General features: G+C 38.9%; 1 protein-coding gene across 2 annotated transcripts; it reads left to right on the forward strand.

Moving 5' to 3' along the window:
* The first annotated feature begins 28,583 nt into the window (after nt 1-28,583).
* tafa3a (TAFA chemokine like family member 3a) lies at nt 28,584-59,757 on the forward strand. 2 transcript variants are annotated; one of them, XM_053636332.1, is made up of 4 exons: nt 28,584-28,938; nt 48,977-49,126; nt 52,263-52,387; nt 58,219-59,757. In XM_053636332.1, exons 1-4 carry the CDS (start codon nt 28,794-28,796, stop codon nt 58,228-58,230), a joined length of 432 nt encoding a protein of 143 aa, XP_053492307.1. In that variant the 5' UTR covers nt 28,584-28,793; the 3' UTR covers nt 58,231-59,757. The 2 variants fall into 2 exon arrangements, with proteins under 2 accessions (XP_053492307.1, XP_053492306.1); XM_053636331.1 differs by lacking the exon at nt 58,219-59,757 and having other exon boundaries at nt 52,263-52,701.
* The last annotated feature ends 12,332 nt before the right edge of the window (nt 59,758-72,089 follow it).

The raw sequence follows: 72,089 nt of genomic DNA on the forward strand, positions 1-72,089 counted from the left end.
TTGTGCTATCAATAATATACAAATATATTTATTTTTTTCATTTATACTTATGTGCTATAATAATTAAGCAATTTGGCCATGTGAGTAGAGGATGCTGCATAGTGAATGTAGCGTGTAATAGACCACACAATGGAGGAACATGAACATTCAATTTGATCTGAGTTTATAGTTTTACTATTTCCAGTTAACCAAGGCTTTCAATAAACAAGCAGCCCTGGGAAATAACGTCATACCTACATGCCACATAAACACACTCCTCAAGAGATACTCTGTAGGCACTAAGATTCAAGAATGTCACACTAGTGCAGCAGTCAGGGTAAAGTACTTCCTGTGATGTAAAATGAAGCTGAGACCTGGCATCCTGTTAAACATTCACCTTAGATGATGATACAAAACGGCTCGCTCTTTCCCCTAACCCTTTGATATAAGTAGATCAAGCTTCTCTCTGCACTCCTCCCCATCTCTCCGTACCTATGCCAGGTCCTCTGACAGCTCCAACCCTAGACTATACTTGACACAAAAGGAGTTCACATCTGCGTGGTAGTGCCTCATCAGAGTATAAATGCACCACTCAGTTGTGTGAATACAGATCACAGTGTGATCCACACTCCATTTTCTGCCTTTCTGCGCAGGCATCTGGAGTGTCTCCTGATATAATGAATAGCCTTTAGGCAATTACAAACATAGTGTTTGATGATGAATAAATAAAAGAGAAGGAAAACAAAAGGGAGAATGGGGTCTACTGGATTAGGGAACAGATGCTGGGGGTTCTCATGTTGAATGACACTTCTCCCATGCTTGGCAGAGGACTGAGGGAGATCAATGCCAAACATTTTGTGTTGTCATTTGGCAGATCTGTTGTTTTTTGTTTTTTTGTTTTCACTTTCGGTTGATGTGTGAAAGAAGAAGCATGACATCACAGCCTGCAGCATGCCTATCAGGAACAGGTGCATTTTTCCAACCTGACAATTTCATTTCAGCTTTCTGAAACTAGGATCTACTGTATGGTGGTGCAATATATCCATATCATGATAAATGATTACACGATACACTGTTCTGAGATATTGTTGGTATGGTGGTGTATTTTTTTATGTTTTTAATAATTAAAAATTAAATGGTACTGGATGGATGCCCTTGATTTGACGTAATTTGATAACTTATTTAGGATTCCTCTGTCAGGAGGAAACCTATTATTATTATTATTATTATTATTATTATCTCCCTACAGTGCCAAATAACTCAAGATATGATTGGTAAAAAGTTGGCACATTGATACTACAGGCCAGGCCACGCCCAAAATCTACATAATTTTCCCTCTGATGTCTGGAAATTGGTATACATGCCTTATTTCTCATGGGGAACAAAAGCACCATTGGGACCCAAAAAGTTTGCTATTATAGATTTTCCAGTACACTGAAAATTTGTCCAAAACTACAAAAAACTTCTCCTCATGTACTGTAGGTCTGATTGACTTGAACTGTGTTAAATATGTGTGGCCGAACTATTTACATATTGGTGAATTGACAACTGTTGCACATATTTCTTGTGTCTATAAATCAATGCAATATTAACATTACAGTATGTTATTATGTGCGATGGCAACCTTACATCTCCAAAAACAATGACATTAAAAGGAATAATATGATCTGTTATGTTTAACAATATCTTTATCGGCCTCTATATGGCGCTGTTTGTCTTCGATCGAGCCAAAGTACACTTTGAAAGACAAAACGTTATTTGTAGTGTTTATGCACGCAGTAGCCATTTTATGTCAATATTCATGTCAGTTATGAAATGGTCCGCAATCTTCAGGAGGAATCTGCAATTGCTGCTTGCAGCTATATTCTTTTTTTGTCTTTGTAGGCATTAAAGAAAAATATTGTTAAACTCAGTTTGACGTTGTTTTTGTTTATTTTACTACTGTTTTGCAGACAGTTTGTTATCTAAATTATATATCTTAATACACATTGTGTATCATAGTAATATCCTGAAGTATCGTGATATGATATTTTTGTCATATCGCCCAGCCCTACTGCATGTGATTTCAATGATTTCAGGACAAGCATCATTATAAGTACAGAGAATTTAACATGTGCAGTCTTTAGTCAACTAATACAATCTAGTCCAAGAACCTTCAGCCGAATTTCTATTTCACACACATTCCACACTTTCTTAGAAGGGTAAGCTCATACTTATTTTATTACTGTGGTATCTCTTATAACATGGAACAAAATTGATGAGACAGGTACTCAGAACTACTGGCCTGGTCCATTCACCCTCCTACTACTATCTATACCAACTTTTGAACATCCTCAGAAATTCTAGTTGACATGCATCACAGTGTCAGTTCAAGTCTGTATCCTGACAGGCTACTGCCTAACACAGAATTATTGATTGTGTTTCCTTTTCAAAATCTGAGCAATGCACCTGAATGTCCTTTTGTCAAGGCAAGGAGACTTGCTGTGGGGGGGGTTCTTACTCTGCAGCAACTTGCCTCAAGAGGGCTTTAGTGATGATGCTCACACTCCATTGCCAGTGGTGCGAGCGCTGATGAGCTGATGTTGTTGGCATGCTTACCACAGGGTCTAAAAATGAACTGAGCCTAGGGAAAACACTTCTCTGTACCGGTACTTGCTGAGGAGTTAACTCTGTGCTTGGATGAAACTAACTTTGGCTTTAAACTCGCTTTATTCCCCCTGCACAGTTTTTTTTTCCACAGATACCGTAGCGTTTATTTGGCTTTCAAGCCTCGATATGCTTGAAGTATTGAGAGAGAGAGAGAGAGAGAGAGAGTAAAACTTTCCATATAGTCAGCATTCTTCAGTGACCCTGAGGCTAAGTGCCTAAGCAGAGTCAAGTATATTTTTCTTATATTATAGTTTTCATTTTTCTTATGGTCAAATATATGTCTCTGGGTTTTGAAGGGATAAACTAACAGTTCAACTGTTCAACTAGCAGTTATCCTGGACACAAATCATTCTGTTGTAACAAAGTCAAGCCAATATGAAGCCAATGATGACATCTGGGAGTAAACCTGACTTTGTCCTTAAACTCCTCATAGGCTTTGTCTCCAAACTAGAATCATCAGTCCCTCCAGGATTTCAGTCCCTTTTTGTAACACAAGATAACAAATTCTCCTGAAAACAAACCATCACACTGAAACTGTTCACAACAGGAGCCTGCTAAATTTGTTTCTGTCTTCTTCTCTTTATTTATTCCTGCAGATTCCCCTGTTGTTTCCAGATGCACTTGAAAAAAAAAACAGCCTTCAGAACAGAACATAATTTTGAAGCATAGAATAGATACATAACATTCTGTTTCAGCTCTGCTTCCCTCGAGTCTGATGGTACGTCTGATCCATGCTAATGCTACTATGCTAATATATTTTTAGCATAATATTTTTTTTAAAGGTGTCAGGAAATGAAAAAGGTCAGACACAGCAAAATGGTTTCTCCAACATTATCTCTGTTCCTGGCCACAATGCAGTAATGAAAACTGCTGCTTTACAGAGCCGTGTTTGTAGGCATGATAAGGTAGATGTGGTTACAGCGTGAGAGGCTAATGGATAAAGATGTCCAACAGGTTTATTCCGTCAGAGCCTGTATTCAATCAGGTTGCCATAAATCCACAGGTTGAACCTATTAAAGTGTCATATGCCATTAAGAGAAAAATAGCTGCTATCTAAAAATGACAAAGAATTCAATCATAGCCTTTTGACATTTATTATATATTTAACATTGATTTAATCCGATACTAAATCTGGACTAATGTGTTTATTGAAATAAATTGCTGAAGGTTTGTTGATTTTATTTACTGAAAATAATGGAGGTCTTTATTCCCTGCAAAGGTGCAAATGCATAAAAATTATTATTTCCCACAGAACATCTGTGCAGTTTGGTGCATTATAAATGTGGAACTGCTGCATAGTGTACCCTCACCTGTAAACCACAGGCTGATGATGTGGAGCTCATTATAATGGAGGCACACTGAAAAAGATAACAGATACACATGCAAATGAAACCTTTGTGGATTTTTACATGGCAAATATGAGAAATAGTGAGAAATAAACTGGCAGAGATATATGAAAGAAGGATTGTAGAAGGTTTTTTTTTATGACCTCATTCCATATGGCAGTTTGAAAAATAGTTTGCCTGTTTTTTTTGTGTGTGTGTTTTTTTTAAATAATCATCTGTGTTATTGCTTACTTGTATAATATAAAAAGATATTAAATTTAATTCGAGCCAATTATATGAGCTAATTAATTAGTTATTTTATTAATTGTCTGCAATTTGACAGTTTAACTCTATAAGAATATTAAAAGAAACGGAATGATTGAGATTTGTTAAAGCAATTTCAGAGCTAATGGAGCTACCCATACTTTCCTCATTACTTCAAAATTCTCTGTAAGCGTTATTTCCACACTGGTGAATTTTCGTTCTTGGGTCATTTAGAGAACATGACTCTTGCCTCATCAGTCTGGTATCAATCTTACTGTGACTTATAAGGTCACATCTAACAGATATGAAGTATTGCACTGTTTAGCACTGACTGCATTTTTCCAAGTTTTCCCCACAAAAGCTTTCTTTTCAACTAGTATCTCTCTTAGACAGGTATTCAACCTCTCAGAACTGCAAATGGGAAAACTATATAGCACCGTTCTTATATACAGTCGGGTCTATAAGTATTTGGACAGTGACACAATTTTGGTAATTTTGCCTCTGTATAGCACCACAATGGATTTGGACTTTGTAGACTTTCATCTTTCAGGTGTTTAACAAAAATATTGCGCTAACCACTTAGGAATTACAGCTGTTTTTTACATAGTCCCTTCATTTCCACAGGCTCAAAAATAATCAGACAATTGACTGATAACTAGTTTCGTGGCCAGGTGAGGCCTGTTTCCTCGTTATTTCATGACCTATTAAGGAGATAAAAGGTCTGGAGTTCATTCCAAGTGTTGAATTTGCATTTGATAGCTGTTCATGAGAACTCTCAATATGCATTCTAAAGAGGTGTCGATGCAAGTAAAGGAGGCCTGGTAACACTCAAGACCAGAAAGGCCAGATTAACCTTTGCTAGAAAACATCTAACAAAGTCTGCCCAGTTCTGGAACAAGATTCCTTGGACAGATGATACCAAGATTAACTTGTATGAGAATAATGGGAAGAGAAGAGTATGGAGAAGGAAAGGAAGGGCTCATGTTCCAAAACATACCACATCTTCTGTCAAAACATGTGGAGGAAGTGTTATGAAATGGGCATGTATGGCTGCCAGTGGAACTGGGTCACTGGTGTTTATTGATGATGTGATTGCTGTAAGTAGCAGGATGAATTCTGAAGCGTATAGACCTATACTTTCTACTCAGATTCACTCAAATGCTGCTAAACTGATAGGATGGCACTTCACCGTACAGATGGATAGTGATTCAAAACATACAGTGAAAGCAACCCAAGAGCTTCTTAAGACAAAGAAATGCAATGGTCTTAAATGACCGATGTACCTGACTTCAACCAAATTGAGCATGCTTTTCACTTATTGAATACAAAACTGAAGGCAGAAAGACCCACAAAGAAGCAACTGAAATACTGTATGCAATTCTGAAAGCAGGGTTAAACATAGCTGGGGAACATGAAAAAACAACAAAAATAAAGCATTTCAAATTCAATTCTGGACCATAGAGAAGACTTGTCAGAGAGTTTTACAGCCATCATGGACATACACAGCAATTCTAGTTCTGTGTAGTGATGGATAATTTCATAAAAAATAGTTCTCTTAAACCCCATAGATTTATGTTGTACATGAATCACTCTGTAAAAAAAAACTGGTTGATCTGTTGCACATTTCCTCTGGTCATAGGACACAAGCTGAACCCTGTAATAAGCCTCGGTTGGCTGGGCAATGCAGCCAGACTAATGGAGCATAGGATAGATATGACTGTCTGGTCTCAACTGTGGTCCCAGCAGACACTAACACTGGACATTACATCAAATAGTTGTGACCTGAGAACACATTTGGGGATCACTATGGGCTTACATGGGTCAAAGGAAATAGCTTTAGACACCAGGTTCTTTTTATAAAGCATTTTAGATCCAAAAATCAACATTTACAGCACCTTAAAAAAATCTCCCACCCAGCTCCCTGAAAATACCCATCGTAAGGATTTATAAAATGATTTACTCTTACTAACTCTTACTGCAAATGACATTTAAGTATCATTTATGTATAATAACTGAACTAGTGAGAGGTTACAACTTTTATAACAACTTTTTATACTTTTAAAAGCATGTTGCTTTTTTTGGTTACCTTTTAGACATCAGAATGCATGATAAGGAACCCAATGGACAACAGTGGTGCATACATCCTGAAAATGTATACAAGTTCAGAAGCTGTCAGGTGGCAGGCTGTTTCTTTTTTCAATTATGTTCAAATAGAGCTTGATCAATTTGTGGTGATTTTCTTATAGACAAAGAGAATCCCAGTGAGCTCTATGTCAATAGAGTAGAGGAAAACCAATTGATCTTAGCAGGTGATCATTCATCCGTACTCCCAGTTGTGTTCAGTTTGTAATTTATTTGGTCATGTAAAACAACGTTTATTTCTGAAACAAAGATTTAATTAATTCAATAATTCATTTAGCTTTATCCTGGTCAGGGTTGCACTGGATACATTGCCTTTCTTAGGAACACTAGGCTGGATGCCATTCCATTGCCAGGTACCACACACACAAATCACACACACCTAAGGGCAATGTAGTGTAGCCAAATCCACCTGCTGACATGATTTAGGTAGGTCTCAAGGGGGCCAAGCATGATATCTAAAATGAATACATTTCTGGGTGCAGTCTATCGAAATAAAAAAAAATGAATTGCAGTGAAAGTGAGCAGAGCAAGACTATGCCCACAGGCTTTCCCTTAAAACCTGCCCTAATTTGTTGTAGGCTTGCACTTTTAACACCCAGAGAATTACAGTAACAGTTTTGAGCGAGTTAAGTCTTCATAATGGATGTTTAACTGGTTTTTACTGCTGTGTACAGATCTGTGCTTAAATGGTGTCTCATCTGAAGACTTCATATCCATCTCCATGGCTACCATATACTGGTACACTTTCATGGTGTTGAATTTGCTAAGAAATTTAAAACCGGCCCCCAAGTAGGCAACAGAAAAGCACATACCCTATTGTTCAGAGATTTCAAAATGAGCACTCTCTCTTTAGAGGTAGAGGAAGGTAGAAGGTAGGAGGGAACCAGAAAGTACCAGAAAAGAAACCCTCAGACATAGACAAAATGAGAACATACACAACTTTATACAGTAATTAACCGGAGCTCAGGTTATAGCCCTGAATCCTGGAGATGTGAGACACCAACATTTTCTGCTGCACCATTGTACCATGCTGGAAAAAAAAAGAATACGGCCAAAAATGCTTGATTTTACTGCAGTTTTGTTCATAATTTGCCATGCAACTTATGGAGTTTTTTTTGTGTTTTTTTTTTTGTTAGAAAACTTTGTTGAATTGCCAAAATTGTAATTGCATGAAATTGTTTTGCATGATCTTTCGGCAGTGATGTTTTTTGGTTAATGAGACCTTTTAGCTGTACTCATTTTCGACGCACATGAATCGAAGAGGACTTTGACTGAATGCACATTGTGATGATGTCACATGATGCGTCTTGAGCAAAATCTGCGTTAATTTTGAAAAATGACAAGCTCCCCTAAATATTGCAGAGTTTGCTTGATTTTGCATTAATTTCTGTGATCACAAAATCACTAAATCCTGGAGGGACTGATAGGCCCCTTTCCTATCACATATCAATGATGTCATTTAGCAAAGATGAAACATGGATGTCTTTTCTGATGTGAATACAGCTCACTGTCTCTTCACCCTGTAAGAACAATACCCACTTGCTCGGCCAAGTCACTTTGGCTTAGTGCACTGCATGTGGTTACAAGTCATAAGCGACCATCCTCAGGGACTCTACAGAGACGTGTCTGCAGAACAGTACTTTACAGGGTACACCTTCAGTGACTTGCTGTGTTTGTGCTGTGAGGATATTCATTATCAGCATTTTATTTCATGTTTAATTTGGTACACTAAATTTTTATTCTCGTTACATGTTTCCTTTTGAAAAGATAATGTAAGAGTGGGGGGAGAACTCAGACAAAGGGCTTTTAAAAGAGGAAAAAGGAGGGAGTGTAGAATGAAATGAACAGAAATATCTCCACCATCTGGATAGCTCCTGGGCTATTTCTCCGAACTCGCTACTGTATATCAACTAATGCAGAGGAACCCAAACCTGCCCTTGGCAATCTGCAAGGGGTTAACTGGCAATTATTTCTCTTTAATGTAATATCAGGAGCATCACTTTCTTCCTGATAGCACCACTGGGTTATTTTCCCCACTTCTGCAACTCCCACACAACCAGGCAAAGGCGTATGCAGAAGGCATGCCAATGAGAGAATTTTTCACAGAATTTGTTCATTTTCCTCTAAAATTTTAAAAATGGGACAAAAGGGGGGAAGATTAGTGCCTCCTTCAGTGATTATGCTTCTTAGCCTAGTGCTGGATTTTAGCATGAACAAGCAAAAAAGGACTTAATGTTTTTGTTGGTCCTTAATTGCTCCTTCATTTACAGTACAGTATATAATTCAACACATTAGACTCAACTGAAATTTAGGTTCTCTGCCACTGTGTAGCTTGGAGTTTAGGGTAAAGTTACAGGCTCCGTGGGCAGATGTGATTCTTATTTCTCACAATGTTGATGTGTAATAACAATAGAATTTTTAAATATTTTCCCAGCTGCATCTAAATCTCAATAAGCTTATGATCGTGTTCAGCTACATTAAGAGGTCTTTTACACAAGTATAGGTGGAATAAATAAATGCTTTTTTGCAGACAAACCAAAAAGTGTTGTAATCATACAGACATTTTACTCTAAATGAGCTGATGGAAATATGCTGAGACAAACTGTGAGTGCACAAACAGTGTCTTTGTGAATACACAAGGGAGTCCCACACAACAGGATCTCTTGAAGGGACTTAAAAAAAAGTGAATTAAGCAGGGCTGTCAGAAATTTGAAAAGGCTTTTGAATAGAGAAATGATTCTTTCAGCTTCTATCCATTTTTTTCTCTTTTTTCTTTTGTCTCATCTCCACCACTTTCATACACTTTCTTGATCTCTTTTCCTTCTCCATCTCTGTTTTTCCTCTGACAGTGTGTCACGTAATGGAGGCTAAGATGGAAGCAAGTGCAGGTATGGCAGTTTAATAAAATAACAAGTCCAAGGGATCAGGCAGAAATCAATAAACATAGAGAGGCAGAAGTGAGGCGATCAGGCAAACAGTCCAAACAAGGCAAGACAAAAAGACGAGGTCAAAAACCAGAACATAGTCAAAACCAGAATAAGCAAACAAGGTATCTAACCCTAACCTTAACCCGCCAAAGCCCAACCTGCCAAACCCCAACTCTAAGTGCCAAAAAACACTTCCTCCCCTGGCGGTCCTGGCCCTCTGGTCAAAATGTTCACAAAGCCTCAGGTTCCAATGCAGGCATTGTCCAACAATTAGCAGGTTCCTCGAGGAGCCAAGGAGCAGACATGAGGCTGGGGCTGGTTTGCCGGGGTCATTAGGTCATTAGTGTCGTCAGCTTTAGACGGGGGCTTGACTTGGTGGGCTGTCTTGTCGGCCTTTCTTGAGTGTGGAGCAATGTCTTCCATGGAGCATGGAGGCAGAAGGACATCCTCAGCAGAGCAGGATGGCAGAGTGATGTCCTCAGCTGTGCAGGAAGGCAGAGCGACGTCCATAGAGAAGCTTGGCGTAGTGACATCTGAGGCAGAGTAGGGAAGCAAAGCGGAACTCTTGGCTGGAACGGGAGGCAGAGAAATGTCCTCAGCTAAACAGGGAGGCCGAGTGGCATCCTCAGCTGTATAGGGAGGTTGAGCGGCATCCTCAGTCGAGCAGGGAGGCCGAGCGCCGTTCTCCATCGACTCTGCAGTCTGAACTTGGTTGGCCATGTCAGCAGACTCGGGTGTAAGCAGAGCTTGGTTGGCCATGATGTCGACCTCAGACAGATACCTGGCTTGGGAGGTAGTCTTGTTGCCCTCAGACAGGAACAGGATTTGGGAGGCTGTCTAGTCAACCTTGGACAGGAATTTGGTGTGCTGTCTGAGGTTCAGGTGTGGGGCGGTTTCTTCTGCACCGCAGGGAGATGACATGATATCCCCGGCCTGGCTTGAATGCAGAGCCATGGCTATTGTGCAGCCAGCCGGAGGAACGAAACTCAATGTGGAGCCCGAGGGGGAAGCGACGTTCTCCATGAAGCTAGAGGAGCAAAGTTCTCCACGAGGCCGGGGGGAGAGATGTCCTCCTTGGAGCAGGAAGGGGGCGCGACTTACAACGCGAAGCAAAGAAAAGGAGCGACGTCTTCAGCCGAGCAGGAAGGCGGCACGACGTCTTCAGCCGAGCAGGAAGGCGACATGACGTCCTCAGCTGAGCAGAAAGGCCGCGCGACGTCCTCAGCCGAGCAGGAAGGCCGCGCGACGTCCTCAGCCGAGCAGGAAGGCTGTGCGACGTCCTCAGCCGAGCCGGAACGTGGCGTGACGTCCAGTGCGGAGCCTGACGTATTGACATCTGAGGCGGAGCAGAGAAGAAAAGCGGAGCTCTTGGCAGCACCGGGAGGTGGAGCAACATCTTTATCTGAGCAGGGAGACTGAGCGGCATCCTCAGCTGTACAGGGTTGCTGAAAGACATCCTCAGATGAGCAGGGAAGCTGAACGACGCTCTCTGTTGATTCGGCATGCTGAACAAGATCCACAGTGGGGGAGGGAGGGTGGGGGATGGTTCCAGCCTGGTTGGAAGGCTCCTTCTTGACATACCCCCTGATGGCGTACATCATATCAAGCCTCTCCTGATTGGCTCGAATTAGGAAGAATTTCCCCTCCTTCTACTATCTTGGTTTTTCCCTTTCATAAAGAGCCTCTTGGACTCTGCTGCATCCATGTTACGGTGAAGTATTTTGTCACATAATAGAGGCTGAGATGGAAGCAAGTGCGGTTATGGCAGTTTAATAAAATAACAAGTCCAAGGGATCAGGCAGAAATCAATAAACATAGACAGGCAGAGGTCAGGTGATCAGGCAAACAGTCCAAACAAGGCAAGGCAAAAAGTCAAAACCAGAATAAACAAACAAGGTATCAAGGCTTGGTAATGTTAGAGACAAAATGTAACTGAGTGTATACTTTGCAATGGCTATGTGTGAGAGTCTCTTAAGTAGGGTGGTGTGATTGAGATTGCAATTGGGAACAGGTGTGTCTGATTAGTTCTCAAGAGAAGGTGAAATGACAGTGTGTAGCTTTGGGTGTTGTAGTCATGGGCCATGTTTGTAGCTCTTGGTGCATTCTGGGAAATGGACTCGCTGGTTTGCTGTGACATGACACAGTGTATGGAGAGGCTTCCACATCTTTACTGTTGAAACTTATAATTACCTTCACCCCAATAACAGCACCACTGTCTGGATGTTAAAATCTTTCATATATGAGTCTATCTGTAACAGCTCATTCAGACAATACAATTTCTGGCAGTTATTTGCTGTTAAACTGTTTTCAAGCTTATGGTCTCGGCCATACCAGTTTCAAACCTTTTACAAAATGTAATAAACACACTATAATTGTGAATACGTCCAAGAAAATAGAGAATCAGATCTGAGGTCAGGCCTCATCTCTTTCCCTTTAAAGCAGATGGTGATTAAGAGTCTAATTGATTGGAGCAGTGCTTTAGAGAGATAGAAGTAAACAGTTTGTCCTAGTACTTACTCATTCCTGACACTTTGGGCGCCTGCCTTCCTTTAGTTGTTTATTTGAACATCTGGATCATGCAGATGCTGGAACTATGTGGCTTTTACCATCCTGCCTGTCTCAAACTGTCAGCACGCCAACTAAGTGACAGTACCATTTTCTATATTTTCTGTAATTTTATTGCTCCATTCAGCACTAAAAGTTTTGTATAAACGAAAGTCAGTAGTTACATGCTGGCTACCACTTGTCTGTCAGATTACTTAGTGGCTGTTAATTGAAACCATTTAGGCCATAAATAGACCTAGTGAAATGTGAGACTGACTGTGAACAGTCCAGTGTATAAGCATAATGAACACGTACTAAATAGTTCAAGAGGATTAAATAAAAAACAGTATAGCCCTTTTTATTCTTCGCAAAATTATATGTCTGACTAACATAGTTAGAATTTTTCTCTACTGTTGACACACCACATTCACCTGATCAGCTAATTATAAAATCCTTAATGAGGTGGGCCATGTGTGTTGTGGTTAGGAAAAACTCAAACCCTGCAAGGCATGGGATCCTCAGGATGAAAATGGTCTAAAATGATAGCCAATATAATACAGTATCACAGCACAGCTCTGCTAACAAGCCATTTGGGGCTGTTCGTGAGACATTAATCAGAGAACCTGGTTATAAACCAGGAGATATTTTGACTTTGATCCTTACTAGCTTCTAATACCCTGCTATCTAATGGACTTGCACATGATCAACATTCCTGCAAATCTGTCTCTGCATTTTACATTGGGCAAAAATGTCAGCTAAATTACATGGCAACTATACAAATTCCTGTGAACCGTTTATTAGCCTTAACAAGTAATGCAAGTTTTGCAGCTCTGTTGGCAGGAGCAATTCCACTACTTCAGTATTACCCCAAAATTCCAATTACAGAATAGGATTAAGTTCCAGCGAAGGTAGAGGGACTGTTAGACAAAGAGAACTGAATCTCTGTTTTTATTTCTTCTACCTTTTGGTTGCATGTGGAATTCTAAATTAGTTTATTAGGAACAGATAGTCCTGCTTCAGTGTTTAGCAGGACTTGATAGCTGTGTCCTACACAACACACATTGCTTGGCTTTCTATATAAAAGTCATGTCCTTGTTTCACTATGACTAATGCCACCAAAAAGCATTTCCCTGCATAGATTTTAACACAGTGCAAAATAATATCAAAATCAATAATGAGCAAAAGTAAAGTAAAGTAGTCTACTAGTTGAGTGCTAGTCACAATATGTAACCACTTAATCAAATTGTTTTCTTTGGCTTGACAAAACAAACAAACAAACAAAAAAAACAGGCAAAACTTAATTTCCATTAAAATGTGAATCAATGGGGGTGGTGTTGTCTCTTGTTTATTTCATAGCACTCTCATTAAGCATGAGACAAAGCAAAGCCAGTACTATAATATTAGTGAAAATAGTATGTATAATGCTAATACAGTGGGGGAAATAAGTACTGAATGTGTCAACATTTTTTTCAGTAAATATAATTCCAATGAGGCTATTCACAGGAAATTTTCACCAGACTTTGGTATTAACTAAAGAAATCCACACATATAAAGCAATCAAACATTAAAGTCCATAAATTAAGTTATGTGTAATAAAGTGGAATGACAGAGGAAAAAAGTATTGAACATGCCAACTGAAATTTATTTAATACTTAGTGGAGAAGTCTCTGTTTGTAATACAGCTTCAAGATGCTTCCTGTATGAAGAAATTAATCAGCTGCAGTATTCAGGTGTGATTTTTGCCCATTCTTCAAAACATATTGTCTTTAAATCTTGTTCAATTGGATTCAAGTCAGGTGATTGACTGGGCCATTCTAACACCTGCTGGTGCTTCTGGAGCTCTTTCCGAGTGGTTCTTGGCTTTTGGGCTACTCTTCTGACTATTCTTCAGACTCCCTGGTTAGAAATCTTGCGAGGAGCACCTGTGCCTGGCTGGTTGATGACTGAGTGATGTAGCTTCCACTTGCGGATAATGGCCCCAATGGCGCTTACTGGAGGATTCAGAAGTTTTGAAATACATCTGTATCAATATGTTTTGCAACAATAAGGTTGCGAAGGTCTCATGAGATGTTTCCTGGTAATGACACCTAGGTAACGAAAAGCCTTTTTATAGACTATCAATTTCCTTACCCAGCTGATATTAATTTGCACAGATAGGAGGTATAATTACTTATGGATTTCAGCTGGTTCCTTGCCTTACCTGGCCTTGGAGAACTACTTTTTCTTAGCGTGTTCAATACTTTTTTCTCGTGTCTTCCACTTTATTACACATAACTTTGTTTAAGGACTTTATTGGTGTGAATTCTTTATATTTCTGGATTTCTTGAGTTAATACTGATGTCTGGTGAAAATTTAATGTGAATAACCTCGTTGGAAATATATATACTGAAAAAAATGTTGACGCGTTCAATATTTATTTCCCCCACTGTACATGTCTGCTTGGTGAATCGCAAATGGGGTTCTAGTGCTCCATGTGGGTTCTACAATGCCAGTTTTCCTATGTAGTGAGCACATAGTGAATTGGAAGTTGTTTGATCTGTTTTACATGGATTTTAGTCTAAAAATTTCAAATTCAGTTACATATCAGCAACAAGATATTACTATAGGTAAATAAATGAAATGATTCTGAAACAAGTTTTTCTCTTATTGAATTGGTGCTGTTAAATTTCTATTTTAAATATTAAGTAATTTGATTACTAGCAGGTTGCCTCACAGTTCCAGGGTCAATCATTCGATTCTGAGCTTGGGTTAATGTCTGTGTTTCGTTTTGCATTTTCTCTACATGGATTTCTTCATCCCACTACCCAAAAACATGGCAGTATGTGGACTAGCAATACTAATCTGAATGAGTGTGTGAATGTGTGTGTGCACATGGTGCCCTACTATGTCCTATGTGCCCCATCCACCCTCATCAGGATAAAGAGATTACTGAAGATGAAATATCACAAATTTTTATATGTATTTTGCACTTGCCTACGCAATTAATTTAAATTCCCACTACTAACAATAATGCCATTTATTCAAATGTATTATTTATTATTTTTAGAAGGGCTCTGATTACCATCAGGAAATCTAGTTAGACAGGATATTATTAGGAGGAAATAATCTTCTCAGATAAGATTACAGATATTTTGCTTTACATCCTTTAATGTAGAGATATCAAAATGCAAAATATTGTTCAAAAAACACTTGTGTAAACATATAAATGAAAAATATTTGAATTCAGTGAACATATATAAGTTAAAATAACTGTGACCAGTTTCCAGATGAGGGGAAATAAAAGAGCAAAAAAGGCTAAATTTCCAAGACTAGTAGTGTTTTGATGTAGACTGCATTACAGCTGTGATAAAAAGTATTTACACTCATACTAATATTCACAGTTTTGCAGTAATATTAAGTTTAGTTGCTTAGCATTTCTGTTTCTTCTACTTTGTATTAATAAAGTAATGCATAGGTAAAAAAGTGTATCCACTTAAATGGTAGATTCATTTTCTATTTTTTGGCTGTGTGCCTCTGCTTGACTGGTAATTTGGAAAGGGTGTTTCTGCGAGCTGCAAGTGGATTAGTGTTTGTAGTCAAACTTCAGAAGCACCCATGGACTCATGTGCTAAAAGGAGGCTTTCAGCTTTGGAGTTTACAACTCTGGAATTGTAATGACTGAAATTAAGGTCCAAAATTGCTTGGAAAATTAGCTTGTCCAAACATGCAGAGAAACTCAATTACATATCCAATTAATGTCGGCCACGTCTCACCAGGGCAAGAGCTGTAACAATTTTCATTAGTCGACCTCCAAAGGAATATTATGTTTGAATAATCAGCAAGATTGGCCAGGCATGGCGTGCAAACAATGGTCCCTTGGAAGACTTGCTAAATGGGTGAAATGCATCTTCTCGCAGCTTGCTTGCTGCACTACAGATTGCTGGTTTGCATGTGAGTGATGTGGACAGTGCTGTAGACTGGGTGACATAATGACAGTAGTATTTGTAGACAGGCATCTCCATGTAGTTAGCCTGTCTGCAAGCACACAGCCTAATTCATCAAGCTGTAAAAGGAAAACAAGTGAAAAGTCATGAAAAAAGCCTCCTGCAGTGATAGATGTGCTGTGACTTGCTGATCCCAGTAGTCCAATAATTTCTAGTGGCAGTTTGCCCTAATGTTGTGGTAACCATGTTTTTTTTATTTATTATTTTTAAAATTCTTATTCCCCCTATGTGCTTATTCATCATTTGGCATTTCTCCTTTGGGTGGCCAGTTGAAACACACTGCATCTGATTAACTCTTTCATTCATTTGGCTGGCTGGAGAATTAAGAGCACTTTGTCTATGTCTCACTGTCTCACTTTCCTTCCTTCTCTTTCTTTCTCAATGCCCCCCGCCCTGTATGAGGTGCTTCTGCTGGTCAATAATGGATGAGAGCATGCTCACTGCCCCCCTGCAGGGACGCAAACGGAGCAGGGAACCCTGCCTGCCTATACTGTGAATAATGCAGGAGGCCAAGGGCCGTGCTCACTACCAAGAGATGTTCCAAGAGCAAGTTAGCTCTTTAGTGCTTGCTCGCTAAGACTACTACAAGACTACTACATGACTAAAGACCAGCATCCCTGTTCAGAGACACATGCTGAATAAAGGGATTTTCAAGGCCTTACATCATGAACAGAATGTAGGATATATAAAGAAGGATATATAATGTATTTAGGACTAAACTAGATGGTCATTGAGATGCTGGCAAGATCAGGTTTCTGACGATTGCATTGTCATCAGGACTCATGCTGATATCATGAACGCAGGTTGGAAACATTTATGCTCTTTTCTGATGTCTGTACTATCTCTCCAGTCTTGTGCTGAGTATGCAGAATTTTTTAAGGTTCAGTATTGGTAGGTTAAAATTATTGTGTGAGGAAAGGATGTGTCTTCAAGTATGGTTGACAGTGTCAGCAGTTTCAAAGATCCATGACAGGCTTCTATTAATTAAAAATACACACCAATTTTGAGGCATATGAAGGCTGCAATTATTTTTTTTTCTCGGTATCATTAGATGGCACTTTGTCTCAGACAATACTAAAGTGCTCAACTGAGCTATGAGACCATGCAAACCAGCAGTGTAGTACATGGCATATTGATGTTAAAAATAAGGATAAAGGATAACTGTACTTCCTTGGGGACTGACAGCCACTGACAGTGTATGGCACAGCTGGAGCTAAAATCCTTAAGGGAATTTATAAGGGTTTGACAGCCAGACTGTGGAAGTTAATTTAATGCCAGCATAACCATAAAAAACACAAGCCTTTGTGTTTAAATATTACGAGCTTTTTATGTGTCTACTAAGATATATTCAGAACAAACATTAAAAAAGAAAAGGGCTAAGTAAAAAGAGCAAACAGTGTTGTTTTTTTACTAAGCCCTGTGTGGAATTGTGGTTAATGTATTAACTGGGCTACTTTTGAGTTTCAACACTGGAAACAATACTATTTTGGTCTGATTGAATGAGTCTTTCAGCTCTTGGAAAGCTCAATTAATCACTAAAGACTGTTTTCTCACCAGCCTCTGTTAATGCATGGACTATGTGACTCATAGCAACAGCTCTGTGTAAAGGTGGAACAGCATGCATATTCTGGGGTGGCACTGTTTTCTCACTTCTGAAGGTTTAAGCACCTCTAACCATAGCGTAAAATATTTCAATAAAGGTTAAGGTCACAGCAAAAGTGCTCTTAGCAGGACATAAGCCTTATTTGTTTCTGGCCTTAACACATAAGCAGATTTATGTGCAAGCAGTTGTCTGGCTCACCTATAAAGCATTTAGCATAAGGATAGTGACTCTGACTGACAGCCAGCCATTTGGGTGCTCTGAACAGCACTTCCCTGTTGTTCCTATGATCGCAGAAAAGACCTGAAGTATAAGTAACTTTGGCTGCTCGAGGCTTCCATAGCATCTGTGTTTGAAGTGAGGGAAGACATTCATCTGGCTTTAAAGGAGCTTGTTTGAAGCAGTGTTGAAGGTTATTCTTTCATGATGTGATTGTGGAATATAGTGTGCGTGTGCTTCTTGGATGTGCTATAGAAATACAGTAGGTGAGACAATTTGTCATAGGCAGCTTACATAAAAGAAAAAATGAAACCATTAAAAATATTATGGCCCTTTCAAACCCTAAACCTTCTTAAACAGTAACATCAGTAACTACATAGAAAGCAAAACAAAATACATTTAAAAATTATGTTATGGGGGGCACGGTGGCTTAATGTTTAGCACATGTGCCCTAGACATACCCTCCTGGGATAGGCTCCAGGCTCCCTGTAACTCTGTGCAGGATAAGCTGTACAGAAAATGGATGGATAGATGGAAATTATGTTTTAAGAGTGATGGGAAATTATGTGATAAGGAGTGGGAAATGGTTGAGTAATTAGACTTTGTTATTGTACTTTATTCCAGGGTATTTCTACTTTATGTGAGTGTTGAATATTGGTACGCTTATTTAACTTACTTTTACACATTAAAGTATTCATTACAACATTACAATTCTCAAAGGTCTCTTCTTCTCTCATCCAACCAATGACTGTATGCCCATGCATTTTATTTACATTTCAGTTTATAGCATCCAATCAATAGCAACCCCTCAAGAATTTGTCAAAGTTTGTCATCTTCAGTGACCTTCTCATGCTACACAATGTAGTTAGTGCAATAGCTTTCCATATGCATTTGAACATGGATAAGAAATCAAACTGCAGTTTTGAACTTGAGGATGAACACCCCTGGCCCTACCTCAGTAAGATGTATCAATATACTGGAGTAAGCAAAGACCCTTATACAATGAAAAGTATCTTCTTTGCCTTTCTAGAAGGTATAAACTCTATCTCATTTGCAGAAGCATATTGAGATCAGTTTTGCTAATTTGCTAAGATTAACTGGCTATTTAACCAAGTTAGTCTGTTTTCGTTGCTAATGACAGTTTAGACTAGCATCGATTCCAGTTGCTAATGTAATTGCTTAGGCAGCAAGTCAAATTCTTACTAATTGTAAATATTGGTTATTTACAGAATATTTTACTTCTGATTAATTAAATTTGCAATCTAATTATAGTTAGTCATACATACATTATGACAAGCAAACTTACAGAGATGGCAAAATTGCATGGTTGCTTATAAAAGTTTTAGGTAAGTAATAAAAATGACTTTTTGTGTAAAAAATGACAATTTATTTAACATGAACTTTTACATTTTTCATACTTGAGTATGTGTAAAAATAGCAACTTTTTTACTTTCACTTGTTTTTCACTGGATGCTTTCACTTTTACCTGAGTAAGGTTTTGACACATTACTGTACCCATGCTTTCTCTTAAGTACAGTTTCTTGGCGTTATTTAGTTTAGGTATTTAGTTACTTTTGATTGGCATATTGCGCAATGAAGGGACAGTGATATCACATCTAACAGTGATCTCACTATATTTTACAACAGTTACTTCTGGTCTACTAATTTGATTGGTTGAGCGGCGTTCCAAGAGTGCTTATATTTCCTATAACTGCACTGGGACATTTCACTGTGTGTATCACTCCACTCATCTGTGTTCGCCACGTTAAAATTCCACTTCCAAGTTCAAAACCGTTATTACAGTAGTGTTAGCGATATCATCAGCATACATGCCAAAAAATACTTTTAAGGAATATAACTTTAGACTTAAAATATGAAAGCTCATGAGATGAAAATGAAAAGGAAGAAGAGCCACTAATTTTAGCGGAAGTACCTTTAACAGGAATGTACAAATCAGTGTGAGCTAGCCAGCCAGCTAGCCGATGTGTGTGGCTTCTTCGGATTCTATTTCTGCTTGTGGAGCAAAAATAAACAGTACATTTGGACATATTGTGTCCTAAATGTCACAACTCTATATTAATTTCTTGTTTATAGAACTGTTGTATAAAAGCAATATCACACTCACAATTGTACAGTTATTCTAAATATCGGCATTACTGCAGACTCTTACCTTCGGCCAAATAACAGCCATGGCGATATTCAGTATATTCATTATTACTCCTGCTCATGTGATATTGCTAGGATACTATATAACTATACTAGTATACTATATATAGTAACAACTGCAACCCCCACCAGAAAAAGTGGAAGGAAAATGAAAAAAAAGAAAAAAGAAATGATGTAGGAACAGATTTAAGTTGTCTGTCCCTTCAATTATTTACTTTTTTCAGGTTGCAGAAAGAAATCATCTTGTAAAAATAATACATCTCAACAAATAACAGTGTTTCACCAGGAAACAGATTGTGTCATTTGTTTTGGATTGCTGCAGATGTTATCAGCCTGTAAAACGGTTTTGGACAGCATTGCCTGATCAAAGCTTTAGATCAATCTAGACTTGATTTATCCAATCCATTTATATTGATTCCTCTACTTTCTGAATTTTAGTGTGAGCCATTCGACAATAAGAGAGAGTGTATTTTTAAAAAGGCTAAAACAGCTGCATAATTTTGGCCAAGCCAGACACCGAGAAGCAAAAGTAAGGCTTGAAGATCCACTTAGGGTGGCTTTGATTATATTAGAGCTTCGTGAGCACTCTCATCCTTTCAATTTAAGTCAGACTTTCTGCTCATTCCTCAGTGTATTCATCTAACCGAGTGAAATCTCAGGCCCAGACTGGCTTTATAGATGAGCCATTGTGCCGCTGAGAATAAAAGAACTGGCATTGTATTGAACAACAGTCATAAATTTTTTAAAACAAATTACGGCCAGCATTTTTGTAGGGCAGGTGCTGTGTACTGAATACTTTTCAACAACTGACCATTCCTTTTTGAGAGTGCACAGAAATGGGAACTAGATTGCAAGTTGAGCTTAGGTTGAGCTCTGACTTATGCCTGGATCAGTCTTCACTTTTATCCAATACTTGTCTTGCTGTACAAAAGTGTTTTCTGATGTTGTGCGTTGTAGAGTAACAACAAACCCTGATTTCCTGTTGTGACATTTCATTAGTCCAGACAAACTCTGCTCTTTTCCTTGTGGTTATGTCTGAACCCAAACCACTGCTTAAGCTTTGTCCCTCTACACAACCACTTATACAGTAGCAAGGATTGAGTCTGCATAAAATGCACACCTGGAGAGGACGAAGTGAGCCGTGAAGTGTGTGCCTGTGCGTGTATGAGTCTGTGTGCGGTGTGAGTACGTTGTGTGTGATGAGTCCGGATTAGATGTACTCTGACAGGTCCGGCTGTGTAATTTTGGTTCATGCTGATGAGTTGGCGAAATCAGCGTCTGTTCCGAGTTACTTCCAGCATTTACAGACACATGAACCAATAACTCAGGATGTGTTGCTGAAGGCTTCCTAAGGATCATCTAACAGCTTAATCTGCATTTACTGGAGATGAACCCAATTCCACCTGTCTTTAGAAAAGATAATGAATTAAACCAGCAATATTCCTATTGACATTAGATGGCATTTTTATTGCAGACCTCTTCTATATTCTCTGCAGTTTCATCGTTACTACTGCATGTAAACTTCCTAAAAGTAATCCTAAGGTGCAATGATTTACAGTTTTCTGCTTTGCATATTGTGCCACTGGCAACCAAATGCAATCTTGCAGAATTCAAATGAGCACTCAGTGAAGCTGTCACTTAAGTTATTTTTGTAGCATGTCTCTCATTGCAAATGCTTACTGTAACATATGTTTGTCACTGAAGAAAGTGATAGAAAATATGGTCTACCTATGAGTCTACGTATTGAGCTCAAATGAAACTTTTACTGCTTGCCAAAACCTCCACCAGACAAGGGATTGGTGAAAAGTCATCAAGTGGTGAAAATGCATTCAAATTGCCTCATTTAGTGTGATATTAGATGGCGCTGGACAAAATAGAAAAAAGTTTTCTTTGAAGTGTTTGTCACCACCAGTGTCACATAGACAGGACTTTTGTTAGTCTGACAGGCTGACCATATGCTGCATTATTGGTTTCTTGAAAACCCTGGTGTTCTTATGTTCCACTTAGGATGACGTTATTGAGTGACAGATTTGTGCAGCTCCATGGAAGTTGCATATAAACGTCTGATTGCTTCATCTTTGAAAGCATCAGCCCAAAGACAAAATTCTTTGTATTCAAAAATGCCAAGCCTGTCTTGCATAAATGCTGTGAAGTCTGTGTATAAAAGAGCTGGCTGAAAAACTCCTTTCTTCTACTCCAAGCTTTTGCTTGTCAGTGTCAATCAACATTCATGCTGTGGACTTTAAGGTCTACCTCAGGCATGCATGTGTTTGAATGGCCTCTGTTCTTCTTCTGTCACACCATTTATCCATCCTCCTTCATTCCCTCCCTCTCTCCCACTGTCTATACTTCCATCTCTCTTTTTTGCCCTTCTTCTTTAGGTTTTTTTTTCTGTTTAATCTCCTCATCCACCCTCAAGCTTTATTTCCCACTTTATGGAACAGATGTCTGGATCTTTTGCACTGGCACACATTGCATGTCCGGTTCCTTCGGTAGCCTGAGGGAGGCAAATCTTTACACATCTCTCTACCTCTGCTTCACCCACTCAAACACATACACGCACACACACACACACACACACACACACAGGAAACCAAACAGTGCTGGACAGCCTCTGTGATGCCACATCATTGAGACAGAAAACACCGGAGAGTTGCCTCCATTCTCATGGGCAGAGAAAGAAAGAGAGAAAGAGAGAGAAAGAGAAAGAGGGAGGGTGAAACTGAAAAGGGAAGAGAGAGTTTTGATGAGAGGAACAGAAATAAATATGTCAGACATCTTGCCATCTGTACTGGGGCACTCCAATGGGACTAATTAGGCGGCTGAGGCAAGTTGAGGAGCTCGTTTGAAAATGGTGCACTCTTCCGGGGAAACCGGGAGGTGCAAAAGGAGTCTCCACTTATCACTGACTCACTCCTACATGTTTAGGCGTTTTGAATCCCCTTTTGCTCCGAACGCCTGTTCGTCGGCTGTGAAGCCCCTCGATTTGATATTTTTGTCCAAGGCTTATAGATAGTCTTTGTATTCCTGATATTTTAGTTAATACCAGATGCTGAAACATGAACAGTTGCAGGAGGTTATTTTATATCTATGTTTGTTGATCGTTTTGAGACATGTTCCAAAATAACTTCTGTCCTCTGTCTTGTACAGTGTACAAAAGTAACATAATGAGAGCTTAATTGATTTTTTAAATATTTAATGCATTTCATTCTTGTCTCACCATAATTTTTTGAAGAAATTCAGCTAAGGATCAGTGTGATTTATACCACTCACTTGTCTTGAAATGCATTTCAGCTAGAGTTGTGAGATGTCTACTGATCAAAAACCAAAATCTTCTTATTATTTTCTTATTATTCAGTGGCAGTTTGCTTGAGGCTATTTTATATGAGTAAAAAGAAAGTGCTGGGATGCAGTTTCAGGGTCATTTTAATAAAAATCTACATTATTAGCCACAACACTGTACTCTCTGTTGATCCCTCTTTGTATATGGCATTGCCTTTCATAACCCTGTCCACTCTTTGCAGCAATTCAGACGAGTGAATGCACAGTAGAGATGCATGGCCTGGCCTCAAGGATATGTCAAATGCTACATAACTAGCTACTTAACATGGAAACACTGAAACATCATGACTGGTTTGTTTTGCCCTTAAACCAAAATATGACAATAATGCCGCTGTGTGTTATTCCTCACACTGCTGGAAAATGGTTAAGGCATTCTGGCATTAAGTTTACTGACATCGTCTTTAATCAGAAAATGAGGGTCATTTGGATGCTGGCTGGACCACATGTTATGTCTTCAGGTATACTCACTGTTGAATTGGGTAAGAAGGAAACTAACAAAGAATAAATACTGAATTGACTGTATCAGACTTGCCATCCTTTATGAATTATGTATAGGAACTCTGCATTTTAAGAACAGAACGCAAAAATACACCAAAAGAGCACTCTTCTTTTTTCAACAAAAAACCCCAAAAATTGTCAGATGAGCCAGTCGGCATACGATTGATTGACATGATCGACAGTCGAGTATGTGCTTTGAATGCTCCACTTGATGCGGCCTCGTTTTGTGTCCATGTACAGTGTTTGACCTATCACTAAATAAGAATACTGCTTAGTTAATGTATGTTATGCATGTTTATTAGGGATGTGACCTATCACTAAATAAGAATACTGCTTAGTTAATGTATGTTATGTATGTTTATTAGGGATGCCACCAAAGATTTTCTACTGAAAATGGTACAAGACAGCTCTTTCAGTTTTCGGCCAAAAGAGAAAAAAGGCTGACGTTTTTGACTGAAAACAGCAGATTAAAAAGGATGATAATGAAGTGTCAAATCTAACACTTTACAAATTATTAAATACAAATATTAATAATAATTGTAATTGGAGAGTGATTTAAAACACATTTTGTTTGCTATGCTGTTCTGTGCTGGTCAGTTTGAGCAGATCTTCATGTGAAGAAGTGAGTACTCTGCATGGTTTCTCTGAGGGACATTAGACAAGATTTGTAAAAGGATTATAACAAAATGTATTGTGTTATATTCTGCCCTTCTTCTCTAAAATGTACTTTGTTATATTCTGCTCTATTATATGACTCATTTTTATGTGATTTCATTTAATTTAAGTATTTATTTATTCAAAATATTTGTATTTATAATTGTTTATATATCTATTTGCCAGTTAATAATAGGTACTTGGTTTTTCCCCCAGTTTGGCCATCTGTCAGTTCCTACCCACCAGCCAGCTATCATAGGACATCTACCAACCAGGAAGGGTGAAGGCTAATGTGCTTCCTCTGAGACACATGAAGCCAACTACTGTATCTTTCCTAGCTGTTGCTTATGCTGCATCACAGGGCAGCATGTCACACTCAGAGGAAAATCATATCTGCCCTCTTCCGCATACATGAACTCACAGATGCCCATGATTGGCATGAGTGTTATTGCAATTGACAGGGAAGAGAGAGTATGCCATCCCACCCACCCAGAGAGTATGGCCAGTTTTGCTCCCACAGAGGGCTGTGTTGTCAAACTTGTGAGCTCGTTACTATAGGGTGAATGCTTTTCTGATGTCCCACATGGGAGCCTAGGCCATGATTGTGTTTGAGCCAGTAAGGTTTTGGAATGTTTCTTTGCAATATGATGAACCAAACACTGACACAATGACATTTTTTAAATTAGTTTGAAAGCCGAATAAAACAAGTATTGTCAAGTGTGTAGTATTTTATTGAATTATTGTTTTATTAGGATATATTAAATTGGCTCTCTTCCTGTGTCATGTCAAGGCTTCAATGAATAAAGCCTATATTTGTGAGTTTGTGCTAAACAGAGTTAGTTTTCAAACATTGCAGTCATACTTAGAAAGGAACTCTTTTTTTTCCAAACAGTTTTCAGTAATTATTTAATATTTTAAGGTTTTTTCAGAGCTGGAAGTAATACAGATGTAATAAGATGAGAAACAAATTATATTGTAAATTGAGTAATAAAAAGCAAAGTGATTAAATTTAATCCAGAGACCCTTTGATTAGAGCAAGCTGAACTAAATTGAACACTTTATCATGCAACGCTCTGTTTATTGATTTTTTAGACTTGCCATTCATCTCATGAATTGGCAATTATATTTCAGAAGCTAAACTTAATATAATTTGATGCACATTAATCCACAGATGTGAAAATCAATCACACCATGTCACATATTAGACTCAAAAAATGAGGTCATAGCATCAAGTGTATTTGCCATATGGTTCAAAATGTTATATAGAAATGTTATATGAGATAAAAATAAAAAATGTTTTAAAGTTAACTATACAGTATAATATTCTACAGGTTTGTAAATAGCATTACCTGTGTTACATGATATAATTATACAATATGATTGGAAGATTGCTATAGTTAATCTGTTACCTTCCTTTAAATGATACTCTGAGACACTTGTCTCAATCTTACTGTCACTCTTTTCTGACTGATTTAAGTAGAAAGTGTTACTATTTTGTGCTGTAATAGTTTGTAGACATATACAGGAAAGGAAAAGTAGCTTGGTAGATGGAAAAGATAGAATTGAAGTACAGAATGGTGGACCAGATATGGAAAACACTATGGTTATTATAGTCATCATCATCATCATCATCATGATTACACCTCTATCTTCACTGACCTTAAAAACTCTTTATATTTGAGAGTTTGAAAGATTAGAGATAGAAGATAGAAGACAGCCTCTTGACACTACAGGATCAAAGCTCACACTATGTTCCACACCTGGGGTGGTTGGATGATTTTAGTTTAGAATTAAAAAGATTTCCACTTGTGATGAATGAGAACATTTTTTATCTTGTGTGACTCGAAAACGGCAGCCAAAACTATAAAGTAGAATTTATTGTCATTACAATGATATATTACAATAATATTACAGTAATATTACAGAATGGTTGCTTTATCAAATGCTGTTCTTTTATGAACTTTAATACTGAAAATAGGAACAGGGTGCAAAGAACAAATTCCATAACTAAATAACTGCAGTGTTCACTGAAATTGAGAAGGGGAATCTGTTCTTCCAGGCAAGAAAAAAAGATCTTACTATGAGAAGTGGTTGAGGAAAAAGTCTATACTTACTGCTTAGGAAAATTTTTATGGCTAAAAAAACTTGGTTGAGAAAGATACTTGTTTGGGATTAAGTTATTCATTAAAATGTGAATTAACCTGAGAATAGACTAGACAAATGTTACATATTCCATTTGAATGAAATTGCGGACGTACATGTGAATGTCTACCTAATAATTAGAAAAATAATCGAATATTATAACAATATATAGTCTGTAACGGTTTAATATTTTTAATTCTGAAAATATTACAAAATATTGATTATATTTTTAATATATTAAAACACTAAAATATCTAAAACACTTGACACACACACACAAAAAATAAAACAAAAACTATAGAGCCAACGCTATTAATAAAAACAAAACTATTAAAAACTACTGTCAGGTTATGCTCTATGACCCCACCATTTTTCTTTAAAAATTATTTTTTGTTTTTTTTTTATTTTTAATAAATTTGCAAAGATTTCAAACAAACTTCTTTCACGTTGTCATTATGGGGTATTGTTTGTAGAATTTTCAGGAAAATAATGAATTTAATCCATTTTGGAATAAGGCTGTAACATAACAAAATGTGGAAAAAGTGAAGCACTGTGAATACTTTCCGGGTGCACTGTACATTGAATTGAGAAGAAAAAGCATGTCAAAGATCCCCTTAAACTACTTACCCTAAACTGCAGGATGTAAGGTTTTGGAATTTTACACTCTATGGTAGTAATGGTATGACACGCAAAATCGTGAAACGTTACCATATATGCAGTGAATGAACATTTTACATATGAACATATGAAGATTTTCTTACAGGTGTTGTGTTTCTTCACTGTGTGGATTAATCTGACAGCTGCAAGGAACACACAATCAATGAGAATTCAGGGCTGCATTCCAGACCACATTCTATGCCATCGATTGACTGGTTCTTGCTAATTTAACTGAGTTTTAAATGCAAAAAATACACAACCCATTAAACACACACTGTTAACCACTAGCCCATGAGCTAAAACCAGTCCATACAGGATTTCACTGAGTTTTTTTTGTGATTGTTATGGCCAAAAATGCTTGATATTACTGCAGCTTTTTTCAAAAAAATATTATGGTGTTTTATTGATTTTGCATTAATTTCTACGCTTGCAAAATCTTGCTAACGATGCAAATCCCCCAACGAGAATAAATCACCTGACTATTATTCATTGGCTTTCCAATAAATTACAGAACAAATAAATGCTTTACATGTTTATCAAGAAAAAAGCCAAAACTCCATCATGCCTGAATGTTTTCCTCTTACAGTGTAATATTACACTCTTTTATGCTCTCAATCTTGTTTTCTTTCTCTATCTCCTGATTGTCTTCAGCTCCTGCTGGTTACTATGTAGCCAGATTTCTTTCAGCTGGGGTGTGATGATGTTGGATGTATCTGATCTGGCATATGACGTATGCATACAAATTTCCTGCCAAGCCCTGAAACAGCACTGACTGTTAAATAGTTACTGTTAATAACTGTTACAGGATTGTCAGGATGATGGAACATCCGATTATGTAGCATTTCTTCCCTGACTCAATACTCATGAACATTTTATTTGTTCATTTTTAACCAAAAAATGCTTTACAGTGTAGCTAAAATATTCCATTTAAAAATGGCACTGTTCCTTTAGAAATACCTTGTTCCAAAAATCCCTTTATATACTCAACACTCTTTATTGTCCTGTCTTGCAAATAAATGGTTATTATGAGGGCATGCTCTTATTAAAAGAACAACATGCCTCGTTCAGTGGATCAGGGAGTTCTTAATCACAAGCTTTTATTGCTTTAATTATTTAGACACCAAAACCTCCACAGACAAGAGCCAGTGAAAACTTCAGAGCCTTCCTTACCGCTAAGCATATGCAGAAAATCCTCACAGGTCTCTGCCAAGAGAGGAGGCAGAGATCTCTGCGCAAGAAACTTATCTGTGCCCTAATTTGATGAGATACGCTAACAAATTGCCTGAAAAAATGACTGTGATTTTCAGATTATATTTTCCCCTTATGGTTAGAACACAGGTTTGGCCAGGCAGTGAGATGAGCCTCTGATTGTTTCTGTGCGTGTTGAGTCTCTCTGGTCCTTTCACGAAGGAATTGCTGTCCAACAGTGTCTGATATTGTATCAAGACCACCGTGTTTGCCAGCTGAGAGAAGCCCATCAAAACAGGGAGGGATTGTTTTCACTGACTAAAACGCTGAAGAATGGCTCACTGAGAGGTTGATATTTGAGAACATACAGTAAATGATTGATGCAATCCTGACAACACTGAACCAAATGATCCTGTGTTTCTCAACTTTCCAGTGTTTCAGTGCATGCGTATGTATGTATTTGACCAATAATCTGCAATGAACCATCTGTGTGTTTCTATCTATATCTATCTATATGTTTGTGTGTATGTGTGTGTGTGTGTGTAGGATGCGGGAGAGGGAGCTGCGGTGCGTGGGTAGGAGATTGCTATTGCTTGGCGTCTGCCTGCTGTCTCTGTGGGGGCAGCTGAGCCTGGCCTCCTCACACCGCAGCCACATCGGTGAGTCACACACATACTGATAATTCTCCACAACAGAAACACTACCTATTAACTCCAAGCTTAATAATGAACTACTGAGCCACAACTGAAGGGATGCTGGTTCTGGACCTGGTCATCATGTACTTGGAATGTCTTTTTACTTCTACAAGTTCACTCATTTAAACTCCACTTAACCTCTGTTTGCTATCAGACCTACAAAAAACGAACAAAAGTGCTCACATCCCAGCTTGGTGAGTCATATATAGAGATACAGTGCTGGCTAATGCTAGCTAAAGTCACATCAGTGAACAGTAATACTAGACAAACACTATGTGCAAATACATCATCTCAGCACAATATTTCATTTGAATCTTTCAGAAAGGTCATTTAAACATAGGTACCAAATGTTGAATGGTAGTGACGCTTGCCATAAAGAAAAGCCCACAATCAATATAATTCAGGAGTGTGGATCTACCCAGGTTTATTATAACATTCTGAAAAGACTTTATTATTTCCCCCATTCTTATTAATTATCAGTCTTGATTTTGGCATTTTCAGTTTTGTTTATGTTTAGTTTATATATTTATAAAGCACATTTAAAAACAACAGAAGTTGAAACCAAAGTGCTGTACAAGTAATATAAAACCGATTTAAAACAAAATTGAATATTATCAAATACCGATGGACAAATGAAAATTCTACACCCTCAGACAGAATTAAAAGATAATGAATAAAAGTGGGTTTTCAGAGATGATTTGAACATGGCAATAGAGTGGGAAGATCTAATATGAAAAGGGAGACTATTCAGGAGCCTGCGAGCAGCTACGGAGAGAGCCCTGTCACCTTTTGTGAACGAGGGACTGAAAGGAGTAGTTGACTAGATGGTCGAAGAGATCTTGCGGCAGTATATGGGGTAAGGAGATCTCATATGTACTGGAGAGCAAGTCCATGCAAAACTTTAAAAATTAATAGCAGAATTTTTAAATCAATGCGGAAATTGAGGTTTCTGTGTGAGAAATCATCTCCTGAATAAACTGATGATTTCCAAAAACAGTTTGAGGGCAAATTTATGACATGTTGTGCTGCTCTCTGTGGTTCTGTGAAGACTGAAGAAATGGGCTTATTGACCCCAACTGTAGACATTTTGTTTGCTAGAGGTTAGGTGCCAAAGACAGTGATATCCCACAGAATGAGTGAAGGAGAAAGAAAGAGAGAGTGAGCAAGGCGGTAAGGGGAGCTAAAGGTGGAAGCTGTGACTTCACATCACAATAATAAGCTCCATACACAGGGGCAAACAGTGGCAGTGTGGAAGCATGAAGTGGGAAAATTATGAGGAATTCAACCAAGGGCAACAAAAACTTAGTGACAGCTTAACAATATACACAAATCTTCCATTGATTGGCTACATGAATTTTAGTGAGGACATGTTTTGTGATCACATGCCAGGAGCCTTTGCAAAGAGCCATTGGGGACAATGTGAAGAGGCAGCAGCAATTAATCTTGCCTTCCTGAGCCAAAGGGCAGCTCTAAATAAAATCACACAGCATTTCAGGAGCTGTGACAAAGATAGCAACAAGTTAAGGGGACCCCATCTTTCTCCCAGCACTGCTATATGTGTGGTGTTGGCAATAACGTCAATGATTGATTATGGTGAGGGCACCCAATCACTCAGCCCTCAGTGAGCAGAAAGACCTGCTTTCCAAGCTGCCAGAGCTCCAGCGCTCCTGGGTAACACTGAGCTAATCACACATTTAGTCCCAGTAGTGTTTTGAGGTCAGACCAAGGTGTACCAGTAAACAAACCACTTTAGCCCCACTGCCTAAGAGATCTTGGGACCTGCTGCCACTCGAGCACTTCGTATTCTCCCTATAACCTTAAGAGATCACAGATCAACCTACTAACGCAGCAACAGTGCCAGAACTTGTTATCCAGTCATGACAGAAACAAGGAGATGTGGAGGGATGTGGAATGTAGAAGTAGTAGAAGAGAACTGTTGGGCATGGAGGTACAAAGAAAGTGACACACACACACGCACACACACACACACACACACACGTATTTATACATTCACTGGCCACTTTAACAGGAACATCTACACTGCACCTCATTTATGCAGAAACTGCTGATCTCCTGGGTTTTCACACACAACAGCCTCTAGAGTTTAAACAGGTTGGTGCAAAAATAAAAAAAATAAAACACCCAGTGAGCAGCAATTCTGAGGGCAGAAAAGCCTTGTTGATGGGTGAGATCTGAGGAGAATAACCAGTCTAGTTCAAGCTGACAGGAAGGCTACAGTAATTAAATAACCACTCTTTACAACCAGGGTGATCAGAAAAGCATCTTAGAATGCTTAGAACACGTCAAGCCTTTAGGCAGATGATCTACAATAGCAGAACACCACATTGGGTTTTATTGCTGTCACCCAAGAACATAAATTTGAGACTGCACTGGGCACAGGCTCACTGAAACTGGCCAGTTGAAGATCAAAAAAATGTTTTTCCAATCTTGAACTCTCCAGTTTCTCAAGCCTTGGATATGCTGTTGTATCAGTAAGCAGCAGAAGATGATTGAACCATTAACACTCCCTTGTAGTTGAGGTGGTTGAGGAGCCTTTTCCAAGCCTGTAGAAACCTGTCACTGACTATAACTGAACTGGTACTCAAAACTGAACACTTGATGCTTTTTTTATTGATAGTGCAGACCATATTAATTCTTGATAGTCAGGCCTTGATAACACCTGCTGGTCTCTGACATCTTGGTCTTCTTACTTTGGTGCACCAAACAGCACAGAATCCAAAAGAACCAGCAAGTGAATAAAAAGGAGTATTTCATTTTGTTAAATAACAACCCTGTCAAGAACCCTTTTTTTGACTCATTAATTAAGATTATATGAAATGTAAATCATAATCATTTTAGCATTTCTTGCAGATAGCAGCCGAATGATATAATATGAGTTATATACTGCCTGGTTTCTTGCTAGAAAGATTACATTTGCAAGTTATTAGTGTACAGCAATCAGGTATTTTCTGAAGGGGAGTTGTTGGATTGTAGGGTGGAATAAAACAGGCATGACAAACACTGTAGACGCTCATCTGATGAAACCTGACATCTGCTGTCTTTACTGGAGACAGAAAACTATAGCGTATGCCTTTTTGTAATTTGTGTGCATGAGGATATTTGCACCACTGGTACTAGGAACATACAATAACATAAATGGGCACTAGATTAAACTTAACTGGCAGTTTAGCAAGTATATCTTGGTAACACTGACACTATTATTGTATTACTGTTACGGTGCATACTCAACTATAAGCCCAATTATTTGGCAGTTAGTGCATGCCAGAAGTCATTCATGGTCACATTACAGCTGGTCTGGCAGTGGGCACCCATGCCTACAGAGTAATACGGCATGCCTTGGTTGATATATTCTGTGTTCGTTGGAAGTAATGGAGATAGCTAGAGATAGTGTGAGGACGGGGACAGAAAAATGAAATGGAGAAACCTCAGCATTCACACCTTGCCATTTTTGTGCACAAAGTGTGGGATATGAAGAGCCATGTGCTCTGGTTTCCACAGTAGATGAGGCCAGAGCACCTGCATGCCATTTGGAAAACAGGTGGATAAAAAGATGGAGGGCATAGATAAAACCAGAGAGAGTTGGAGAAAGGGGATGAGGAGTGACTTGCTCTTTTTTTAATGGATGGTACGGAAATCATTTTTGTGTACTCACCCTACTCACACTGTAGCTTATACATAAAGTTAAGGAAAACAACAGTGAATTTAGCACAAATGCCTTCACCATATTCTGCCCTTAAGTTTTAGATTAGTTTTGGAACAAATAATCACTGACTGATTTTGGGTGATTTAATATGTGCCATAAGAGCAGAATATATGGTGCATTAAAGTTTAAAAGCACAAATTTAAAATCAAATTTAAAAGCACAAAGGTTATTGGTATAAGGTATTTATTGGAGGAAGATGAACATATAGTCTGTTCAAGTCTTCATTTTTTACATATTAATCAAAATAACAGCAAATATGAGAGGTACGTTAAATATACACTCACCATACACTTTAAAACCTATACACCTGCTCATTTATGCAGTTATCCAATCAGCCAATCATGTGGAAGAAGCACAATGCATGAAGTCACACAGATACAGGTTACGAGCTTCAGTTACTGTTCACATCAAACATCAGAATGGGGAAAAAATGTAATCTCAGTAACTTTAACCATGGAATGATTGTTGGTACCAGATGGGTTGGTTTGTGTATTTCAGAAACTGCTGATCTTCTGGGATTTTTCACACCCAACAGTCTCTAGAGTTTGCACAGAATGGTGTGAAAAACAAAAACACTGCGTGAGCGACAGTTCTGTGAGTGGAAATGCCTCGTTGAAACAGAGGTCAGAAGAAAATGGCCAGACTGGTTCGAGCTTCCAGGAAGGCTACAGTAACTCAAATAAGCACTCTTTACAACTGTGGTGAGCAGAAAAGCCTCTCAGCATGCACAAAACATTGAACCTTCAGGTTGATGGGCTACAACAGAAGACCACATCGGGTTCCACTCCTGTCAATCCAGAACATCAATCTGAGGCTATCCTCGGCACAGACTCAATGAAACTGGACAGTTGAAGATTAGGGGGGAAAAAATCACCTGGTCTTTCTCCAGTCTTCTGCTCTCCAGTTTTGGTGAGTCTGTGCCCACGATACCCTCAGATTCCTGTTCTTGGTTGACAGGAGTGGAATCTGATGTGGTGTTCTGCAGTCGTAGCCCATACACCTGAAGGTTTGATGTGTTGTGCATGCAGAGATGCTTTTCTCCTCATCATGGTTGTAAAGAGTGCTTATTTGAGTTACGGTAGCCTTCCTGTCAACTTGAACTAGTCTGGTCATTCTCCTCTGATCTCTCTCATAAACAAGTTTTTTCAGCCGGCAAACCCTCCTCTAACAGTTTTTTTTTTTGCACCATTCTGTGTAAGGTCTAGAGAATGTTGTGTATGAAAATCCCAGGACATCAGCAGTTTCTGAAATACTCAAACCAGCCTACCTGGCACCATCAACCATGCCATGGTTAAAGTCACAGAGATCACACTTTTCCCACATTCTTCATTGATCTCATTCATTGGCATTAACATTAACTGAAGCTCTTGATCTGTATCTTCATGCTTTTTTGCATTGCACTGCTGCTACTGGCTGATTAGTTAACTGCATTAATTTGCAGGTGTACAGGTGTTCCTATTAAAGTGGACAGTGAGTGTAGTTGGCAGCAACAGCTGCAGTGCTGTAATGATCAGTTCTTTATTTTGAGTATCAACCTTCCACTTTCTCTGTTTTTAATCACAGTGCTATCTCTACACTCAGCTCTTGTCTGGCTAACTCATCTGGCCTGTGTGCAGTCTAATCACTCATCTGACCTACGGCTATTTCTCATTACTAACCTCTCATTATCACCCATTGAGACATGCGCCTGGATGGCCTGTGACTCAAAGCAGCATGGTATTTCCTGTTTTGGATGAGAATTAATAGGGAATGTAATGATTTTCTGATGGAAACTATAAGCAGAAATTTCTGACAGCGGCACAGTGTCTACTACTGAGAACTGCGAATCAGTGTGCCTTCAGCAAACCTTTATAGTGTAGTACCTTAGTACAGTATTATAAAGGGTTTAAATACATGTGGTCAGGGGCACAATGCTTAGGCTAAACTAAGTCTTGTACTTTTCTTATAATGGTCATTTTGTACTGAAAGAGTGTTCAAATTAATGACTTTAGATACCTGTATTTGAAACAGCAGTTGAAGGTGCCATGAAAAAAGTCTATTAATTTGGCTATTGAAAACCTAGTTTAATATATGAAACCAGCTATAATTGTGCCAAGGCTGGATTAACAGGGGACATTTATTTTCTCCTGGAGAGTACATTACACTGTCTGATTAATAATTCTGGCATATAGTAGATATAATATTTGTAGTGGCTATAATATAGTATAGTATATAATATACAGCCTAAAAATTCCAATCCATAAAAGCCTGCAAAAGGCTTACTGCTGTGTTCTTCTTCCTCTCCTTTATCTTCCTGTTTTAATGCGATGGTAAGATGCTCCCAGCTAGTCGTTTGAGCTTAGAAATGTTCTTGAAGTCGAGTGAAATAGAATGTTCTAAAATGAGGTCTATCAATCGTCTCTGTAGTCACTTCATTACATTTGGTGACTGTGTTCCTCAGTGTGATTCACTGCAGGAATGAACTGCTGAACATGGTATCCTGAGCAAGCAGGCAAGCAAGACTGAACCATCTTGGCTGAGTGTTCAGCTACACAAACGGGCCATAAAATTTAACAGTATTGAAACTGCTCATCTGTAGTCCACATTCCCCAAAATAGTGTTAGTGTCTAATTTGGAGGGAATGTTTTCTCACACATGTCTGGTGGCCCAAAATGCCAGCTAAATTACTGTGGAATAATTTATGAAAAAGGAAATGGTCTGTGCTTGAAAGGAATACAATTTTAACCATGAGTGTGAAGTGATTATGACTATTAGAGAGGTAGCAGTATGTTAATGACTCATGAACTGGGCTTAGTTAATGTAATTTAGACATTTAAAATTCACATTTATATTTATAATACTTTACCTTTCTCACAAGGTCCTTTCTCAGTGATCAGTGCAACTTTGGGAATTACAGTTATGGGGAAAAAGAGAGTACCCCCTCCTTCAGTTCTAGGTTTTTAGTTATAGTATCAGGGTCTAAATAACAATTGTGTAGTCCTCACCAACTTCTATAAACCAACAAATAACCTCAGGTGACAACAACAACAACAAAAAACCACAACAGATTCCCCCCCCCCCCCCAAAATAAAAAAAAACAAAAAGCAAACAATTCAGAAAACAAACATTCAGAAACTGGAGGGAAAAATAAGTACACACTATAATTCAGTAACATGTAGAACCACCTTTAGCAACAATAACGTGAAGTAAATAAATGATGTTTATCCGTCTCTCACATTGTTTTGGAGAAATTTTGGCCCACTATTCTTTACAACATTTATTCTGTTCAGCCATTCAGATGTTGATTTGGTGATGTGCTTGGTATCACTGTCCTGTTGCATGACCCAATTTCAGCCCAGCTTAAGCTGCTTGAGAGATGGCCTCACATTTGTCTCAAGAATATTCTGGTATAAAGGGGAGTTCATCCTTGTTTCAATGACTGCAAGTTTCCCAGGTTATGTGTCTGCAAAACAAGCCCAGATCAGTCACCCCTCCACCACCATGCTTGACATTTGGTATGAAATGTTTTTGGTTATACACTGTGTTTGGTTTTTGCCAAACGTGGTGCGTTTTCATGACGACCAAACATCTCCACCTTGGTGTCATCAGTTCAAAGGATATTGTTCAGATGCAATTTTGCAAACCTAAGTCATACAGCCTTATTCTTTTTGGAAAGACTGCGCTTTTTCCTAGCCACCCTTCCATGAAAGCATACTTGTTCAGTCTTTTTCTAATTGTGGTGTCATGAACACAAACATTTAAAGTGCTTATAGTCACCGGTAGGTCACATAATGTAGCTCTTGGGTCTTTCTTTATATCACTGAGCATTAAACTGTCTGACCCTGGAATGATTTTGCTGGGACACCCACTCCTGGGAAGATTAGCAACTGTCTTAAAGGCTCTTCATTTGTAAACAATCCTTCTTACTGTAGAATGGTGAAATTCAAATTGTTTGGAAATGGCCTTATAACGCTTCCCAGATAGATGAGCAGCAACAATTGCTTCTCTGAGGTCATGGCTTCTCTGAGGTCATGGCCTTTCTTCTTGGCATGATGCACCAGACTGCCAAAAGTTCTGCTTTTATTGAGGTAGTTACACTTCTTGATGATGAAATAATCTTGTACATTTCATAAATGATGCCTGACTGCTAATTTCATGCTTAATGATTGTGGAAGTAGGAAGGGTGTACTTATTTTTCTCACCTGGTTTATGAATATTGGTTTACTTTTTACAAAAAAAATGACTGCATATTGAAATCTGTTGTGCTTTTTTATATTTGGTGAGGACCACACAACAACTTGTTATTTTTGATCAATAAAAACCTAGAATTGGAGGAGGGTGTACTTTATTTTACCCATGACTATAAGAATTAGTCCTCATAGTTTTTCCTGTGGTTCGGTTAAATGGTAAGTCATGACTTTTTTTTATTACTTATCAGCTCCAGGGTCCCTGGTTCGATCCTGAGCTTGGGTTACTATTTGTGGCATGTTATCCCTCTGTTTGTGTGGGTTTCCTTTGGGTTCTCCAGTTTCCTCCCACCTACCAAAAACTTGATAGTATGTGGATTGGCTATGCTAAATTGCCCCTAGGTATGAACAAGTGTGTAAAATTCCTTGACAGCTTGGCTTAATTTCAGTGTTCCTGATGTTGAGCTTGAGCATAATTCCGTGGTGCTTTTTTCTTTAGAACTTTTTGAGTCCTCAACTCATTGGCCACTGCAGAGCATCTGACCTGATTACCACACCACCCACGTTAGAGTTGAGATGTAACTGGCATGTGAGGCATAAAACAGCATGGGAAACTGATGGTGCTGTTTTTTACAGACTTAGTATGCCTGATGACATCTCAGCGTCAGTCATGCTAGGAAGGCTTGAAGAATTGGGTGTGTATATGTATGTGTGTATGTGTGTGTGTGTGTGTGTATGAGAGATGTAAAACACTACTGACACTTCGAGGGTGGGAACAGCATGCTATTTAGAGCAAGCATGACTGGCATCTCAACTCAGGCAGTGTGCATATGTGTGAGGGGTGGCATCGTGCAGTGAATTTGTCTGTCTACCTGCCTTTCTTAATAAAAGCTCTTAACTGCACTTGCATCTGTCTCTAATCCCATTATGTGAAAGAATACTTCTCCTGAACATGGATTCAGCAGGAAAGCGGAAGGAAAGTCGGAATCTTTCTGCCGGCGTTTGATTCTGTATGATTTCTCCAGTGGCTTTTCTTGGACACTCCGGCTCCATTTCAGGGCCTTGAAAGTCCCCTGAATGGATTTTTTCTCCAATGAAATTTTATTTAGAGAGCCTGTTAAACCCCAAGCCCGAAGAGAAGCAGTGGCTTGGGTTCATGCTGTCCCGGTTCACTGACCCAGCCCACCAGTGGCAACTTCGGCCTGGGAAGCGTGGCTTAGTTGGTGTGCCTCATGATTTTTGGTAACGCAGACCTTCAGTTTGATTTGGAGAAATTTTTTGGGAGGGCCAGCCTGACAGCCGAATCTAAGAGGCCGTTCACCACATACTACGAAAGGGAGCCAGAGGCCGATGTAGCGGCCTCACCTGCAGAGCACCCTCCAGAGGCTGACATGGTGGCCTCATCTCCCAAGCTACAGCTTGAGAACAATGATGTGGTCTCCCCTACAGAGCTCCAGCCAGAGGCCAACATGGTCGCCTCTCCTACCGAGATATGGCCAGAGACCAATGAAGCAGTCTCCCCTGCGAAGATCCAGCCTAAGGTCAATGTGGTGACCTCCTCTCCAGAGCTCCAGCCTGAGACCCATGAGGTGGTCTCCCCTGCAGAGCTCCAGCTGGAGGTTAATGTGGTGACCTTATCTCCAGAGCTCCAGCCTGAGACCCATGAGGTGGTCTCCCCTGCAGAGCTTCAGCCTACTAAGCCCTGATTGCACCTGAGGCTGACGAGGTGGCCTACAAAGACCTGAGCCCTTTATCTGCCTGCTTCTCTTAAAAAAGCTCTTAACTGCACTTGCATCTGTCTCTAATCCCATTACATGACACAAGACATATACTAACCCTATATGATTCTGATAAACTAGTACATGCTTTCATAAACTATAGATGAGACCAATGTAACATGTTACTAACTACCCCTCCGTATCTTTATATAAGGTTCAGTTAGTTCTTGCTGATCTTTGAAGGGAAAAAATGGCAGCACGCAGTGGCTTCTCGAGCTCCTGGTTCAGCTCTTAGTGTTTTGCCTGTTTCTCCGGCTATAGTGAAAGATAGTGAGGGTAAGTGTGCAGGGAGGTTTGTGCGATACAACCCACTTGAACTCTACGAAATTAACAGCAGATATGAAGCAAAACTACCACAGAACCTGAAATCAGAGCTGGGAAGGATGAAGCTTCTGAGGACAGTGGCATGGCGTTGCACCATATGCCGGCTCAGAGGCAAGAGGATGTGGTACGCTCGGAAGCAGAAGAGGGGCAAGCGAGGCAGCCTGCAGGCTAAGCTAAACGCTAACAGGTACAGACTGGTGATTCTGTCTGTTTTTTTAGCCAATGTTCGTTCGTTGGATAACAAAATGGATTTACTAAGGCTGCGAATTAATGTGTACAAGGAGATGAGGAACTGCTGTGTGCTTTTATTGATGGATGGCTTAATGGCAATGTATCAGACTAAGCGCTCCAGATTAGCAGCATGCTACTCCACCGAGTCGACTGGAGTCGGTTATCGAGAAAAACTTGGGGAGATGGACTTTGCATGTATATTAACAAAGTTTGGTGCACCAACTCTTCCATTATTAGCAGTCACTGCTCTGAAGCTGTCGAATATATGACCCTTAAATGTAGGCCACACTATCTACGAAGAGTGCTCACAGCTGTGTTCATCGTAGTTGTTTACATCTCCCGAGCGCCAAAACTAGGGAGGCGTTTGAAGAACTACATGACAACATGTGTCCTCTCCAAAACAAGCACCCGGTTACAGTCTATGTGATTCCTGGAGATTTTAACCATGTCAGTCTGACAGACGTTACACCAAGTTTTTACCAACATATCACAATTGCAACCCGGGGAAATAATACCCTGAATCGTGTGTACACAAATAGACATGGAGCCTACAGAGCAGTCCCTCTTCACAACCTTGGAATCTCTGATCATATCTCCATTATACTTGTTCCTGCCTATAGCCCTGTTGTGAAGACAAAGAAACCAATACAAAAGTCAATCACAGTGTGCTCAGTAATGCTGCCTCTGTGCTTCAACACGGCTTTGAGTGTACTGAGTGGCAGGTCTTCAGGGAAGCAGTGACAAATACTGGAGAGGTGGATCTGGAGGAGTATGCATCTGCTGTCACCAGTTACATCAGTAAGTGTGTGGATGATGTTACTACTACCAGAACAATAACTATCCACCCTGACTAGAAGCCCTGGATGACTGCAGGGGTCACAGCTCTTCTGAGAGCACGAGACTTAGCATTCAGGAATTGTGACACTGAGGTGCTTAGAGTGGCAAGGAGAAACTTGAGAACCGGCATTAAAAAAGCCAAGGTTGATTATGCTCTTAATATACAGGGTCACTTTTCTACAAACGACTACCAGAGCATGTGGACTGGCATTAAGAGCATCACTGATTACAACAGAAGAGACACTGTATGCCCTAGCGACCCGTCTCTTCCTGATGCTCTCAACACTTTTTATGCGCGCTATGAGGACTCTAACACCACTACTAGCACTAGATTCACTATACCACCTGATGAGCAGCCACTCAGTGTAACCACAGAAGATGTTAGGAGGGTCTTGCAGAGAGTCAGGCTATGGAATGCTGCAGGCCCAGATAACATCCCAGGCAGTGTCCTGAAAGACACTGCACATCAGCTCTTAGAGATACTGAATGGCATTTTTAACATCTCACTTTCTAAAGCAGTTGTACCATCTGCCACCATTATCCCTGTGCCTAAGACCACTACAGTGTCATGCTTGAATGACTATCGCCCGGTAGCACTCACCCCGATATTGATGAAGTGCTTTGAGCAGTTGGTCATGACTCAAATCAGTGAGAAAATTGATGACTGCATTGACTTTAATCAGTATGCATACAGAAAGAACAGGTCCACTGCAGATGTTTTTCATCGGTTGTACATCTGGCCCTCACCCACCTTGGGAGCAAAGACACCTATGCAAGACTGCTCTTTCTGGATTTTAGTTCTGCTTTTAATACAATCATTCCACAGACACTGATACATAAACTGGAGACTTGGACTGAGCTCTTCATTGTGCAACTGGGTACTTTGACTTTTTAACCAATAGAATACAGTCTGTAAGGATCCATAACATTATTTCCTCCCCCATTGTTCTCAACACTGACTCGCCGCAGGGATGTGTCCTGAGCCCGCTGCTGTACACTCTGCTAACACATTATTGCTCTGCCAGACATCTGAGTAACCATATTGTCAAGTTTGTAGATGATACTGTTGTGGTGGGACTCATTTCACAGAATAATGAGTCAGCTTACAGATTACAGGTGGAACAACTGATGGCCTGGTGCAGGGACAACAATCCTTGCGTCAATTAAAAAAAACTAAGGAAATGAGCGTCGACTTCAGAAAGGCCACCAGGAACCAACCCAACGTCCCCCCGCCTCCCCTGCATCAGGGGAGCTGAGGTTGAAGTCATCTCCAGCTTCAAATACCTGGGGGTACATATCAACGACAACCTCACTTGGAAAACCAACTGCAGCAGCTTGGTAAAAAAGGCTCACCAATGGCTTTATTTTCTGAGGAGGCTTAAGCGGGCTGGATTGGGAACTACAGTACTTACATCTTTTTATAAGTGTGTGGTGGAGAGCATCCTCAGCTCATGTGTTCCAGTGTGGTATGGCAACTGCTCTGTTGCAGATAGGAAGGCCCTGCAGCGTGTGGTCAAGTCAGCAGAGAAGATTATTGGATGCAGTGCCCCGGTGATCAGTGACACATACATCAGCAGATGCAGGAGTAGGGCCTCCAGCATTATGAAGGACTCTTCCCACCCTGCCAACAGACTATTTGTCCTTCTGCCCTCAGGCAGGAGGCTGTGCAGCATCAGAACTAGGACGACCAGGTTAAAAAACTGTTTAACTCTGCCACATACCAGAACTTATAAACTGAAAGTTTTTCATGTCTTTTGCTATGCTACTTATTTCTCAGGTTTTAGTGCGTATATATGTGTGTGTATGATTGGGTATTTGTGTTTATTTATTTATGAGTGGGTTAGCTGTTATTTACTTGTGAGCGGTTTTAACCGGACCTTTGATACTTATTTTCATTCTCGCTCATGTACATGTGTTGGAATGAAAATAAAAATACTTGAATCCTTGAATGATAGCCTATCTCAAACACACTGAGGCAGGCCTACTGTTATTCTGGAGAATAACTTGCCCCTAAATATTGGAATATTATTCCAGAGAACATTAGGAATATGTTTTTCTATTAATACTTTGTTTATTAATCTGTTAGTTATGTACTCACAATGCAATTTAAAAAAGATTGCATGTTAGTAGTGTAGCATAGAATTGAAACCTCATGTTAAATGAGGCTTTTCCAGATCAGATGGTATTGTTTTAGCTGAAGTCTTGAGTGATTCTCTTCAGCTTCACTTGCTCTCACCAATTGCAAGGCATGTTAGCTGGGCAATGATCAACTACTTGTGTGTTCTCCATTAGTTTCAGGGTGCTGCTCTTTTTTTTCCTGGAAGTGAAATGTAATAACATTCAGAGACCACTGACTGAGATGGGTGTGTGGTTCCTCAAGAAAGGGTCATTGATCAGAAGTAGCCTCTAACTGTGCACTGTGGAAATGAATGGCCAGGAGTTCACTGGTGCCCTTAGTGGTATACTGTAGTATTCCGCCCTTGTGTGTTTTGCTTCTTTTTTTCACCTTTATCTGTGTATTCTTTAACTTTATCTCTGCTAATTTACTTTTAACACACAAACTGCCCAGCCTCAAACTCCAAAGTGTCAAAGCAACAAGAAGCTGACAGCATGCGTCATGCCTGCCATAGAAATCCTGTCTTCAAATGTGTTCCTCTATCATTTATTCATGCTACTTCTTTTGTGTGCCTTCCTGTTGTTTTGATTTTAGTCCTTTTTAGAGTACTTTTGGAACTCTGCTTGGATACAGGCCTGATTTGGAAGTGCTGACTTGACTCCACATTAGCTATGTCTAACCACAAACTGTTGAGTTGGTGGAACCTAAACCCCATATGTCATTGGCAGAGGATTCCAGCCCGAGCCTCCATGCCTCAGCGGGATAGAAGACAAAGACACAGACTAGTAAAGAGAATTTGATGTGACATCTATTCATTTGGATTTTTTTGGAGCCTGGCTCAATGACTGCTTTTCCTCCTCTTCCTCATCCCCGTCGCTCTAATTGTGTAACTGGAGCTGCAAAGAGCCCGGCTGTTTGATCTCCCTACTCCATGTGCCACAGATGGCCAACTCCTTCATCGCTTCATAACAATTTCATAAGTGACTTGCTGTAAATTGCCACACCAATGCCTGTGGTAATTGGGTTGCCACTCTGCTCCTTTCACTCGCAGACTTTGCTAGGAAAAAAAAGGAGAAAAAGAAAAGTGTTTTTCTTGTTTGCTGCTGTCACACTGAGTAATAAGTGTTAGGACAGATGGAGGGAAAGTGAGTTTGATCACTGATTTCCTCAGAGCAAGTGCTCTTACTTCCACCAAGGTAGTTGTGAGTATTTTCATTTAATGTCATACATTGAATTAAGCTTGAGCACATCTCTACTGTCCATGCGTTCAATGCATATTTCACTGTGCACAAAAAATGTATTGAAATTAATAAGAAGCACATTTGCTACAGGTTACCATATCTGAGCTCACATAATACGTAGGTTAACTGTTAGGATTTGTGATCTTTGGCTTACAATGTTAGGAAAAGAGAAAGTACACAAAAAGATGGTGCCTTAGCCCCGCCACACTCTTCCCACACCAAGGCCTTGGGGGAATTTGCCAAATGACACACAGACACACAAAATTCAAATGGCAAGATCTCTCTTTATTCAAAGAAAGGCAGAGTATATATCATGCTTGACACACAACAGAGACAGTGGGTTAACTATTGATTGGCTAATCGGAAGGGCATATTTGCATTTAACAGGAAGCGTATCAAAGTAAGAGAGGAGCAACTCCGTATATGGTATTAGGGAAGTCATGGGAATGCAAGCAGATGTTGTTCGGGAAGGTATGTAAATGTGCGCAAATGGTATTTGGGGAGACAAAGGAATGTCCAAATGGTGAGGGGCTTTATCTGTCTGTACCTGGTTGGGAAAAGTTACAGAGAAACAAAGAGGAAAAGGTGTTAACACAGGAAGAAAGATGTAAAAATAGTGTTAACAAGGGAACAGAGATGGAAGGGTGTTCACAGTAAACTTATAATTGACTTTTATAGCTTATACTAACTAAATAGTTCAACAGTAAGTGCCAGCTATGGTTGTTATGTCTAAATGTAAGACATACTGTAATTAGACTAACAAAACATGATCACAATCAGCAGTGCCAAACAAATGCCACTGCACAGCTGTAGCATTTGTTTGGAAAACATAACATGCACTGTGCTTGTGTGATGTAGTCAGCACAGTGTCTATGAATACTTCATGATGTTACTTTACTTGCTACAAAATCAATATGAACCATCCTCCTTTATTGAGCCTTGCATATTGATGAGAGGAATGCACAGTGCCTGACTCTTTATTGCAGGACACACTTACCTAGTACATATTAGGTTTTGAACAACACACTACAGGAAGACGAAAGAGAGAGTGAGAGAGAGAGAGAGAGAGAGAGAGAGAGAGCGCATTCTCGCTTCACTGAGCAGCTGAGGCTGATGTGGTCTGCCAGCTCCAGCTTACGTTGTAAAAAGACTGAAAATTTCTCCACTGGCCTCTATGTGTTTGGTCCTTGCATCCTGGCATGATCTTACTGCTCTCATTACTGGATGAGTGAGTTGGGCGTTTTAGCTTCACCTTCATTTATAACTGCACCTACTGTTTCTTTACCAACTGACTATGATTATTTATTTTTCATTTATTTAAAATGTATAGGGTCTAGTGACAATCATGAACTTAAATATTTGTTTTCCTGCTGGTCTTCCTATTCAAATCCAATGACATAAATCATATATAACCCCTACATTAAAAGTAAACTATTTTTGATTAGTTTGGCACTATAATTGGTGTTTTGATTGAAGTTTAGTGTTAATGAGAAGTTGCAGCGTGTCATTCTGAGCTTTTATGTGTTCTTCCATTTTGCCTAATATAATGCTGGTCAAACACAACAGTCTCCACAGGACCTTTGGCAAAACAAAGCCTGTTGTCCTACTCCTGCTGCAGTCAAAGGCAACAGTTGCCATCTTATGGTAATTTGATATGAGCACAGGGGGTGGCTTTAGATCCCCCCCCTTTCACTATTTGTACTGTATGTGAACTGTTTAGGCATAAGCAACCACTCAAAGCTCTGAAAGCCTACTCTTAGCCGACTGACAGGCCACAAAAGAACTTTGAAAAAGGAAAAAAGCCAGCTGCAATGTGTTCTCAGTTTTATGTTTAAGTAGCATTTACCCTTGTAATGTCACACAGCTCAGTGTTAGATGCTTTACCCATCAAATCACATTCATGGGAATCTGTGTGGAGAGAGTTGGTGACTTCCTCTGACAAATGTAAGAAGTATTTTTTGACATTTTATTTTCACATTCCTTTGAGATTTTTATATATTTTCTGATGCAATCATTTCATGATGCAATCATGTCAACATGGACCAGAATCCCAAAGTAATGTGTCCAACATCTTGTGGAATCCATGCCATGTTTTGAGAGCAAAGGGAGGCCCTACCCAGTATTAGTATAGTGTTCCTAATAAAGTGCTCAGTGAGTGTATATGAATGTAGTTAAGTGTAATGTAGCCTATTTGTAAGTGTGTTGAAAATGAAACAAGATAAACAGTAAACTGTTGATGCTGGAATTTAATATTTATTCAAAAAAAAAAAGAATAATATATCTATTTTAAAGTCTCACAGTCTATGTTTTAACAGATAGATATTATGGTCCCACACCATCTGTCCAAACACAAGGTGTAATGAGAATGCTGCTCCATTTCTAAAAGATTCTAATATTACTTTTTGTGTCTTATGTTGTTTGTTTGTTTTAAACCAGTTAATTAAAACCAGATTGCTATCGTAAATCTACTTTTTCTATCTTAACAGACAGAACATCTCCTGCTATGGTTTGTGCCAGTTTAGAGATTATGCAGGGAAAAACTATGTTGCAGTTTTTATTATGCAGTCCCCTCTGAAACTACTTGAACTGCAAGGCCAATTCAAGAGAAGAGTATGAGAAAAGAGATCAGCTTTTATTTCCTGGTATTTATATGTAGATGTGTTAAACAATATAGAACATAGCACATTTTGTATCACACAACCCAATTTGTAAGTGAGCAAAAATATTGGAACAGGTGACAGACAGGTGTTTCTTGTTACCCAGGTGTGTCCTGTTAGATTGTTTTAAAAAAATATATAGCTCTGATGATGAATTCAGGAGTTTACAGGAACATTTTGTCTGCCAGTTTAGAGAGAAATGCATTCAAATTAAGGATGAGGAAATTTATGATGCAGCAAGACAGTGATCTAAAACATGTTGCCAAGTCAACAAAGGACTTCATCAAGGGGAAAAAGTGATAGGTTTTATACTGGCCAAGTTAATCTCCAGACCTTAACCCAGTTGAGCATGCATTTCACTTCCTGAAGAGGAGACTGAAGGGAGAAACCCCCTTAAACAAACAACATCTGAAAGAGACTGTAGTAAAAGCCTGGAAAAGCATCAGAAAAGAGGAAACCAACAATTTGGTGATGTTACTGTGTCAAAGGCATGATTCAGTTATTGCAAGCAAGAGATATGAAACCAAATGTATGTGTTATTTACATAAAGACTTATCTGTTCCTATACTTTTGCTTGCCTAACAATTGGGTGGTCTGATACAAAAGGTTGTATGTTTTATGTTGTTTAACACATCTAGATGTAAATACCAGAAAATAAAAGCTGAAATCCTAAACCCTAGTCTCATATCCATGTTTTCATCTCAAACCCAAATGTATTTGGTATATAGCACAAACAAATGAATTGACCTTGCCATTCCAGTAGTTTCAAAGAGGAGTGTATAATGCATTTAAAGTATAAAAATGTATTAATTTGACCGAAGGCAGAAATATAAATAAGAATATTATTGGAAATCATTAGTATAAATTAATATAAAAATATATATTTTAAAATTTGTTTATTATTATTATTATTATTATTATTATTTTAACACTGGTAGACTGATGTATTGCAATACTCATTTGTGAAAATGAAAGTATAAGGAATTTTCAATTAATGTCTAGAAGGAACCCATTAGAAAATAACAGAAAACAGTAGAGCATCATGAAACCAGTAATAACTGCTACAGCAATCTATTACTCCATCAGTGAGCATCTGAATATGGAGTTACAAATTGATTATTTGTGGAAGATCCTGATTAACTTCCTGGAAACATGCAGGCAGAGATTCACAATGACTCCTGATCCATAACATCTCATAGGCGTTCTATGGGGTTAAAGACCTTCCTCTGACTGGTCAGTTTCGATGCCTTTTTCAGTGCTTGATATACTATATATCATTATTTGTTAAGAATTCTGATCATGTAAGCCATTATAAATAAACAGTTAAAACTGTGGCAATCAGTTAGAGCTGCTCTTGCTGTCCTGGTAGTGACAAATATATTTGAATTTGATATTGCCTGTCAGCTTTTTCCAATAGCCTCCAGTAATGATAAATCACTTAGCAATCAAAGATCAATGGATGTTAAAGAAGAGCCAAGTATTGTGTCTGAGAAGCACTGACCTCCTGGAGGTCTAGAGCCCAGTGGCAGTCTATATTACTCTTAGCTCTTAGCTCTTTGCTTCTCCCATGCCTGATGCATGCTCCCTGACTTGCTAGTTGATGGCCAGCCTGAATGCTTTAAGTGAAATCTATTGATTGTAGGTGCAGCATGGCATAGAAATTTTATACAAATGTCAAGACGAAGACACAACAATCTCTTAGAAAAGGTCATGAAGCACTGGGATGGTGTCATCAAGCATAGATTCTCATTGCTCCTATGAGAGAAATGTTCATGCTGGGTTTGTGTGCTGCTCTTTCTGCTCTTCTCCTAACACACAGGGTCAGGGGCTAGGATTTGATAGGTAGAGCTTTCTTTTTTACCCTTCTTTTAGTAAAAGCCAGAACCATGTCAGAACCAGAACACCTGCTTAGAGGTGCATAGCCTTTTATTCCAGTGAGACATCTCCCAAGGTAGCTCAAACTTACTCTTTGATTAGGAATGAAACAATTTTTATTTTAACAGCCACTGATAATTTTTTAATCGGGTATACAGACGTTTATTATTTAAGGGTTCATCAATCCATCTCACTATTAACAAAAGGAACCTGACAAAAAAAACCACGTTCCCCCTACGTTCATCACCCCAAACAAACTTTGAATATTCAGTCTGCGACTGTTCAAACTTTCTAAATTAAGTTTCACCCTATGTGTGTCTTGGGTTGGGAGATAATCACAAAAATAGCTCAGACCTTCACCCTTACATGCCCATACCAACAAATTTGTTTTCTTTCTCCAGCAAGTGATTGGCCCTCTGCATGATAGGCCCTTTTGTGTTTGTCCGCATGGCTTGTTATTGATTGGAGACAAAATGTTTTTAATGTTGTTGATGAGATTTTCAGATTGGCCCACTAATGGGAAGATATAGGCCCCTTTTTCAATCAATTTTCAGCTCAAGTTATAAATTGAAAATCTTTACCAATGTAATTAAGGCTGATTTGAAAAGAACACTAAAACTTTGAGAAAATGTCTTTTTTTCTTTACTACCAGATCTGGCCCACAAGATGTGTATAAGTAAAGTGTGAGTGTTTTTTTAATGTTTGCATATATGCTTCACCACTTCCTTGGAAAATCCAAACAGCTTTTCATTTCCAAACATATATGGTAAATATAAACCATACATCCTAACACATCCTACTCATAACTATAACCAAATGCACATGAAAGTCTTCTAATAAACCAGCTTTTCATTGGTGACATAAAGCACCGCCATATCCTATCATTTGTTTGCTTTTGTGTTAATAAAAATAACCTCTTTGCCATTGCAGTATTACTTTTTCTTACTGCCTAGAACCAGAGGTGAAAGCAGACATAAAATTGCAGACTCAAGAGTCAAGGTTTAAACAGCTGTCCAGTTTTAATGGTTTTGTGTCCTTGTTTTGTTTCTGCAGTACATGTCAAGGCAGGAACCTGTGAGGTCATAGCAGCACATCGTTGTTGTAACAAGAACAAAATCGAAGAGCGTTCTCAAACTGTCAAGTGCTCCTGCTTTCCCGGACAGGTTGCCGGCACCACCAGAGCAGCCCCCTCCTGTGTGGATGGTAGGATTTGTTTTTCTCTTTTTCCCTTGGCTTTGATTTCATGTGAGATATTACCGTTTTGTGAGGTCCTGGGATGGATATTGATAGTCTCTAACCTATTTATTTTTTACTCCTGCCAAAAAAAAAGATGTTCTGTTATATTTCACTACATACCTACCATCATATTAGAGCAAATATTTTCATGTAAATGGGGTGTAATGTGTCATTTTGTGTAACACAGAGACAAATACATTATATGAAAATTGCTGACTGATGTAAACACTTCTATTGCGTCAGTGGTTAAAATTTAATTGTCTGTGTTTAAAGTCATGTAATCGATAAAACATGCCCCAAACTGTTTCTGCCCATAAAACTAGAGCCACACATCTCTATCGCTATCTAATTTTTTGCACCTGTCACTCCAGAGTCGAGAGCCATTTCAGCATGACACCATCATCCTCCTGCACGCTGGAGCACGGCAGAGCCTGCTCGTCTAATAACATGTTGACAGGCTCTCTCTCTGAACAGGTCAATCGATCCTGCTCTTCTTTTCAGCTCTATAATATACCGGGAGATTCTGGCTGCCCTCTGGCCTCCTGCCTCTTCCAGAGCTCTGAGACGCTTTTTCCTAAGGTGCACTAGTACAGTAATAGAACCAAATAAACATTAGTAAATTTTGGTAGGATATACATTTATGCCATGTGTAAATGATTGCTTTTATTAATTAAAGACCAATACATCATACTTTAATCAGTTTATGCATAGTTACATTGAACGATTCAGAATGTCCACAAGTTAGTCGCTGTGATCACTTAAATTGTAACAGCTATATAAAGTCATCCCCTCACTGGTCTTTTTCTCTCTCTTCAATTTAATAAGACAGAAATATTTCACTTGTTATATTATTGAGGAACCCCAAAGCATAAAATCCTCTCTCCTGAAGACTCATGTGACAAAAAACTGATTGTTACAAAGCAATGACACATAAAACACCTTCTATATATGTTAAATTAATATAAATTATATAAAGCTTCAGCATATTAGCCATTATATACTCAGCAAAAAAAGAAACATCCCTTTTTCAGGAGACTGTATTTTAAAGATAATTTTGTAAAATCCAAATAAGCTTTACAGTGTAAACCCTTTATTGGAAAGGGTATAAGCAATGTTTTTCATGCTTGTTCAATGAACTATAAACAATTATTTCACATGCACCTGTGGTACAGTCTGGAAATATTTGCTGGAAATAAAAGCAGTTGAATGTAAGAGGACATTTCTTTTTTTGTTGAGTATGTTTTTCCTTGTTAAATTACATTTTTAATCCACTTATTGCTAGTCTTAGATTATGTGGAGCACCGGAAAAACAAGTCACTTTGAGTTGTTACTATAGCAATAATAGCATATTAGAATAAACCTATGATTTGAACCTGATAAAACCTGTGATTTGTCTTGTAGCCACTATCATATAAGTATACAGTTCTGCGATAACATTAAAACCACCTGCCTAATATTATGTAGGTCCCATTGTGTCATGAAAACAGCTCTGACCCATCAATGCATGAACTCCACAAGACCTATGAAGATGTGCACGTGGTATCTGGCACCAAGATGTTAGCAGCAGATCCTTTCATTCCTGTAAGTTGCAAGGTGGGGCCTCCCTGGATTGGACTTGTTTGTCCAGCACATCTCACAGATGCCCGATCGGATTCAGATCTGGGGAAATTGGAGGCCAAGTCAACAGGCCTTAAACTCTTGGTCATATTCCTCAAAGCATTCCTGAACAATTTTTGCAGTGGTGCAGGGCGCATCATCCTGCTGAAAGAGACTATTGCCATTAGGGAATACCAATGCCATGAAGTGGTGTACTTGGTCTGCAACAATGTTTAGGTAGGTGGTACGTGTGTGTCAAAGTAACATCCACATGAATGCTAGGACCCAAGGTTTCCCAGTAGAATATTGTCCAGTGTTTACACTGCCTCCGTCGGCTTCCTTTCTTCCCGTAGTGCATCCTTTGCCATCTCTTCCCGAGGTAAGTGACACTTACTTGGACCACTTTTGGTAGGTACTAACCACTGCATATTGGGAACACCCCACAAGACCTGCCATTTTGGAGATCAAAATTGGGCCCTTGTCAAAGGACTGACTGTTCATTTGCTGCCTAATATTTTCCAGCTCAGGACAGGTGCCACTGTAATGTGATAATCAATGTTAATCACTTCAACTGGTGGTTTTAATGTTATGGCTGATTGGTATATATATACTCCGCAAAAAAAGAAACGTTCTTTCACATGCAACTGCTTTTATTTCCTGCAAATTTTTAACATGTGTAAATATTTGTATTAACATAAAACATTGAACAACTGAGACATAAACTGAACAAGTTTCACAGACATTTGATAAACAGAAATGGAATAATGAGTCCCTGAACAAAGGCGGGGGTCAACATCAAAAGTAACAGCCAGTATCTGGCGTGGCCACCAGCTGCTTTAAGTACTACAGTGCATCTCATCCTAATCATGGACTGCACCAGATTTGTCAGTTCTTGCTTTGAGATATATATATATATATATATATATATATATATATATATATATATATATATATATACACACACACACTCAGACCCTTGAACTAATGAGTATAATATTTCTCTTTTTCTTCTATGTTCCAATATTTCAATCCTTGTTTGATGTTTTGGTCTTAGCCATGTATTTGGCTTCCACCCCGTTAGCCTTTACTGTTGTTATAATTTCTCACTATGGTTCACTACATTTTGACACATCTTGACATACCAACCTTTGCCTTGTTCCTTGAGACCAGCAGCAAACCAGTGAAGGATCCCAGGCATCAGCAAATGTTGAAGCACTCCCAGGCTGATTTCCTCTGATGCAGAGAGAAAGGGAGAGGAAGAGCGAAAACAGAGGGATAGAAAAATAACAGAAAAGAGTTTTATTTCGTTTGTTGGTAAATTTTTATAGGGGTTCAATAGGGCTTCATCCTTGGAAATATTGGATGTGGGGTGATTGTTGTATGTGTGTTCGAGTGAGTGTTTTATTTTTCTCTCTAAATGTGCGTGCAGTTTCTAGAGCTATTAGGAGCGCGTGAGCCAGAGAGAAAGTTATTCTCTTCATTTCTCTCTCTATATCTGTCTCCATAGCATCTATAGTAGCCCAAAAGTGGTGGTGCCAGATGCAGCCCTGTATGGAGGGTGAGGAATGTAAGGTGTTGCCAGATCTTAAGGGTTGGAGCTGCAGCACTGGGAACAAAGTCAAGACAACCAGAGTGAGTAAAGGCTCCGCTGAAACTTCTTTCTTTTATGACTCATGACACCCGTAATGTGTTTGACAAAGTCATTTTGATACACCACCAACTCATGAGGTATAATGACTTTAAAGTATTAATAGCAGCAAGATACCAATTATTAAGATTTGGTTAGATGAATGGTGTGGTTAAGGTTAAATAATCTATATGGCACCATTTATGTAGGGATGAAACAAATGGTACAGTACTTGCTCACCCACCAATTTAGTGACTGGTGACTGAAGATGAAACAAGATACTGTTAAAGAATATCAAGCTAAATCCTTCAGCTGTCCAGGGGATTAGTTAACATTCAAATTGCCCCATCAAGTTTTCCTAAACAGTTGGTGTAATAGATTTACATTTCAAATTGAAAAAAGTCAAACAAACTAGTCCTAGCAACTATTTCTGAATTATTAGTATGGGTCAGCACATAAAAGCACTGGGTTGGAAATTACTGACAGATTACTGTGTAATTTATGTGCTACTTATCTATGATTGGAGACTGAAATCATGCTTAGCTTATACATACAAAGGATATTCTCAAAAGCTATTTTGTAATTTGCTTGAATAACAGTCTTGTGTAACACGCATTACTTTCTGTGGAATCATTTACCCCATTGCCATCTAAAGCCTCTATTTCAGGATCTGAGGATTAGCTTCAAATGACTGTTTATAACCCTTGCCTTCTATTCAGACCCCCAGTGTGAATACATCACATTGCTATTTGACCCAGATGAAATTCTGCTTCTAAAGTAAACTTAAATTTAGTACTGCAACTAAAAAAAGGATTTTGACAGACGCTTTCTGGGTAAATATTCCTAAAATCAGTATTTCTGCACACTCTGTGTGAGCCTGTGTGTGTATTTTGTGAGTTTTCAGGTACATGTCTGTGTGTATCAGTATGCACATCTTAACGCTGACACACTGAGCTCGTAGCCATCCGTTAGCCTGAAGTGTTTGACTAACCAAACACCTTCTTCAGCCAGTTCCTAAATTATTCATAGGACAGAGGGGGCTTATGTGAGGCAGCCCTTTTTCACTTTAGCTGCCTTAAATAATGCATGCTAGAACACTCACAGTCACGTCAGTGGCAGGCATGCCTCTGAGGTGCTGCTTGCTCTTCTCAAACCTGGTTGCTTTGATTTTTGGAGCTCTCCCGGCCACCGCCCTGACACATGTCTAAAATACAGCAAGAGTGTGGATTCCGAGATGTGTCACCATGGTGACATGATTGGTTGTTGTTGTTTTTTTTTGCTCCATCGTCAGGGCCGTGGTAATGTTTGTAAACCATCGATTGACCTTGTTCTGCTATGGTTTTGTTTTACATCCATCATAAAGCATTGTAGTACTGCAAGGCCACTGATAAACAGATTTGCTCGACCTGAGGTACATACTGCAATAGAGATATCAGAATTTTACTAGAGAGGGTATTGACTAGAGAGGTTATTGTTATTGTCAGTTATTTAACTAAAATAAAGTATTATGAAACCAATCTGTAAATCATTCGCAACATGCTATAAACCACTTGACATTATTTCAGTGCACAAACAAAATTAGTTACATATAAAAGGACCTCAGTATCCAGCAAGGTGAGGACAAAAAGTAATAAGTGCTATAAAATCCTACATATATTAATATTTCTTTTGCACAACTAGTCAAGCTGGCAGGAATTTTGGGCAGGACCAATTACAGTGTGCACCCTGGCCAGCATCAACACAATGTAGCAAAAGTCTACATGCATGAACTTGTGATGCACTGGGGAGTGCACAAGAAAGAAGTGACCTAAACACCTCCCGGCTCTTCAGCGCACCCGCCAGCTCCCTGATGTCTCTGATTTGAAGGTGTAGATTACACTGGGATTCCCTGCACAGCCAAGTAGCATAGTCTCGTCCTTTGATACAGAGACATAACCTAGCTTCAGCTAGCTGCGCCCTCCACCCTGCCAGAGTGTATGTGTGTGTGTGTGTGTCACCGGGCAAGAGCAAGACCAGACCAGCATGCTAAAGGCTCTCAGGCCTGGCAGGGTCTCATCCCAGCACGCTCCAGAATGGTATTTTGGGCCATGGCTGCCGAGTTGGAAGAGCTGCTGAGGTTAATGAGCCTGATAGGTGCTGTCGCAGGGAGGGGTGTGAGCATGAGTTAACCACAGCGCTAACACCTCATTTGCAGGAAAGAAGCTTTAACAAGAGCAGTTATGGCTTAGATAATGAGGAGAGATCAAGCGAGAAGGACATGAAGTCTATAACAGATGTTCCTTTTGCAGACTGATCTCAGGCTGATAAAATTGCATGAATTCTAATGAACAAGATTAATCATAACTTTTCATAGTTGAGTTGGTTCATATGAATTTTTAAGATTTTTTTTTTTTACATTTACAATAAGAAGTGGTATGAGGAAATAACCAGTTTACTGTAAACAATTTATGGTAAAATATACAATTTATAAATTCTCAATAGACTGCTATATTTATTATTATTAAAATTTTAAGTTTTAATTAATAATGTACATTTGTCTTGACTACAGCAAAATTCAATACATTTGATCATTGATATAAAATGACAACCTTTGTACCAGCCTGTACTTATTATTTCAATTACAATAAACTGATGTAACATAACAAAAGCCACCCTCAAGAAATCTTAATGACCATTGCCTCATAATATCATGTATCAGAGAAGGAACTCTGAACTAGTTCCCAGCAGCCACTGCACCTCACTACATCACAGTCACATGACCACCTGCACCTGAATAACGTTCTTGTTAATGAGCCCTCGTGTATATAGCCACAGTTTGCACTGTACTCTTTGTCTTACATTTGTCTTTCTTTTCTGTTGTCTTTGTTGCTGTGTTTAGGACTTTGGTTTATGTTTAGTCTTTGCCATAGTGTTTTGCCACAAGGTCTTTGTGTCTTTTGTGTTGTTGTTTTGGTCGTTATTAAATTTATTATCTGCACTTGCATCCGTCTCCAAATCATGACAGAACGTAAGACCTCAACATGGATGCAGCAGAATTTTTCAGGGTCCAAGAGGCCTTGTGTGAAAAGGAAAAGCTGAGGTGGGAGAAGGAGGGAAAATTCTCCTTCATTAAAAACAATAGGGAATCCCCCACCCTCCCTCCACCACTGTGGATCTCGTCCAGCCTGCCGGGTCGACTGAGAACGTTGTTCAGCCTCCCTGCTCATCTGAGGATGCCGCTCAGTCTCACTGTTCAGTTGAAGACGTTTCTCCACCTCCCGGTGCGGCCAAGAGCTCCGCTTTTCTTCCCTGTTCCGCCTCGGCTGTCACTATGTCAGGCTCCACTTCGGACATCGCTCTGTCTTCTTACTCCACTGAGGACGTCGCTCTGCCTTCCTGCTCAGCTGAGGATGTCGCTCCGCTGAGGACATCGCTCTGCCTTCCTACTCCACTGAGGACGTCGCTCTGCCTTCCTGCTCGGCTGAGGACGTCGCTCCGCTTCGGACATCGCTCTGCCTTCCTACTCCACTGAGGACATCGCTCTGCCTTCCTGCTTGGCTGAGGACGTCGCTCTGCCTTCCTGCTCAGCTGAGGATGTCGCTCTGCTGAGGACGTCGCTCTGCCATCCTGCGCCGCCTTCTTGCTCCACTGAGGACGTTGCTCTGCCATCCTGCTCCTCTGAGGACGTCGCTCTGCCTCCATGTTCCGCTGAAGACGTCGCTCCTTTTCTTTGCTTCACGCCGTATATGTTGCTCCCAATTTCTGCTCCACAGAGGACATCGCTCCCCCCTCATGCTTCACAGAGATCATCTATCCTCCTCCTGGCCTCGCGGAGAACTTCGCTCTCTCCTCTAGAGTCATGGGGAACGTCGATTCCCCCTCAGGCTCTGCCTTGTGCTTCATTCCTCCCACTGGCTGTGCAGTAGCCATCGCTCCTCATTCAAGCTAGGCTGGGTATATTTAGGTCATCTCTCTGCATTGCAGAGGACTTTTTGCACAGAGGGCCAGGACCACCAGGGGCGGGAGTGTTTTCTGGCGCTCCGGGAGTAGTGCCTTTTGGGGGGGGTCTGTCATGTATCAGAGAAAGAAATCTGAACTACAGTTCCCAGCAGGCACTGCACCTCACTACATCAGTCACATGACCACCTGCACCTGAATAACGTTCTTGTTAATGAGCACTCGTGTATAGCCACAGTTTGCACTGCACTCCTGGGCTTACGTTTGTCTTCCTTTGCCATTGTCTTTAGGGCTATGATTTATGTTTAGTCTTTGCCATAGTGTTTTGGCACAAGGTCTTTGTGTCTTTTGTGTTTCGGTCTTTTATTAAACTTATTATCTGCACTTGCATCCGTCTCCGTCTCCAAATTGTGACACATAAGCATTACTGACACTCAAACTCAATACTCAGGCAAGTGAGAGGACATACAGTGATCCTCAGATCACTATTACCTCAAAAGGTTTTTAGAGAGGAGTGTTGGCAAACTGTCTAGATTTTTTTATTTTGTTTTTTAGCTAGCTAGCAGTAATTCAAAGCATAACAGCAAGTCAGTAACTGGTCAGCTGAGCTAGCTTGTGGTAAAACATTTGCTAAGGTGAAGACTTGTAGGTGAATGAGCCAAAAAATTGGCTAGTTAACTAACCAATTAGTTCATTTGGAAGTTCACATCTGAAGTAAACAGAACAGCAAAAATAATACATTTTAGTCGTATCTAATTAAAATCAACTCAAAATACTTTGAAGGTGAAGGGGATTAATGTCTCTGCAAATAAAGATTCCAGGATTAATTGCATTTTCTATTATTTTACAGTAACACTCTTAAATAATAATAATAATACATATTTTCCCACAAAACACAATTCCTCTGCTTTTCATCTCATACATTTATCCTTCAAAATGTCAGCTACCCTAAAAATATTGTAGCATATTTTTTTTTAAAAACCCCATCCCACTGTAAAAAAACAAACAAACAAAAAACAATAGAGACAATCATAGAATTTGTAATGGTTATAATGGGAATTGCATTGGTTTTAGTGGAAGCTGTAATGGTCCCTTTGGGTCTCTATCGGTAACTTGTTGCCTTCGATTGGTAGCATGTTATGTCTAGTGGGTACCATTAAGGACCTACATCTTTAATACGTTGTACTACGTAATGGAAACCATTTGGTAATGGTTTTAATGGTTAACAGCTGATGGTTTGTAATGGTATTTGTAGTGTAAACCATTAGAATTTTCTGTGATGGTTTCATTGTTTTTTTTTTCAGCAGGGATAACTGTAATAGTGTAAAAAAAAAAAGTCTGAGGTCTTCATATTTTAGAGTTGACGCCACCTCTCAAAATCCATGCCGATATTTATTCTCGTTTTAGCATGGGCTCTGTCACTTTCCCTTTTTGACTGCAGGCTCTCCGCAGTTTGGGTTTGACATCAGGTGATTCCCCAGATGTGAACGATAATTGCGTTTAATACTATCCAGATTGACAGCAGCCATCTAGATGACAAGTTAAAATTCTAAGCAACTGTTGTAAGAACAAGCTACAAACGCTCCACCATCCTCATCACATTCTTTCTGTTTACGGACGTGACATAACCACACAGACGAATGACGTCAAACTGACGTTTCCTGTAAAATCCGACCCGACAGCTCAAATTATAAATCATTATTTTAATCTTACCTTTGCAAATCAGGGTAAGGTAAGGAGACCGTTTCAAACACTGATTTTTATGTACTTGCTTAATAATTGACTTTTGTTCATTTTTAACCAAGAAAGATTGATACTGCAGCTGCAAAGTCTGAAGGTTTTAAGCATTGGTAGGGTGTTTTAGCTCACACAGTATATTAACATAAGTCTTCTTTTTCAGGTCACACGGTAGTCTGGGATAAGGATATCTGGGACTCATCATCTTCTTCTTAGATCATATTATGGAAATGCAGGAACCAGGATTTGAAGACTGCTTGAGGACAGTGGAAATTATGTATTTGGATTTCAGTGGAATACCAATATCCTTATAAATGGAAACTTTCAAACAGAACTTCTTTGCTTTCTTTGGGCAAAATTCCAAACTTCCCTCCCTGTTTTATAACTAGTGGACAAGAACTTCCATCATGTAAAATTTCATGTTCACCAAGATCTTGACATATTGAAAATAAAACAACGTATTATTCCAGAGATGCCGTGACACTCTGCAGAACTACGAACAACATTTTCTTTTTTTTTTTTTTTTGAGAGTACATCAGGCTTGAAAATTTCATTAACTCTTTGAAGTGTATGTGTTCCAGAACCGATTGTGTTCCCTTCTCCATCTCTTAATGCTAACATTTCTTTCTTCTTTTATAGGAAGATTTTTTGTGAGGTGTTTACTTTTAAGAACAAACCCAGAGCATTTGTGTTTTGAAATGAACTTGTGCCATTGAAAGAAGTACATTAAGTATTAAAAAAATTATAAGAAGTCTAAACAGTAATGGTTGGAGTTTGGCAGTGGTCCACTGGAAATTAGTATAACTTTGCAATCACAGATTTGCTGTTTGTTTAAAAAAAAAAAAAGTGACTGCTATTGAGTAAAAAGTGTAAGTATTATCTTAAATAAAAGTGTCTCTATGGGAAACCTCCACACACTATTTGAAAGAGTTTAAAAGGTGACACACCAAACAGCTATTGGAAGCAGCTATTTTTAAATGTATTGCAATGCCATGCTGCATTAAGATGCATAGCCACTTTCATAGACTCATGATCTGATGCTACTGTTTTTCATATACAGTAATAAATGTCATTTAACTGTCAAGATTATCACAAAATTATGCTAATATCCTAAGGAAGACTGGCACACATTCTTTCTGAGATATGCTCTTTGCAGACACCACTTTGTCAGTCTAAGATTCGCAAAGTGCTTATGCAGCTATCACAGAGCACTTAAGACTAAATTGTGGAAGACAGAGGTAAGACTATTAGCATAATACCATTAGACAGTACTTCTGCCTGGCTAATTTACCATTAGAATTACCAACGGTGGAATGAGGAGAGTACTTGGAAGTAAGTCAACATGTCATTTGCTGAGAGGACCAAAGTGACGCAAATGATACCCCTCAACATGCCATAAACATCATTTTCAGGTACTAATGTGCTAATGTGTTACCCTAAATCACAGACTATGCACAAGCCTAGCATTTAAAGGATATGCGATAAGCAAGGAGTATTCACAATTTATTTAATTGTTTGCTTGTGTGTGGATATGTGTGTTAGCGTGTAGGAGCACCAGATGACTCAGTTCCCATTTGTATTCACAGCAGAATTCAAAGAGTTGCAAGGGTCTTGACTTTCCTTATAGTGTACTCACACATCTCTCCTTCATTTGTTCTTGATGTTTTTCACCACACATCATTTGTAGCAGCCAAAAAAAGTGCATTTCGTATGCCTTTAAATCCTGAATGCATATTAAAGACACCAATAAGATTAGAAAGGCTAATCAAACTCCAGCAGTGGAAAGTATTTGCGTGGTCTCAGGGAGGCTACAGTGACTGGGGAGAGACGCGTCAGTGCTTTGGGGACAAGGATTAACCATTCCCTTCCATGTTGGGTGTCTTTGAGTCTTAATCTATTTGAGACAAGGGTGGACACAGCATACCCTAACATCACAGAACTCTTGGGTATGCGTGAAAGCTCACACATTGTCATTCCAGGAATCCTTATCTGCATGCAGTGCTTTCTCAGGTGTCTGGTGAGGAAGCTGTGAAGAGGATTGGGTCTGCAGGTCTCCAGGCTAGGAATGGAGATGGAGAGAGCACACGCAGGTTAGGGATCTGTTTGTTATTGCCCAGTGTTACTTTAACAACCGCCATGGCCAAACTGCTTTCCCCCAAATATGAATTGCAATGCAGATATTTAATATAGGAATACAATACAAATGGAACAGTGGTTGGTTCTCTCTCTCTCTCTCTCTCTCTCTCTCTCTGTGTGTGTGTGTGTGTTCATGAGGCATGTAAAGTGAGAGCAGTTATATTTTGGATGATTTTGAACAGGATTTATTTGCTATTTTACTGTGTCTAGACACAAACCAAATCCTTCATTACGATTATATTTGTTTCTGTGCATCACATTTTGTTGGTGACAGAATGTTCCATCGTAAGTGCAGTTAAGGGATTTGAGAATAACTGTGTTTCACCACAATATGCTTTTCATGTCCCTTGTTCTTCCTTCATGCGATAAGAGGGATATGTTTTAAAGTGGAGAGAGCTAAAGGGAGATTAGTATATTCCATGTTTATAAAGTAGCATCTTACCACCCCTGTCATTTCTGAGACCTGCAAAATAGTTTGTGTTCATTCACAATGTGTCAGGTAATTATGGGTTTTAGGGAACTACTGAATATAATTTTGTATGTAAAGCTTATAGGCTGTTTCCTCATCAGGCTCACTACATGTAATATTTCTTCCCATTTTGATACAAAGACGGGATTTTCACTTTCACATTTTTTGTCTAAGAAAAAAATGTTAAATATGTCAAACTATCTCAAGTCAATTATTGGTAAAAATAAAGCAGAATTGTAATCTATTACTTATATTATACATCTCTAATAAAAGGTATAAAAGTCTAAATAGTCAAGTTATGCTAGCTGTGTGTATCTTTAAGGCTAACATCCACATATCATCTTCTGGCATTTCCCCCTAGCATGTTAACTGATAATGTTTTATAATCCTTGGTTGTCCTAATTCAAATGAACAAGCTGCCATTTTATAAGCCAATTACATATTGGGTGTTCATATAAATTATGTGGTAACTAATACTGCATAATTCATGCAAAGCGATGTATTTTTATGTTTCTAATTAACCCATCTATTCCCCATATCTAAAGCTTTTCCATTCACATCATCACCTAAATCCTATTATCCTCATATTTCCCTAAGGTTTATAATTTTCATGTAGAGGAGAAATGATGTCTAGCTGCCTTATTTTGATGGAAATCTTAGAAAACGAAACTATATAGTTATGCGAAAATGCTTTATTAATTAGTCTTTTAATGAATCAGTGGAGGAATGCTCAACAGCTAATGCTCATGTACAGTGAAATTTCCAAAATGTTGACTATAGAGCAGCTCAATGTCAGTCAACTAGGTACGTTCTACTGTCACTCTTCTAGAGGCTTCTAACAGTCAGGTGCTGCTAACAGGTCATTAGTCAGAGCCTTTTATGTTATGTTATGTCAATTTTACTCCTGTAATTGAAACTGTTCTCTCACCATAGGGTAGTCCTGATAATGAATACAATTAATTAGTAGAAATTAAGTATAAATTAAGGACACATGCTCCCAAGATGTAGTGAGGTGGGGGTGGGGGCTATCCCCAGAGTGAGTGGAGAAGAGTGGTTACTGTTAGCAATCTACACTGCAGTCTTGTTTGGTTAAAAGTCATTAAATTACATTAAATGACTAATTTCTTATTCGTGTTTGCTATTCGCCAGAGACCACTGTAAGTTTTTAATATAAGAAAGGGCCTGAATAACAAAACAGTAATGTACCCAGAGAGAAGGAGAGAAAGAGAAGGAGAGAAAGAGAGAGAGAGCGCGCTTTGTATAAAGCAATTCAAAATTGCATTAATAAAACAATATGGAAACATTCAGAAATCATTGGAGATAAAGTCTATTTGCATAATTCATTAAGATTAATCAGACAGCAGGACATTCAGCGTCTCCTCTGAGGAGAGGGCAAACACGAATAGTTCATTCCCATGAAAGACCTTTTTAATCTACAAACAATGATATAAATCTAGATCTGGATAGCAAAATTAACCTCTGTGTTCTCCATAACCCCCAACCTCAAGCCTTCAGTGATTTGTCTTCATGTAGGCAAAATTTCATTAATATTAAACACTCCCTTTTTATGAAGCCTCATATAAGATATATCCAGTTTGGTCAATGCATAAAGTTCAGTTCATGTTGATTTAATCTTTCTGTAATGGACTATGGCAATTGCTCTCCAGTAGCAAAGGAAGAAGGACCGGCGTCTCCAAACCATGTCCAACTCCAAATGAAAGATTTTGTTTTTCAGAATATACCTCTATGTCAGGAATGCAAAGCAAGCAGGGTGCAGAACTTGGGGAATGGATATTTAATTAATTTAATGTAACCTCATCATGCTCACACCATTTTCTGTGTCTCTCCTTAGACAATATACATCTTTCTGTGCTTAGATTGCAAGGTCATGTAGGCCATAAACAACCTGTTTTCATGATGGCTCCAGAGACCTCTAAGGTAAATGGAGTCCGATCTCTGAACAACTTTCATGTTCGAAACGCCCCACCCCTTTCACCACAGCAACCAAGTTTCATTTAAATAGGATTAATACTAAACAATCTTCAGTGACAAAACAGTCTTATGAAATCGTTAGGATTAATTAATAAACATTTTAATAAGCAGATTGTAAAATTGGACAAATGTTTGCTATGACACAACTGTAAATCTAAAAGGCTGGATCACACTCCAGAAAACAACATACTGCTGTCATAATGCAAATGTTATTAGCTCTTTAGTGTTAAATGCAACATATGGTAGCTTCTTATACTTTTACTGCTCTTAAACTATACAGCTAGTTTAAACACACTGGGGTCATGAGACGGAGGTGTGAGGAATATAAGAAACAAAGCAAGGATAAAATTCAAAAGCACAGCGTTCTGCCAGCTGTAGGGGACTTTAAACAGTTTCTGGGCAAGGAGCTGAGGGCCCGTTTTCCACAAACACCATCTGCTGGGTTTGTCCAGGCAGCACCTTGACAACATGAATTAGTTTGAAATACTGTCAAACAAGCAGAAGCAAATTAAATTTTCCCACACCATAATAAAAACTGCACAGAGTGTAATAAAGAAAAGTGTTGGATTTGGAAAACATTTAAGATGAACTGGAAGAGAAAAGCCAGACCGAAGAGCTTTGCAGAGATCTAATTGTTTGTTGCTTGCTGTTCTGTATCCAGGTGTCTCTAAATTGGATATAATAACTCAGTGTGGGATGGGAATGTGTTATTTTGTGTGTTGCTCGGTCATATGTTTGCTAGCTGTCAGCTGTTTGATGGGAAGAAGTCACCATTTCAGCAATTACTTCACTATAATGTAAACCAAGGTAGATTTTTTTTTTCTTATCACACAGATGTATATTTGGAATATTGATACTGCAAATCTTTCCATCCCTGACTTCTGCTGTATACCTAATTGCAGTGATTCATAGTGTACATTATGAAACTATGTGCTACAGTGGGCACAGACTCACTGAAACTAGACAGAAAAAAGACCAGGAGATTTTTTCTTCTAATTTTCAGTTGTCTAGTTTGGAGGAGCCTGTGCCCATGATAGTCTCAGATTCCTGTTCTTGGTTGACAGCAGGGGCGTTTGAACAGTTACTCATGCGGGGCTGAGCCCAGATTCTTTTTCATCTAAATAGACTGTTTGAATGCATTTTTTTTCTTGCATGTGAGGGCTAATTGCTTAAAAATTTGAAAATTGGACAAAAAGTTGGGATATATTATAAAACTTGCCTCGGGTGTTATCTCTGTTTGCAGGACTACCAGACAAATTAAATATAAAATATTTTGGCTATCTAACACAAGACTAAGCTAGTTTGGTGTCGATACATAAGGGGAGGCACACCTAAGATCTCACTGTATGGGTTTAGCTGCTTTAGTGCCATGCAAAGTACCTTATCTGCCCTTATGCTCTGCTCATATCATGTTCACGTAACTTATACATATTCACAAACTCATAGACATTTACACACCTTGTTTTCCTGCTCAGCATGAGAGGATGTTAGTGTTTCAGTTTCAACCCATTTACTGGTTTAAAAAAAAAGGTGTATATCCATTTTTCCTCACACTGACTGTGTGAGATAGTGTTAGCGAGCAGCCAATAAGACTCAAGTATTTCCATGTATTTTCCTGTAAACCCTGTCTGATTAGTATTCCCTCAGTTCACTGAAGATACAAAATTACAGGCTGACATTTAGTTACGTAGTGACAAACCACTCCAAGTGGAGAATTATTCGGAGCTAATGAAATTTTTTTCGGGCTATAGCCCCGAATGCCCAGGCTGGGTTACACCCCTGGTTGACAGGAGTGGAACCCAGTGTGGCCCTCCGCTGTTGTAGCCCATCCACCTCAAGGTTCAATGTTTTGTGCATGCTGAGATGCTTTTATGTGCATCACAGTTGTAAAGAGGGATAATATGAGTTGCTATATCCATCCTGGCAGTGAAAAACCAATCTGGCCATTTTCATTTGACCTCTCTTATCAATAATGTGTTTCCACCCACCAAACTGTCGCTCACTCAATGTTTTTTGTTTTTCTTGCCATTCTGAGTAAACTGTAGTGACTGTTGTATGTGAAAATCCCAGAAGATCAGCAGTTTCTGTAAAACTCAAACAGTCCATGTCATACCAACAACCATGCCATGGTGTTGAGCTTCACAAAATGGGTAGTGGCTATAAGAAAATAGCAAAAGCATTGAAAAGGCCTATTTCCACCATCAGTGCAATAATTAAGAAGTTCTAGTCAACTGGAAATGTTATGAATCAACCTGGAATTGGACATGTGTCTATACTGTCTGAATGCACTGTGAAAAGGATGGTTCAAGTGGCCAAAAAATCTACAAGGATCATAGCTGGAGAATTGCAGAAGTTAGTTGCATCTTGGGGTCAGAAAGTCTCCAAAACTACAATCCAAAGTCATCTACATCATGACAAGTTGTTTGAAGGGTTTCAAGAAAAAAGCCTCTACTCTCATCCAAAAACAAACTCAATCATATTCAGTTTGCTAGACACTACTGGAACTTCAAATGGGTCAGGTTCTATGGTCAGATAAAACTAAACTGTTTTAGTTTTATTGGCAATAAACACCAGAGGTGGCAGAGGTGCACACGGAAAGGTAGCCATATGGAAAAGTACCTCATGCCCACGGTTAAATATAGTGATGGCTCTTTAATGTTTTGAGGCTGTTTTCTGCCAGAGGACCTGGACATTTTGTTAGGATGTTAATAGATGTGATACTCTTCTGTGGAAAAAGTAAGTACACCAGCCTCAGAAGCTAGTATTTCCCCCTTTAGCAGAAATAACTTCTTGTGGACATTTTGCATAATTGTCCACCATGCTTGCTGGAATTTTTGACCACTCTTCCATGCAATATTCTTTCAGTTGCAAGAAGTTTGAGGGTATTTTTGCATGTATTATCCATTTCAAATCCCCCCATAACATTTCAATGGGACTCAAATCCGGGCTTTGACTAGGCCATTCAATAACCCTCCATTTCTTATTTTTGAGCCATTCCATGGTGGATTTGCTAGTGTGCTTACTATCATAATCCTGTTGAAAGGTCCACTTTCAGTTCAACTTCAACATTCGGACAGATGGCCTCCCATTATCTTCACTCTTTGATATGATGCAGAATTCATAGTTGAATCAATGAATGCAAGCTCTCCAGTCCCTGAGGAAGCAAAGCAACCCCAAACCATAACATTTCCACCACTGTGTTTCACAGTTGGGGTGAGGTGTTTCTCCTGAAAAGCTGTCTTTGGTCTGTGCCAAACATGTCTGCTGTTACTGTGGCCAAACCACTCTATCTTTGATTTGTCTGCCCAGTCTTTCCTGGCATGCCTCCCATACAGGTCAAATTTGTGCAATCTCTTTCTGAGTGTAGAAGCATTCACTTTGACCCCAACAGATGCAAGACTTACTAGCAGATCCTTTGATGAAATTTTGGAGTTCTTGCAGACTTCTTTTTGCATCAGACGGTCTGCTCTTTGACTGAATTTGCTGGGACGGCCAGTCCTGGACAAATTGGCAGTCATTTGAAATCTGCGTCATTTGTACATTATTTTCCTTACAGTGGAATGATGTATTTCAAATTATTTGGGGATCTTTTTAAATCCCTTGCCAGACTCTTGGGCATCCACAACCTTTTTTCTGAAGGCCTTACAGAACTCTTTAGATCTTCGCATGATGACACCACACACCTCAATAGCAAAGGGAACACCAGACACTAGATATGAGAGGGGTATAAATAAGATAGGTTCCATCTGCATTTCCTAAGAAGGTTCTAATCACTGGCACCCAATCTTGAACACCTGATTCTAATTTTTGGATTTGAAAGTGTGAGAAATGTAGGGATGTACGTACTTTTTCCATGTGACTGATCTGTTTTTTGTTCATTTAAATTGTGAAAATTTAATTTAACAAATTTCATTTGATAGAGTGTATCGACGTTATTAATAGGCACTGTTTCAAAGAGGATCAAATGTTTGCTTTTCCAAATATGTCAACAAATCCAACAATTTCCATGGGGTGTGCTTATTTTTTCACATGACTTTATATACTGTATACACAGTATATACACTGTATAGAAAACTGTCAGCTCTAAATGCTCCTGTTCTTTGCATGGCCAGCAATGACTCTATTCTTCCTTATCACCCTTATTTCTTTCTATAATGAATGCAGTTTTAAGTTGGGTTTGGGCTGCAGTGCCGGTGGAAGACTTCCTGCAAGTCTCATTCTCTCTTCCCGCTCTGAATTACCCCAATGCCCAGGGGTCACCTGAGGGGGCCGCAGTCATTTGAAAAGGAAATGATCTCTTGTGATTCTTACCAAGACAGATGGGGAGTGAGAAAGCGAATGACAAGGAAAGTGTGAGGGATAGAAAGGGAGATGGAGAAATAGGATGGATTTCTTTCTTTGCAACCTATGAACAGGTTAATGGGAGCTTGTGGCGGAATGAGCTGATACCTATCTCTTCTCTGGGCAAGAGAGGGAAAAAAGAGAAAAAGAAAGAGAGAGAGGGAGAGAGAGAGGGAATGACTATTTGATGGTTTCTTCTTTCTCCTTGGCCCTGTTTCTTGATGTGTGTTATTATTTATTTATTTTTTTGCTGGTAAATAGCTTATCCGAGCGGGAGCCAATTTTGCCTAATAGGCAGGTTTCCATAAGGTAGGTCAGAACACTGATAGAAAGGCTGATGAGTTGGCAGGAAAGGTGAATGCTGTTGTTCGTCACCATATTCATTATCAAGCTTCCTCAAGAGACACCCTTCATGTAGCAACCAATACAAGATAAGCATACAGAGATGAAACAAATATGTTTCTTATTCTCATTTGCTGGCTATATGCTGTGCACACTCTTTTGATGAAGCTGGTCCATTCTTTTTGATGTATCTTTAAACAATTTTTCAATTACTGTCAAATATTGATATGCTTGTGCTGTCTCTCTATGACAAGTTCTATATGTTATTGTTACATTCACTCTTATCTACTGCTCTAGCACGTCTGACTTTTTTTTTTTCTCAAATAGGGACAATCATATCATATCACTATACATCAAACAATTCTCACTGGCCTGGTTTATAGTAAAGCTCAACTGCTGAAGCAAGATAAGCTTGTAAAAAAAAAAAAAAAAAACCACAGAAAATATTATGGTGTTTATGCTATCTGATTTCTCTGGTCCTCTGCCCCAAATCTGCTTGGTTAGCATTCATTATTGTAATCACACCCTAAATCCCAACAAGCAACACAGTACAATTTATCATCCATAGCAATAAAGATTACAGCATCCACCTAAAGCCTTGTTTGACTTGTTTGAGCTCGCATCGCCCACCATGGTTGAAGGAACCATGAAGAACAGATGTTACTGACTAATTATTCCTTGTATCACACTGCTCAAAGGCTCACTGCTGGGTTCCTACGAGAGCTGGTCATTCATGTTTGAGCATTTCCAGTAACTGGAGGGCACACCAGTCCATCTGTGAGGGAACAGAGAGGGTGTTCTGGAGGAACTAAGTCTAACTGAGAGAGTGCTTTCTGACTCTCTCCTGTTGCTTAGTGCCTTTGGTGTTGGAAGAGAATGGCTATTTAAAATGCATGGGTTATTGGTAGCACATGGGATTCTCATACCTAACAAACTGTTGGTGTTGGAAAAAATGAATGAAAATAAAAAAAAAATTGCCCTTTTGCTTGAGCCAAAAAGTAAAACAATCCCTCTCACAAAATGAGATTAATTAAATCTATAGTAAAGCTATACTAGGCTAGTCAGTAGCTAGTATAGCTGTTTCCATGCAAGTTGCAAATTTAACATAAGGGAAAAATTGGAATATCGAATAAAACATTCAAAAATAAAGCACCATATCCATCCCATGTGTTCAAGAGAATAAAATCGTCACTTCTGGGGAAATCACTTCCTCCTCGTCTATCCAAACATACCTCTGACTTTTGATGCTCATCGAGGAATTTATTTGACTTTAAATGTGTTTACATCATGGTTTATGCACTTCTTAGCCGATAAAAAAAAAAATTATGCAAATTTTGGAGATTTTCTTGTACACATGGTAACATGCTAGCTAGTTCACTGAAGTTTTGAGTCTCATGGTTCATGCTCTCAACACAGACATAAAATGTGTGGCTTAGCTTATGGCTCATGCTGCAGATGTATCTGGATTACCAGGATGTGGCCTGAAGTGATTCCAGCCACTCAAAATAAAAATAGGATTGGATAATTCCACTGTCAGTTCTTAATTATGTCACTGGTTAACTCAATACTTAACGTCTTCTTTCCAGCTCCTGAAGTCCTAACCAGTGGAAAAAAATATCTTGGTTGTGTCTATGAGGCAACGTGGGAAAAAAATATACATGCTATAAAATAAATAAGCTTATAATTCACAGCGCTAGATATGAATCTCAGGTTCTCCTAAGGTTTCTTCATCCTCACTTCCTCTAAGAATTTAGACTTTCACCCACCTTCACCCTTGGTTTGCTAACTGTTCAGGAACTAATAGGAATACTTTATTAATATAATCGACTGTATAGTTTTAATGGTATTGTAGAAATACAGTACGTTTCAACTGAATTCCACTAAACCAACGTCTGGTTTATTACAACCCCAATTCCAAAAAAGTTGGGACACAGTGTAAAATGTAAATAAATGTAAATAAAAACAGAATGCAATGATTTGCAAATCCCATAAACCCATATGTAATTCAATATCGAACATAAAAAACATCAAATGTTTAAACTGTGGAAATGTAACATTTGAAGAAAAAAATAAGGTAATTTTGAATTTGATGGCTGTAACACGTCTCAAAAAAGTTCGGATGAGGCAGCAAAAGGCTGGAAAAGTAAGTGTTACTCAACTTTTTTGGAATTGGGCTTGTACACAAACAAGTAGAACTCAAAACCAACAGCATTGATGGGCATTTCTCTGGCTCCAAGTCTAGTCTTTCTTGTTACTAATTTGTATGCCTCAAATACCATTAAAATATAGGCAAGAAGGGAGCTATTGAAGAAAAACTATTTCAGACATTTGACTTTGCTGTGACACTGACCCTGTTTGTATCAATTCAAACATTTGACTGTCCTGCTAGAAGATCCAACCATGGTCCATTTTAAGCTTTCTGCCAGAGGCAGTCAGGTTTTCATTTAATATATGTTGATATTCGATAGAGTTCATGATGCCATGTATCCCAACAAAATGTCCAGGTCGTCTGGCAGAAAAACAGCCTCAAAACATTAAAGAACCACCACTATATTTAACCATGGGCATGAGGTACTTTTCCATATGGCTACCTCTCTGTGTGCACCAAAACCACCTCTGGTGTTTATTGCCAAAAGCTCTATTTTGGTTTCATCTGACCATAGAACCCGATCCCATTTGAAGTTCAGTAGTGTCTGGCAAACTGAAGATGCTTGAGTTTTTTTATGGATGAGAGTAGAGGCTTTTTTCTTGAAACCCTTCAAACAACTTGGGGTGATGTGGATGACTTTGGATTGTGGTTTTGGAGATTTTCTGACCGCAAGATGCAACTAACTTCCACAATTCTCCAGCTGTAATTCTTGGAGATTTTTTGGCTACACGAACCATCGTCTTCATAGTGCGTTGAGACAATATAGACACACGTCCAATTCCAGATTGATTAATAACATTTCCAGTTGACTGGAACTTTTTAATTATTGCCCTGATGGTGGAAATGGGCATTTTCAATGCCTTTGCTATTTTCTTATAGCCACTTCCCATTTTGTGAAGCTCAATAACCTTTTGCCGCACATCACAGCTATATTCCTCGGTCTTACCTATTGTTATGAATGATTTGGGAGGGAATTTGGCCTATATGTTACCTCATATTAATACACCTGTGAAACAGGAAGTCATGGTTGAACAATTTCCTGTTCCAAGTTACCCACGTGTGCTAAAAAATAAAAGTATCAATGCATTTACTGTATTTGAATGAATGGGAATATACTTCAAATATATTTTTCCCCTATGAATTCATAGGGGTGCCAATGATTGTTGCACACCTATATTTAACAAGGATATATATTTTTGGATAAACCTTTGTTGTGTTTGCAATAAAAAAAATCTATGAGAGTATTTTGTAAATTTGTTAAACAAAATATCAAAAGTTTAAACAAGAAAGACATCTTCTTACAGCCTTCTTTGCTCATATTTACCAAAGATGCCAATATTAGTGGAGAGCACTATAACTGAGATCACTAATGAGAATCTTGGACAGATGGACAGACGCACGGACACACTGACAACCCAAAAACATAATGAATGAGCATAACAATAATAAATTAATAATTAATGCATATATTAGTATATTATAAATGATAATAGCTGCATTTCATGTGGAAATGTTAATTGGCGACTATACTTGGAAAACTACTTTCCCGTACTTTTCAAACTACTGCCTATAAGGCTACAAAGTTTCAGTCCCACTATGTTAGCTACATAGATTAACTGTATAAGTAACCAGAAAAACAAAAAACAAACAAAACTTTGAAACAAAACAAAAATTTTGGTCTGTCAGTTTTTGCATGCAAGTGCAATTTGTGATCTAACCAAGCATTTGCTAATCAAACTAATTTTAACAGTCTAAGCTTTTTTATCTGGAATCAGGTGTTTACAAAAGCAAAGACTTGCATTCACAATAACACTTTTTGGCTCACAGTGCAACATCACGATCCTTTTTAGACTATAAATTGCAGTTGTTTTACTATGTAGATGAAGAAAATCAGCATCACTCTATCCTACCATTCACAGATAAGATGTAAACCTCGAAGGGATAATGTAAACTTAAGCATTTAAAATACGAGTATTGCATATCCTGTCCAGAAGATAATTTGGATGCTTATACTGTGTATAGATTTCACTTTTCAGTAACCCACAGTGGAATTAATGATTGTAAAAGGCATGTTGTAGTAAGTCAACATGGTCAGAGTAAAGGCTCTAATGTGAAGAGTAATTATACATTTAGTAGAACATCCACTCCTATCTCCCAGAAATCAACTCAGAAAACTGGAATGTTTAATATTCTACCACCTCCACAGAGAGCAAATGAAATACAGCTAAATAAGCTTAGAACATCAAACTGTCCATCACTTCCCAAGCGATCAAGTCCGAGTTGCTGCTCTGTCAAGTCCATGTCAGGGTTGCCAGATAGGAATAGCTGTTTCTAGTCTAATTACAAGTGAAAAACCACCTGATTCAGTATACACTAGCTTAAATTCTGTCTACTGACCCAATGTCATTTCTCCCCCCCAGTGTGTGAAAAAAGCACAAGTGAGCAGGAGACTTGGCAACACTGGAGTCCTTGGAAAATTACATGGCAATTGGTATAATAACAATCACATACATTAAGAATTCAATTAACTACCAAATTTGAAAAAACCCAGGATGAATTTAGATTTCACGTACAGATCCGAGTTTGCATCTAGTAGAACATATCA

Source organism: Ictalurus furcatus, chromosome 11 (genome assembly GCF_023375685.1).
Source record: "Ictalurus furcatus strain D&B chromosome 11, Billie_1.0, whole genome shotgun sequence".
NCBI classification, from domain to species: Eukaryota; Metazoa; Chordata; class Actinopteri; order Siluriformes; family Ictaluridae; genus Ictalurus; species Ictalurus furcatus.

Coding starts and splice junctions, on each gene's coding strand:
- tafa3a (XM_053636331.1), top strand. CDS start 28,794: ATGTTTGTGTGTATGTGTGTGTGTGTGTGTAGGATGCGGGAGAGGGAG. Junction 28,939..48,976: donor CTCACACCGCAGCCACATCG/GTGAGTCACACA, acceptor TTGTTTCTGCAG/TACATGTCAAGGCAGGAACC. Junction 49,127..52,262: donor AGCCCCCTCCTGTGTGGATG/GTAGGATTTGTT, acceptor CTGTCTCCATAG/CATCTATAGTAGCCCAAAAG.